Source organism: Buteo buteo, chromosome 5, assembly GCF_964188355.1.
Source record: "Buteo buteo chromosome 5, bButBut1.hap1.1, whole genome shotgun sequence".
Classification (NCBI taxonomy): domain Eukaryota; kingdom Metazoa; phylum Chordata; class Aves; order Accipitriformes; family Accipitridae; genus Buteo; species Buteo buteo.
Genome location: NC_134175.1, coordinates 44,192,259 through 44,261,174, shown reverse-complemented (window position 1 = coordinate 44,261,174; position 68,916 = coordinate 44,192,259). Strand labels below are relative to the sequence as shown.

General features: G+C 43.1%; 1 protein-coding gene across 7 annotated transcripts; it reads left to right on the top strand.

Annotated features, from left to right (window-relative positions):
- The first annotated feature begins 23,302 nt into the window (after positions 1-23,302).
- INSIG2 (insulin induced gene 2) lies at positions 23,303-41,143 on the top strand. Of its 7 annotated transcripts, none has more exons than XM_075028868.1 (8): positions 23,303-23,378; positions 24,101-24,190; positions 25,487-25,659; positions 27,693-28,033; positions 30,922-31,046; positions 33,333-33,499; positions 33,931-34,030; positions 34,529-41,143. In XM_075028868.1, the coding sequence occupies exons 4-8, from the start codon at positions 27,790-27,792 to the stop codon at positions 34,568-34,570; spliced, it is 678 nt and encodes a 225-aa protein (XP_074884969.1). In that variant the 5' UTR covers positions 23,303-23,378; positions 24,101-24,190; positions 25,487-25,659; positions 27,693-27,789; the 3' UTR covers positions 34,571-41,143. The 7 variants fall into 7 exon arrangements, with proteins under 7 accessions (XP_074884969.1, XP_074884971.1, XP_074884974.1 ...); XM_075028871.1 differs by having other exon boundaries at positions 23,363-23,378; positions 24,104-24,190; XM_075028869.1 differs by lacking the exon at positions 23,303-23,378 and adding an exon at positions 23,388-23,406.
- The last annotated feature ends 27,773 nt before the right edge of the window (positions 41,144-68,916 follow it).

Sequence of the window (68,916 nt, the reverse complement as noted above, 5' to 3'; positions counted from 1 at the left end):
AGTGAAATCTAGATGAAATTCATTGTGACAGATTCTCAGTTAGTGCCCTGATGTGTCTGTATTACAGAAGATAGACATTCTATTAGCATGGAAGCTCCCATAATGGACTGTGAATCATTTCAGGTAATAGAGATGCCAACTGGAATGACTGAAAAGCACTATTGAATTCCATTAGAGCTCTTTGTTTTTAAATCAGTCATTTCTTTGTGAATATCCAACTATATACTTCTTGACCCTAGCTGAGAGTAATAATTGTGAACTAATATTACAAAACATTAATCTGAGTTACTGTTCAATTAATGTTTCTGTTTGAGGGTTATTTTTATGCTGCAAATGTGAAGGAGACTGTGGCTTGTATTACAAATATGTATTTGGACTTGAGCTAGTGCCGAATGCAATTTTCAGTTATATTTCTGTCTCCACTGTATTCAGTCTCATCTCATTAGCTGTAAAAAGACTCGCGTATTGGCTTTTCTTTTCCCGAAGTCATCCTACCAGAATAAAATAACTATAATCAAGAAATCTATAAAGATAAACATTTTTATAAGGGATGCCACAAATAGTCTTCTTTCATTTAGGTGCTTGGTTAATTATCAGCAAAATAACTAACACCATATCCTGTTACCCAAACAGCCCCACCTTATCTATCAATCATGTATGATTTATCAGGCTTGATAATTGCTTGGATAATTAACACAGAATTTAGGTTTACTCAGTGTGCTGAAACCTCAGAAATGCCTGCATAATTGCCATTTGTGTAGTAGATGAAGTTATGAATAATTCTTTTTCACATAAATATGAAGGCTGGATTGCAGGCAGCACATATTTCCTCACCCATTGCCATTAATGCAGATGTCATGTCATACAAGTGCTGTGGCATTGTCACATGTTAACTATATGTATATAGCTAAAGTAATTAAAATACATATCTATAAAAATTAGGGAAAAATCTTTCCCTTTGTTTGTAAGTACTGCATGCTGTTTTCATGAGGAAGTACAGACAGAAGATTGAACGAAAATTAGTCTACTCAGTACAGTGGCAACCGGATTTGAATCTCTGTAATATTCACACATAAATCCTTTGGGAAGACTTTAAAAAGAGTAGGCTCTATATCTTCTGTCTACGATCATCTATTTTCACATCAGAATGAGCAACATTATCCTTATATGCTAGAGTATCTGTGTCTACAGCTTGAAAATGAGACTCTCCTTAATGTTGTAATGACAGGTGTAAGATTAACTTTGTTAGGTGTCTAGCCACTCATGCAAACTAAATTAAATTAATGGAACAAATTTCTCTCATAATTAAGATAAAAATTCATGTCAGCTGTAACCTTGCTGTACACTAATTATATACAAATGATTTATCATCTGCTTCGCCCAGAATATTAATCCTCAACTCATTGATAACTGCAGCCAGTGTTAAGAGATGAGAGTTGATTAACTATGACAGATTGGGCAACCACAGTACCAAGTGCCTGAACAACCAGTGAAACCAATAATATTCAAATAGCACTTCTTATTTAAAAATCCATTCCCATGGAAACAGATGCATGTTTAATGAGGGATACGGAGATTATTTCAATAACGACTGATATTGGAACAGTGGGCAGAACTAATCAATAATAATTAAGCCCTTAGCCTGGTTAAGATATGGTACTGTAAAGCAAGTTATATACACATTAGTGAGATACTAGTTCGGGCCACGTTACATATAATGTCTTCATGCATTGCTGTTACTTATTTATTTTTCCTACTGCAGAAGGAATTGCATAGTTTACAGATGTTAAAAAACCCAATAACTTTGTCTTGGCTCCCACCAACTCTAATAAAAAGAGGAAGAAACTGATCCCACCACCAGTCCTTTGAAAGCCCAAATGGAAACTCCTGTGATAATTATGCTTTGGGAAATTTCTTTATGAAAATGTTGTTCTACAAAAAAACCCCAACGAACACAAACAAAAACCAACAACTTTTGAAGCATCATCTGTTAAACAGGACACTCTTTGATCTCTTGGAATACAATGTTATATTTTTACTTTAAATGAAAATTATTAAAATTAACTTGTAAAACCTTCAAGAAAAAGCTATTAGTCTGTCGGGTTTTTTTTAATAGCTGATATGTATTTTGGGGAAGATTGTTAGTTAATAAAGTATCCTTTAATGAATAAAAAAATATGCAAAATTCCAGACGTGTTGAAGATTTACAGATTTGGTCTTGGGTTTTTTTAGTATTAATTCTGTCTCCCCAGGACAGCTTTTTTAAACTAATTGCTCATTGAGACTCCAAGAATCCCTGTCAGAATGAAGAAAAAAACCCAGTCTTGTACCTAGGCATTAACAAGGCACAACCAGCAAGCTGGATGAACTAAGTAATATTGCTGTAAATGAATTATTCTCCTGAAAAGTTGGTGTGTCTGAAGACGAGTTACGTGTGAAAAGGAAACCTAATTGCTAATATAAAACTGAAGGCAATTATGAAGTTAACACAGAGTGTGACCCTGTTATTCGCACTGGTAAGCTGGGACGAGCCATGTGAAATACTGCTTGGTTTTGGGCGTAGGGGGGTACAGCCTGGTCTTCGGTGAATATACCGATGGCCAAGAGAGCTGGGGAGAGGTTCCCAGAGCTACCCTCCTCACCAGGCACTGCAGACACAAGTCCGGCTTTCCTGTTGACCAAAGCGGTGCGATTCCGACATAAAGGAAGAAAATCCAAGAAATTGGCCCCTATCCTATGGCTGCTCGGTAATTGGATTTTAAGTGAGCCAACCCTTCCCAGTCTGCTAATACTTAGCATGAGGACACCTATTCCTTTGGAACTGGAATGGCTTATTTCACATAGGCTACACCGGGATTACGTTTTCAATGGGAATTTGAGCCCTTTCTTGAGCTCACATGTTCCTTTAACATCCACTCAGCACCTGGCTGAACACAGGTGCTCCTGCATAGGTAGCTCCGAAGCTTGGCGCGGATGAAAATCTGAGCTCCGACTACTGACTATAGAGCCAGCTGAATGCCAGCCCACTGCAGAGACAGTCTGGGCACAACAGATGGTGTGCTGCACGTTTGTCAGTGCTTTGTAGTGACATTGCAGGCTGGTATCGAGCAGACAAACCAGACTAGCCTCCAGAAATACTCAGCACTGCACACAGCCTGAGCTTCAGCTGCCAAGAGAAAAAGAACCACCGAAATACCAGAGCCCAGCTATCCCGGCGCTGGCAGTCTCAACATGTGGATGACAGATCAGGGGCTGCTTTCTACCTGCCAGTAGAGACTCAGACTCAGCCTAGGAAATAAATATTCTATTTCATGATAATGGTCCTTTTCAGCCTCCAGTCCCATGAGGGACTTTTTTTTTTTTATCATTTGTCTTCTGTTCTTCAAAAGAAATTAAAGTCCCACTTAAATGAAAAAGAAAATATGAACTTCATGGGAAATAAAAATTCAAACATTTCTTTCTCTACATTTCTAGCTATTTCAGGGCTAATTGCCTTTGAATTTGTAAATGCAGATAATGAGAAGAATCATATGTATATGGAATTGAAGAGAGTATATGCAGAGCAAGTCAAGTACTTGATATCCAATTTAACTTGGAGTTGGATATCAACTTTAAATAAGCAAAAAGGCCATAAGTTTTTTTCATCACCTTACCCTTAGGGGATACATATCTGCTATGAACCTAATCAACTACAGTACATCACTGATCCTCTATGCCAGTGCTAATGAATGAATATTTACATGGCAGAACAGAGATGGATCATCAGCACTGCGGGTCTGATGTGGCAACCAGATATTTCTATCAAGATTCAGTGGCTGCAAAAGTTTATGTGTAAACTGCCTTTCAGGTCTTTGGGATCACAATACAGAAGCAATCGTCAGTAGAAATACATTACAATGAGAGCATAAAATAAGTTCCTCATGTAAAATGACTTTTCTGAGCAATTTTATACGTAGTGTGACATGCAAGGCTTCACCTACCAATGCTAACAACGTCTAGCAAGTAGGTGAGCTAGACTATGTCTGCACCAAACTGGCGCACCAGCAGACTGCACCAAAGCAAGCATGTGACAGCCAGAGCAGACTGGGCTGTGCTGCGGTTTTCGGAAGTCCCCTTTCCAGCAAAGCAAGTAGCAGTTCCTGTCCATACAATGGTCCCATTCAACACTGGGGCTCTAGCACAAGTAGGATTATGTAGCTGCTCTAGTGGTTGGAGTATGTTGCAGGTCAACAGTAGCTACTATTGCTACTATTGCTCTTTTCTTTCTTCAAATAAAGAAATCCAGGCATGAAAATAACTACCTGTTTTTCTAGAGCATATAGGTGTTAATGGACCAATTTCAGAGGAAATGTCAATGTGGAAGGCAGTGGCACTCTTTGCTCAGGAAAAGAACTAAAAAGAAAGTATCACTAGTCAGAGAGAAGGCATGCAGTCATTTAGCACATCTTTTCTAGCCGAAACTCAGCATGGACATTTGGCAGTGATATTGTCTAAATCCAGCCTTCTGGGAATGGCTATAACGGGTCTATATTGATTAGCGCTACTTTGGCTAACTGCTTGAGGTAGGAATTGGGAACGCACTGGTAGCCCTCATTGCTAGCAGTTAGAGCTTTAGCTGATAGACCTGAATTTACTCTTATTGACACACGAAAGAAAATACACCACCTTCAATAGAGTTCCTCCAGTTTAACAGGCACAAAGAGAAGCAGATGCCAAAAATGGATAGTGTTCCTGTCCTAAATCTCTTTTGCCCAATGAATTAGTCTTACCTTGAGCGTCTCCTGCCCCCTCTACTCAGAGTAAGAAGTGGGATTGTGCAGTGCCGTCTGACTTCCCCAGCAGTAACACTTCGTTCCATTGATCAGGCTCTGCAAACAATGCAATTATTTTAGAAGAGAGTGCAGTGAGCCCTAGTTTTGCTACTTCCACTTATTACTGAGGAGCATCAAACTACCCAGCCATTTTCCTGCAGCCATCTTTAAAAAAGGCAATGATCTCAATGTGCTGCTAACCTAATGAGGGCTGTGTGTGACTGAGTCGTAGATACATTTTCTCACTAGCCTAATGAGGAAAGTGACAGACAGTGAAACAGTTCACGCTTGAGTAATTTTCTAGTCATCAGCAACTGCAGTGTTCATGGTAGCAGAAGCCAGAGAAGGGACAGAGAGATACACAATAAATACACACTGGCTCCATTGGCCAGAATAAGTTATCACTAGGATCGAGGTCTTGGGGCGAACTCCCTTAGGAAATTCAAACCAAAAGAGTCAATTTAAGGCATCTCTAGCAGTGCATTCAATTAAAATTAAATTTAAAAAGTAGGATCAGCTGTTGGGCTGTTAGGCCACCTGCCCAAAGGAAGAAAAAAATTAGAGGTGTAACGAACCTTTACTCCCGATGTCTGCAAGCTGCTCGCAAATGACTGAATTGTACCAGCTTCTCACAACCATCCATTCGGCACAAAGTCCAGTTCTCCTTCTTCGCCTCCCGCCCTAAAAAGAAGAAAACTAGCAGCAGATAGCTCATTATCCATATAGACAGCAAGTGTTTGCATGAAAAATGCTGTCCCTCTTACATTTTTAACACACTGGCAACTTCTTCCAGTGAAATCATTATTTCTCAAGGGAACGTTACTATGAGCCAAGCCTTGGTACGTCCACTGGCACAGGCTCCAGGACTGATGCCACGAGGAACTAGCAGAAGCTGTGCAGAGCTATGCGGTTCCCCAGAGCGTATGTTACTGCTCCCCAGCACCTCCCACTGCCCTGACGGTCAGGAACAGGAGTGGGGAAGAGACACAGCCCAGGTGCAAGGGAAGGAGGCCTTCCCAAAGATGGGAAAACCAGCCGGTGAAAGGAGAAGAGTTTCACCTGACAATGGCAGGGTCCAGGTCTTGAACGGAAGAGATGCCCCATCAAACCTTCTTATCCCTTCTTGACCCCTCACCTCGGGTATCGCAGTTTTTACCAGGGACAAAATATTGTGTCCACTTCCCTTCTTCTCTCAGACCAAAAGACATAAGGCATTCGATGCTGCTGGGACAAATAAAGAGGCAGCTGCACACAGTCCCCCTGCCTAACCCCAAAGGTGTCCCCCTGTGAACTGCCCTGACTCTAAGCAGAAGGGACGTTAGGAAATGAATCGTCTTGGGGTCCCCCACCCGGATCCTTCTGCTGTGGCCCTTCCAGCCGTGTGCGGGAAGCAACACGTGGGCAGAGGGACAAGCCCCGTCAGCTTTCTAGCTGTGCTGGAATCACTTCATGGAGAGCTGTGGACGTGCTTTAAAGGTGCAGCAATTAGGTATGGCAGAGCTCACGCTGCCCTTCCAGACCCGGTGCTGCTCCCCAGGCAGCAACGCTCTCCTTTGCTGTTTCAGCACAGCTCTGCATAGCTCCTTCTTTGAGCAGCTCTGTGGGAGCTGGATGATGCCCCAAATGCCTAAACTCACCTCCTTCTGCACCAGTCACTGCTTCGCTGTATCTTTGCTCAGTGGGGCTGGTGGAGCAAGTACACAGGCTAGAGAATGGGTCAAAATACCTCCCGATGACCACAGCAGCAACAGATGAGCCCTTGTGCAACCAAATCCTACCCTGCAAGAGCATCCACTGAAGGCAGAGCAGCTCTAGCCTAGTGTTAATTAACTAATTCTCACAATCACTCTGCAAGTCATTTCTGCCCCGGCTTTGCAGGCTGGTGGGGGAGTGAAGGACTTGCAGGAGTCACCAGAGGCACAGATGCAGTTAGCCAGGAACCGAACTCAAACTTCTGGGCTCTGGTCCTCAGCTCTGGCTGCTCAACCAAAACCTATTTACCCAAGCTCATTATGAGCTTGGATGAAGTGTTTTCTCTGACGTGGTTTTCTCTGCTTCCCCACATGACCTAAGGCAAGGCATTTAAACTCATTACACCACACGCGTCACGTCGGAGGAACCCGAAATTGCTTCTAAAATGTTCTTGTGTCAGTGCAGCATAGCGCAGGGCAGCGCAGTTCAGGGCTGCGCTCGTTCGTTCCTGGCTGGCTCCGGACCCACATCCCCTGGTCTGGGGCTTTGTGCTCCACTGAGCTTCCATCTACTTCTGGCCAGACTCAGGCATCCCTTGACCACATCCCACACACACAAAGCAGCCACGGACAACCTGTGCATACCCTATTTTCGTTTTTTTTAAAAACACAAAAGCATGCAGCCAGCGTAAATCTGAACAACCTGGGGTACATCTTGCTTCGAGTCGCCTAATAGAGGGGACTGCAAACCGTACCTGTGCTGTGGCACAACTGGTGCAGCATTTGGGCTTAATTTACAGCTGGGGGTAAGCCAATAAACACTGGGATTTTCTAAAAGGCGTAAGGGAATTAGGTGGTTATCTCTCCCTGACTTTCACTGGGGGTCCGCATTCAATTCCTTCAGGCTATTTTAAAGATCCCTGTCTAGAAAAAGAAACTGGCTTTTATGGGCACAGCACAAACATTAAACTACTTTGAATAACTCTCCATGTGGAACTGCTCATATGCAATAAAAACAGCAGTGTTTTCCAGTATAAATAATCATTCATTTCTTGAAATCATAAATCATTCACTTCTTGAATTATCTGGGTGTCAGGGGATAAACTGTTAAATGTATATTTAGTATCTAACTCAAAGTCATGCCTGATTTTCGGAAGTACCACACGCTTTTCAGCTGGGAGAACTTGTACATCAGATCCCTTGGATAAAAGTGGACTTACATGCTTACATGTAAAAGCTCCACCCAACGCTTAAGGGTAATCTGCGAAGGAAACCAAAAATGACTTAAAAACTGTTCTGAGCATTTTCAAAAATTACACAGCAGAAGGCATTCCAGGTGGAAATGCGTTTTAACTAATTTTTCATAGATGTCCTCCTTCTTGTAAAATTCTGTCTTGTTATCACAGATATCCCGGAATGTGATAGCTGTGGCCATGCCAGCCGTGCACTGGATCACCCAAGGGAGGCGGGGAGCGAAGAACCGGTCGTGTGGGGGCGAGCAGCCAGTTGTGTCTGGCAAATGGGGCATCGGGACGGGAGAGAGCCCGTGGTGCAGCGCTGCAAAGGAGAGACGGACTGCCCTCGTGGTGGGAGACGGGAGATGACAGCACACTGGGCCATCCTCACCATCAACATACTGGATTTGACAAGTCTGTATACCAGTAATCTAACTGCAGCCCAGGTGATTTTAACGCCCTGAACCATTCTGAGCGGCTGCATAAAAGTTTGCCCTGGTTTAGATACGGTGCAGCATTTTTAGATGGGCCTTAGTGAAACTGTTCCACTCCCTGCGTGTAGATGGACACACAAGTTCTGCCAAAAAAATGTTCAGCCAACCAGGAAGTGTCAAGAGGATTTTATACAGGAAAAAAGATTTGAAGAAACTCAGTGGTTAAGTCAATGTTCATTTTACTTTGTAATTCACCTTAACTGATCCTGTATGTGAGCCAACCCCCCCCCCCCGAGACCAGAAATGTGTGCAAAAGATATAAACCTGTGAAATGGTGGGACAACTAGTTTCTCTTCCTTTAGTAAAATGAAACAGCAGCTACTTGTGAAAAGAATCCACGTGCCAAATCTGTAAATACGCTCTACCTCTTTTTATGCTGCTGCTATAATTAATGTAAGAACCTTTAAAATTCCTATCTGATACTTACACTTGTTATAGCAACATATTTAATTCCAGAGCTACATCTTTTAGCAGATTCTTTTACTTCATTCAAATTACTAATCGTTTAGATTCTCTCTGAAAGTCTTTCCTCCCTCGCTCCCCATGCATGCTTAACCTAATTAACTATAAATGAGAAAAAATGCTATTCACATAAAAAGAAAATGTTAACCTATAAATTATCCAGTGCTCCCTCCTGAGGCTGGCAACGCCTCTTGCAGAAAAGCTCAAATGTTGGTGCAGTATTCTTGGCTTCCTATCCAGTTTCTGCCACCCAAAATCATTTTATACAACACATTACTCTGCCATTTTGTACATCTGGCAACATTTGCTGATACTAAGTCCTCTCCCGTGTTTTCAAAATTACACGAAGGAGGATTTCTGGGATGATTAATTGGAGAGACAAAATCATTCCTTTACATTTCAAGGAACATTTGCAGAAGACTAATGGTCATTTATGGAAATATGGCCTCTTTATACCCATTAATGTCTTCCGGTGCTCCCTGTGGGTCACACAATTAACTACCCATTTGTGTTTCTTTGCTGCCGTCATCCCAAGTCCTCTCAGTTGTCGTCATCAGTTGAAAATCTTGTGCTTTGCCATGGCCAGATCTAAAGCCCACTCAGGTCTGTGGGACTAAGCCATCTAAGGGACGGGGTCCTTGCTCTATATGTTTCTCCTCAAAACCCACTTTTTTCCAGAGGTTCTCAACTGCACTTCGCCAAATTCCACCCTGACAACCTTTTCCAAAGGTATTTGTAAATCCAAATAAAAAGTAGAGAGATACAACACTTTATTTTCTCATTCTATTCCCATGCATTTGTGACTTTATTTGTCTCACTCTCCACTGGTGATGGAAAGGGCTTTGCTGTGCCTGGCACAATTTTGTTCTGATCCATAGCTAGAGCTCCAGAGTACTCTAGTATCTTACTGTTATTATCATTATTGTTACCATTATTCGTAATTATAATCTTGATTTCCAATGAAACCTGACATGATGGATCCCTGTCCGGTAACATGACAAACGTGCGCCCAGGTGCCAGGTCACACCACGGGCACCACCAGGGATGCTGGGGCCCAAATGAAGACTGGTACTAGGCACTTCTGGGGGAAATGATCTTTCCGTCACATCTTCCACAGTTCCCTGCTGCCTGCCCCTATCTCCCTGCCATTGCAGGACTTTGTGCCAGTGCCCTGAGGGCACTAATAGACCTTAATGGTCAAGGGATTAGTATAACGCAGCATGTTGCCCCATTTTTTTCCCTTTTGCCAATGAAAAGAGTCTGCCCTGGCAAGAGCCTCTTACCAGGACATTCGTGTACACCCTTTCTTGGAATTGGCATGTAACCAGCTCTTGGTTTAATTTACCACCTATCCCATCGCACTACTCAATGTTTACCCCGTGTGCTGTCTGTGAGCTCCAAAACAGCTGTGTGTTAAACTGGGAAGGGCAAGGTGCTTACAAAGGAGCTAGGAAGTATGGGTTATCACACGTGAATGGAAATATTTTCTTTCCTTTCCTCACCCTGTCATTTTCCTTTCTCATTTTGATTTAACAAAAGATAAAAACAGTACATGTATGTTGAATAAAAGGCATTAGCGTTATCAAACTATCCACATATAAGTTGTATTACGTTTGACAGTACCATCCATGTAATGAGCCTGGGGTCAGGAAATGAATTCTCAGTTGTTCCGCATCTGTAGGACATGAAGATTCTCTGTGGTGACCTGAAAACGAGAAAGATGGTTTTAAGTACTGAAGCAGACACCAACGCTGTCATCTCTGCTCCCTGCCACATCCCTCGGTGGCATCTCCTGTATCCACAGTTCAGACACCACAAGGAAGCTGATGTTGTTTCAGATGATGCCCGAGTCATCACAAGACACCAGTCCCAAGCACGTGTGCTGTTGTCACCTTCTAGTGGAGGTGGCTGATGCCCATAACAACGTCTTTTTCCGGAGAGGTAGAAGACTTACGGCAGTCAGCCAACACCACGGTTGGGCATGTGTTGACATCTGCGGTGTGTTACCGTTTCCTTTGCTATCCATGTAACTTGTTCCAGGTATTTTATGAAGTGCAAAATATCAATACTAGGTTTTTTTGCCCTTGATATCAAAAGACATACCCAAGCACAGAAGAAAATGAAGAGAAAAAGGAGAAATAAGAACAACATTGATAAAAACAGGGAGGAATGCTACATCAAATCACAGTTAAGTAAAGAAGAGACCAACTGCTTATCTGTCCATTCTCAGTTCCCTGAATTTTTCCCCATTTTGATGGTGCTTGATCACAAGCTGAGAAGAGATGGGCCCTCCAGCTGTGAGGAGACAGCCTCATACCGAAACAGGAAAGAGAAGTATAACCTGCTTGCCATTCCTGAACACAGTAAAAAGAAATGGAGAGAGAAAAACTCAGGAAAAAGCTGATGGCATTTTGCTTTAGCTTTCTACATAGCAAAATCAAGACATGGATTTAATGAGTGTGTGTGCATTATATGGCTCAGGAGACACTGTTGCCATTAAACAAGCTAGTTGAAATTTTTATAAGTACACAAGTCTGCTAAAACACCCTTATATATATAAACTTGAGGAGAAGATAATGTCATCCAATCTTTTCTTATTTTAACATTGCTTCAGGATGATTTATAGCACTTTAGCAGAAAATGCAAAAGCCGTTCCACGTACATTCACTCAGATTTTTCCTTTAATTTTCCCGCAGGAAGCCCTGTGCTCTTTTCTGCGGTCACTGAAAAGACTGAATCAGGACTATAGCACCTTGCAGACAGACCCCCATCAAACCCACCTGCCCCGTTCTCTCCCCACAACCTCCCTCAGTTAATACCTGCATTTTGTGTTCCCCCGTTTCCCCCGGTGCCATATCCATTTCGTCTCCCGCATTTCCCTGCAGAGACTGAGCCCATTCCCGCAAGCCCTCGCCGAGGGAGCACCGGCCAGTCCTGCAATTTTCCACGATCCCCCCCGCTTCCAATGCCCGCACAAATCCTAACCGCTTACTTTCCTGTGCGCTGCCGAGAGCCCCTTTCATCAATGGGTTTGCAGGAATACAACTGCTAAGAATTTTAGTTAATTGGTACTAATTATAGTTAGCTGTAATTAGGGGCACATTCACAGGGGGGAGGCAGGGCTGAAGGAGGAGAAATATAATTCAATACGCTCTCAACTCTGTACACACACTTAGCTGAGCAGGGTTAATAAGAGCATCAGTCTGGTTCCCAAGCACACAAGAGGTAAATAGAAGCCATTTTTCATGTTTTATTCTGCAGAGTACAGTTTTACCATGGCCCATTTTACAAGTGAGGTAAATGAGTCATAGAAAAAGCAAGTAGCTTGACCAAGGCTTTGCAGTAAGACATCGGCAACATAGAGCACTGGAGAAACTACTCTCCAGCCCTCTTGATCCTCATGAGATCAAAATCTTGCATTATTCTTATTATTGCTGTGTAATAGCTACCCTCATCTCCAGCACCAGAATTTTTAGGCTAAGCTGCACAACTGAATTTGAATTAATCAATCCCTAATCCCCGATTAGGGGAACACAGTAAGAAGAAAATATCTGAGAGAAAACAAACTTCTGTCAGAAACAAAAATATGATTTGGGAGGCTAACATCCTGCATCAATTTACAATTGATAAGATTCAGTAAGCAGCAGTGGAAAAATATTAGAAAGTCCATTAGGACACACTTCGGTGAATATTGTGTTCCAACCTTTGAAATCCAAGCTGTGCTTTAAGATTGTAACTATCTTTTTGCTCCAGAACAAAAAAAAAATTGAAAGGCACGACTATTAAGCAAGGATAAAGGTTGAGTCATAAGCAAATGTCATGTTATAGATTTACCTACCAACAAGAAGCCAGCGGGGTTCAGGTCAGAGGTTAATGAAAGACATCCAAAGGTCATTCAGTGATTATGTGAGAGCATGAGTTTAATAGGGCACGGGGACGACAGACACTGACAGAAGATTTATACCAGAGGTGATGACACTGCTACGAATACTGCTGATAAAAAGAACCCCAATATCGGACTGAACAGAATGATGAATGGCGCACATGTCTACTCACACTTCTCATTATAAGCTCCTTCACTCATGGTGGCACTTAGCGGCATTTATTTACTGTGGTTTGATGGTAGTGAGCAGAAGCACAGTATATCTAATACTTTAAATGTAGACTTGCCATATAAAAATGAAACAAGAGATAAGATTAGACCATTGAATAATTGCCCAGCTTTCCTGCAGAGATTATATTCACTAGTGCTAACATTATTTTTTCCCTAATGTTCTAGTGTACGAACAGCTCAAGTGAATTAATTTACTAAGGCAGAAGGTCAAAGGAAAGTAACTGATAAGCGTTGTGCCTGCTATAGAATATAATTTTACAATATTCTCGCCTTCTCATTTGTCAGATAAAAAATAAGAGATAATATAATAAAGGTATATAAACATATTTTTCGTCACACCATATTTAGTTTTAGTTGTCTCGAGTGCTATTTTTGCTTGTGGCTATTGGTAGGAAAAGGATCACAGAAGTCAGCCAAAAATGTCAAATTAAAAAAAAAACAAAACCAAAAAAAAACCACCTTAGGACCAAAACCAAGGAAAACTGAGACCTGATGAATAACATGCACTGCACCAAGAAACTCCTTTTCAGACTGTTATATATTTATCAAACCACTGGAGTGTGAATTTATGAATGTCTTATCATCTTTCAGGCAGCAGGCACAATAAAAATTAGAACTACAGAAAATTGTGGGTATTACAAAAGGTTATTTCTATCAATTCATACATATCTGTAGATGGGAATGTCACAGAATAAAGTTCTGTATGTCTTTCCACTTGTACCTTCACCCAGAGATGGAGCAGTACTGCGTGACGTCATATTTAACATTTAGTTGGACATGGAGCAACATAAATAAATCCCTACTCAACCAAGAGGTGTTGTAAATAGTGTACGTAATTTTAAGAGTTGGAGACATGTAACATTCTTAGCATACACTGTCATCACTCTCCAAGATAGTTCTTTAGTTGTGTGTGCTGCCATTATTATTACTCCCCAATACAATACATCTATATTTTATCCTGTATCCACCTTGTAATACCCGAATGTCTCCCATGTAATAGAAGAGGGAGGCAGCCACAGAAATGCAGTTATTATTATTATTTCTGTCATTATTGTTTGTTATGGTCCATAGTGCAAGCACCAGTTTCACAGAGGTCATTTGGGTAAGCAAAGGTTTATTACAACAGAGATTCACAGCCTGCTCCTAGAAAAGTTGTAGTGGCTTCTAGATGTCACAATTACGCTATGTCTTGCGCTAACCCGTAATGAAAAGATGCTCCCTCTCCCAAAGAGCCTGCTGTCCCATAGATCGTACCTCCACGAGGTAAAGGCTGGGGTCTGCACAGCCGCACACGAGGCAGGACATCACTCGGAGTGTGAGGGATGTGTTCGCTGGAGCACTGTGTGTAGTAACGTGTTAGCTCTACCATCTTAAAAAAAGCACACGTGAAAACCCTCCTAGCCGATTGCTTGTGGCCAAGGTGTCAAAACCCAATTTCTTGAAAGAAGGCCAGTGCATCCAAGTTGCAGCCTCTAGCCACTCTCTAATTAAGGAACAAAATGCAAGCATTCAGAAAGGGGAGGGAGTATTTCCAATACCCTTTGGAATACTCCTTCCCCACAGAAGAAATATGCAATAAACAGGAAAAAAAACCCTACCTGCGGTTTCCTGGGTTACCTTGAAAATCACATATTGATATCTAATATCTGAAGGGCATCTGAAGGTCCAGTTGATCCCTCAGGATAAGGGACTTCTGATATACTCCAGAAAACCAGATATATGTTAGGCAGAAGCTGCTGAAGTTTCATATCTAGTTAATAGAAGAATTACAGTCATTTACACTTCTGCTTGACTAGGAGGACTAAAAAACCAAAGTAAATGTAAATAATACCTCATCCCCGTGCGGCACATGAGACCTATGCATTGTGTCAACCAAATGGGAACATAAGTGGTGCTGGCTTCGTACCGGGCTTCTGCAACATGGTAAACTCCAACCTGATCGGAAGAAATGTCTTTTGTTACCACACCAGATATTCCACCAATTCATACTCCTAATATGAGTCACAGACTAGCCATTTTTAGCACCGATTCTTAGTCATCTCTTCCACCTATGCCCAGAGCAGATGGACATATATATACTTTTGTTTAAAGGACTTCACCCAGTTTTCCAATGTTTTTCAAGGACTGGAGAATAATTTACCAAAAATACATTTAACCAACATTTCCCAACAGCAGGGTACTTACTAACCTTTGAGATCTTGGTCCCCACTTTCCCCTTTGGAAAAAATAATGTAGTCAGTTTTATCTGACAAGGCTTTACACTGGGCTAATCACTAAAAATTAATAGAAATATATCAACTAGGCCATGCCTCTATTAAAATACAGTGGAGGGGGGGTACACTCAGATATAGGAAAACCGATGAAAAGGCAGGAGGCAGAATGGTTTTTCTTTAAGGCTCTATAGTCATCAGTGACACGCTGTCATTCAGCATGTTTTATTGTCCACTTGAGTCAAATGAATAGAACGGTCTAATGGAAGCCACAGTGTTTCTGGATAGACAGCGTATTTGTTACTGAGGCAGACAATAAAATGTTAGTAAAGCATCTGAAGCGTCTCTACACCAAATGAGAATGAGATTTCTTATTTATGAATAGGAAAAATAAAACTTGAACAACACTCCTTATTTATTATGCAGCAAAAGAGAAAGCCAGGGCAACTGAATTTCTGCTTATAGAGCAAATAGAAAATGTATCACTTTTCTAGCATGGCCACAAGAGACCAAGTTTCATCTGAAGATATAAGATGTAAGATCATTGCTGGTTAGGAAGGTAAGATCACTTTTTCTGAAGCAGCAGAAATTCACTGATGACAAAACATTACTCATTTTGGCCCATGTTCTAGTTACAAGCGTGTCAAACTACTTCTAAAGTCTCTAATAATATATAGCTAAAATATCATAACTAGAATAAAACATGATCTTTATTCTGCTGCACCACAAATGCTGGAAAATATTGAGCTGAGTCAAGAAACTGTGCAAGCAGATTACTCTCAAAAAGACTAGTGCATGAAATTCCCTTATTTTTTGTAATATATTTGGCAATGGACACATGGCTTTGAATTTATTTGGAATGGAGGATCTTCATACGACTCTCAGGAAGTACATTTGAGAAAATGACAGTGAACAGCTGAGAAGCTGGTGCCCTTTTGCAAACTAATTTTGTTATTTGGAGTCCGGCACCTACCCTGGAGATCCAAACTCAAAACAAACTAATTATCAGATAATCTAATCTGCTGGATTTGGATCAAATCTCTATATGAACTGATTGCTAATTATATGTATATGCATGTATGTATGTGCGTATCTGTATGGACAGTATTTTTACTTTAACACTCTCTGTGAATTTAATTAATTTAGTTCTTGAAAAAGCTTCCTTCCGAGAAAAGCCAGAGAAGAAAGTATTGTGACAACAGCCATAAATCCACAGCAGAAGGTCTACTGGGTAAGTAGCACCAGGCACAAGTTGTAATATTTTTCTGTATTTAAAGTATTTGCGTTCACTTTGGGTACGTGTGTTTATCTTTATGCCTGCTCAGAGTACTTCAATTCCTGGGTAATGGAAATACCATCAGAAGCCTGAATCTCATCATCTTTTTTCATAAATGAATCACTGGAGCAAAAAGAAGAAGAAGAAAAAAGAAGGTACAAAAAAACACTAGGAACAATCCAAATACAAACACAATACTGAGATTTTATTTGTCCCTCTGCAATGTGAAGGCCAAATTCTTCACTGGGGTAAATTTACAATTTACCAGCAGAAATTCAGGTCTAAAATGTGTAGCCTAGGAGTAAAGGGATAAGCCAAAATCCAGGACCCAGTTTAGGCTGGTCGTAGTTCAGTGATCCACATCAGCAGTGCAGCTGGGTACATATTTTTCAGTACATGTAAAGTCCTACGTACTTTGGTTCACCTTGTCTGTAATAACTCTATTAAAAGACATAAGAATTAAAAAAATCTTCCTCATTAAACCTTCTTAAACCTTCCTCATTAAACCTTAAAAAATAGTAGAAGAGAAGATAACTAATTCTGTTAACAGATCCATTTGCCATCACATTAAAATTTAAGTTCATACGGTTCATACCCCGTGTTCTGGTTGTAACATCAAACCTTACACAACACGGCTAAACCCTGCTTTCATGAGAAAAGGACCAGTTGAAGCAGTAGCCCAGAAATCCAGGACAGCCGAACAACTCTTTGCTGACACTAACTGGTGGGTCACTATGGAAGAAAGAGGCGATTCTTTGTATTTTCACAAAGATTATAACCAATGCGGTAAAATAATAAGGAAGGAAGAAAAGGAGTTTGATCTCTTAGGCCCCAAAACTCTACAATACAAATTCCATTTATGTTACTTTATATGGTGTTCGTCCCTCTTCTTTCCTTCTCCAGCATATGCCTCTCCAGTGTCGCCTCTGTGATTCTGCGACTCCAAAGAAGTAATAGTGTTAACTCAGACAATTATTAATCCTTCCTGTCTTTTTATAGCTTCAGGGAGAGTTATGTGGAGCTGGTTGCTAGCTACCGCTCTGTTTATCCCCGTGTTCCTTGCACAATCAGGTTGCCAAACACCAGACGTCGCTTTTTGCTTGCCAAGCTTGCTGGGGCTGCACGTCATGCCTAGGAGGGTTCCCAGCAGAGCAGGGCTTCTCGCTGCCGGAGCCTGCGCTGCGACCTGCCTCTTGCTCTAGGACCTACCAGCGCTTGCTGGAGGTCACGGCGTGGAGCTGCCACCGCAGGAATTTTCTGGCCGCTCTGGTGTAAAAGAACCAGGAGGGGCCAAAAGAGTGTCAGGAGTATAGGGTGCGACTGGAGAGCGCTATGCCGCTGCCCTCTCTCCTTTATCAGGCTCTGGCAGCCCATCAATAACAGTATCAGATGGGATGGCTTATCGTTTGAAATCGTAGAGGTTCGGAGGCTTAATTGCCTAACCGAGGGTGTGAGATGCTATTCCAGGTGCCCTAGAGTGTCCTTCCCCAGGACACTGGGGGAGCAGCTACAGCCTCGGGAAGGTAAGGGTCTTGCACGTGGCTGTCACATCCCCAGCTCAATGCAGGTGTCCTGGGTGCCTTAAAGTGTTTCCAAGATCCTATGCTTAGGTACCTGAATCACTTACTGTCAAAAGCAACTAAGGCTGATGGAATACATTTCATTAAAACTGCTTTTAATGGAAAACTGTATTTCTAAGTGAGCTCTTGGTTCCCTTTTTTTTTTTTTTTGCATTTTGCACCACGTGCTTTCTGAGGGAAAGGTCAAATTTGAGAGGAAGTTGAATGCTGCAAACAAGAACTTCTGGTATTTGAATTGTCACTGTAAATTTGCAAATTTCTGTTGGCTAAGAGAAACAGACATTTTTCAAACTGCTCTGTAATGTGTCCTTCCCAGCAATGTCAATGCCAGCAGCGATTGCTGTCCAACACCGCCATCCCTGAGACTCGTTGCAACATAAACATTCCTCAACGCTGACCCAGATAACCTGTGCTGTTGAACAAATTACACACGATAACATCATTATCTCCTTATTCTGAGGCCTAAAAGTTAGATGTCTATGAAGTTTGGCATCTTTTCCATCTGCAACAGGTGAAGGAAAGAAACAGCCTTCTCCAGAAGGCAATTTTTTAAACTTAAAATAGATACATCAAATGAGCAGAAGGACCACTCCGTATGTGCTATTTCTCTCTACCACCTGCAGAGGAATCTGCTGCTCTCTCTAGACTGTAAACTCTGCAGGAGTAGACTGGTTCGTGCTCTGTATTTGTACAGTGAATAGCAAAATAGGGGTGGGTTATTGCCCTATCTCAAAATAAGTTAAAATGAGTTGTTGACATTTTTTGTAGGCATAAGTATAAGCTCTGTATCTCTACAAATACAATGCCAATTGAAATAAGTTCAGTCAACAGTATTGCCAAATCAATTGGCATTGCAATTGCTTGCTAATGACTATATGGCAAACCTTGTAATACTGGGTAAGAGCTTTTCGAATGCAGTTGCTAGAATCTTTTCCTTCCTTGTGGATCTGAGATGCCACAAATGGAATGAAAGGGAGAGAGGGAAAGGGAGAGAGAAACGGAGAAAGAGAGAAAGAGAGGAAGAAAGGTAGAAAAAGGAAGGAAGGAAGGGAGGGAGCGAGGGAGGGAGGGAATCTGAATTTCATGGCTGCAGAGAAACTGTGAACCTCCAAACCTTAAATATTAAAACCCCACTTCCTTCTATCTTCAATGACACATACATTTAAATATTTTCAATCAAGTTCAGAAAATATTTTAACTTCCTGTACAAGGCTACTTTCCTTCTCAGACACTGCAATTCTTCTGTTTGCATTTCTTACGCCATTCTTCTCATCCACTCAGCCACCTATTTTTAGCTTGATTTGACATGAATTTCCTTCCTGCCCTTTTCACATATACTTATTCATCTGCACTGACCTTTTTTTGACTCTTAGCAAGTGACACACTTATGTCACATGCACACACACCTAGGATTGGAATGCATTCATATACATTCTCCGTGTATCTTCAGGCTCCATACTGTCCCTGCTTCCCACCAGAATTTATCGCTGAAAAAAATACGCCCCAATGAAGCTCGGTGTCCCAGCTATTTAGTCTGTCCATCGGATCTACATGTTGTATGGCGCTACAAAAATACGGTAGGAAGTCTTTAATTTCTAAATCGCATGTTTGCATGTATTCTAACATGATGATGATTACCTTGTATTTTCAATATCTTATTTAAATGTCATAGTCATTCAGTGCTACAGCTGTTTGTGGCTCTTTGGCATGTGATGCAATGAGGTTATCTTGGCAAACTTCTGACTGGGCTGGGCTCCATATCTCAGAAACCATGACCGTGGTTGGCAGTGTTTACTCCCTAGGTAACTATTTTAGCAAGTACTGAATGAGTATGGAAACTAGATCAGGGCTGAGCCACACTGGCAGAGTGATATAGAGAAACTCATGCTGCATTTGTTCATGCAGCACCTTTCAGTAAATAAATAAAGGACTTTAGCTTCTGGAGCGGACAACCCAGCATCTTTTGCAAGTGGCTAAATAAATAAACAAAAATGCCTTTGATATCAGCCCTAGAATTGTGTATCCCGTTGCTAACCTGAGATAAGCACAAGCCCTTTTCATATGTAAGAATGCATACGATCCGATGGTTTCACATCGCTACTGCCTCTTTCTCCTTCCCTCTCTAAAATGCCAACGCTATTGGAAAATCAATTTTATAGAACTTATCCACTATGTTCTTGCCAAGACCCCAGACTCGTTCACAGTACACTGCCTCTTTGTGCCTAACAAGCTCCCCATATGTTGCAGGACTTGTCAGCCATGCTGATCTTTGCCTGTGACCCAGCTGTGTGCTAACTAGGATGGCTACTATGCCTTCTTTTGCAGAGAGTAAAAGAGACAAGACAGCAGTCTCAGCTGGTGAAATTAAAGGCATTTGCAGAAAATGTGCCCAGTTCTGTAATTCTTCATTTCTGAAGGTCTTCCAGAAGCTTCTGTATGCATGGAGAACTTCCAAGAAGGCTTTGAAAGGGATTTGTGTTCCTGAAGAATATTTTGATAAAGAAAACTCTGTAATTTACAGTATTTTTTCACAACCCTAGCTGAAGACCCCAAATAACAGCAGTACTTGATGTAGTTGTCTGGAATGTGGAATGAGGAAGGGACAGGCATTACTTGTTGCGAAACTGCTGTTGGTCATCGGCCATCCTTCAGCACAGTTCACAAACAGGCTTCTTCAGAACTCCTGCTAAAGGGATGCCATAGACATTCAGGATCTCCAGACTGTGCTTGAAGAGCTCTACTGACATTCATTCATACACCTAGCAGAAAGCAAATTTGGCCCAATCCCTGAGAACAAGACTCCTGCCCAGATGGTCATCTTGTACTGAATGCACTTTCTGGTTGCCCCACTACTCCACACAGTAAAGGCATGCTTAGGGAAAGAACAGTAACTTTGGCCTGATGTTGTCTTTACCTGCATAAACTCTGGAAGCCTACCAGGAATCAGCTCTAGACTTCTACAGAAGACTTTTTCTTGTCATACGCATAGGCTTTTCCCAAGTTACACGTGCATATAGTTCCAGAAACACCTGGTCATTTTACCATGGATCACCACAGAAAGACTCAGGTTAGGTTTTTCTACCTACTCTCTTACTGTCTCTCTTTCTCACCTGTCCATCCATCCACCCATCCATCCATCATCTTCTCACCCTTCTTTATTGTCCTGCTATGGACACACCTTCAGCTAAGCTGACTGGCCTTGGCTCATTCAACCAGTGTATCAGGCAGCTATGAAGGCCTTTACAAAATACACCTTTTAAAAAGCCACTGTTATGGACATGAGAGCAATTCTACTTTTTCTATAGGTATGTGGCTGCTCTAGGCTCCTCTGCTTTGTATGAACTTTGCTGAGTTTTTAATTGCCAGATTTATCATATCCAGAGCAATATTTATGTCCCAAAACTAAATCCAGAATATTCTGTATCATCTTGTTCTGCAGCCAGTGCAATGAAACAACTCTGTGTTGCTTTCCAAAAAAGAGGCTTCTCCCATGATGTTTCATAGCAATTCCAAAGTCAGAGCAAGTGACATTTCTCTGCAGGTCATATGTCCGTCTCCTTTGTCTGCCAAACTATTTGCTGATGTATTTATTTTGACAATTTCCCATTCAGATATGTTCTCCTATGCTTTTCCCTCATGTCCCTCCCATTTTTGTGCAACAGGACATTGTACCCTCAAGGATAACCAGATGGGTGTAAGGACCAAGTCTTCAGCTGGTGTAAATTGGCAATGCCAATGAAGTCCTTGGAGTTGCACTGATTTACACCAACACTGGTTATTTATTTTCTCACATATTAGCCTTAATACCCCTCTACTAATATAGCTTTGTAGGAGTTAAGCTGTTGTAATTGTATAGTACTGAACACGGCAGCAGACCTGACTGTAACTAATCTGAATTTATTTACAGACAAATCATTAGTTGACTATATATACACACGTCTAGAGAAGGAAAGATCCAGCAGTCATTCGCAGTCTCCATCTACTTATGCCACACTTTCCTCTCTAATGCATGCAGTTTATGTTCACAAAGTTTCTGCTTTCAGAAGAAACGGTCTGGTCTTTAAGGCACAAAGAGATAGGGCACTTTGCTCTGCCTCAGGCATGTGGCTGGCCAAAGGCGTTGATCTGACATTAGGGAAAGCTATTTTATTTGATTAAAAAAGCCATTTTGTCTTTTCCAATCCAAAATTTGGAGTTCAAGCAGAGCAACGTAACTATCTAAACCACAGACAGGGCAAGCAGCTCAGTAGGAATTACTGAGAATAAAAAGACTTTGTTTCTGTGTGATGAAAACCAAAGTTGAATGATTTGAAAATTCATTTATTGCTCATCTAAACCACAATGGGTTTCTGCTGCTGTAAATCTCTCCCTTTTCCATTCTTAATATGTCTATTATAGACCCATATACTCTCCTCTGAGTTTATACGTTTGGTGACACTGTTGTTCACAACATACCAGCACGAAGAAACCACAGTTATCACTAAAGATGCCACTCTAGTAAACACAGTAACAAATTCCATCCTATCCAATCCTTATTCTGGGAATCATAACAGGATCTGCACAGAATCACTGCAGACCTCGCAGTACGGAAAGCTCTATCAAAGTCTTTGCAGTGAAATACTAAGCTTGGGGGAATGCAATGGGCGAGTATTTTTAATGAACTGTATTCATTATCGGTGCAATGTGAAATAGTTCATTAATAGAAGAATAATAACGAATGTAAAGTTATAATGAATACGTATATGATACATAAATGAATAGAACAGCATTAGTGTCCTCTATCCCTCTCCACATCAGTGGCATTTTTTTATTGCGATGCCTTTGCTACTCGTTAAGACAGGTTATAGCAAATTGTTTTCTGCTTCGCATTGTTCGTTCTCCCCGAGAGGCCCCAGACTGGTGACGAAAATGTGGTTTCTGGAGTAACGAGCTGTGCCATTTTTGCCCCAATTGATGAAGTTAGGCGCATGTGAAAGTCCTTGCAGGACGCGGTGCTCAGGGGAGCCGGGCTCAGGCAGTTTGAGCTGGGAAACCAGCGTTTCACCTTTTCTCCGACTGGACTGTGTAGCGGGGCCATCACACAACCCTACATCGCAACCCGGCTGGAAGCACCAGCATGGCACAAAAACCCGAAGGGCGTCTACGCCTCCGTTTGGGTGACGACCCCCGTTCCGAGGGAAGGGCGGCCTGGCGCCCATCAAAGAGGCCTCCACTGAAGTTTCCCTGAGTTACTCCATCCAGCCTCTCGACCGGCACGTCTGACGGCTCACTCCGCACCGCCGCGGCGGGGGTCGCAGGCCGGCTCCCGAGGGCAGGGCTGGCCCCGGGGGACGCGGCCTGGCCCGGCCGCCCGGGCCCCCGTTCCCCGCCCGGCCCCGGCCCCGGCGCAGCCCCAGCCCGGCCCGCCCCGCGGCCGCCCCTGTCAGCGGCTCGGCCCGGCGGGGCGCTGCGGAGGCTGCGCGGGGCGGGGACTGGCGCGGGGAGGGAGAAGATGGCGGAGGCCGAGTGAGTCCCGGGGCTGCGGCGGCGACGGGTGGGTCGGCGCAGGGGGTGCGGGGGCGGGATGGGGCTGCGCCAGGCGCGGGGGCCGGGCCGGGCCGGGTAGCGGCGGCCCCCGGCCCCGTCCTCGTCCTCCCGGCGGGCGGCCGAGCCCCCGGCGAGCGCCGCCGCCGCCGGCGGAGCCCTGCCTCGGGGCGGGGGCGGCACCGGGCCCCGCCGCGGCCCGGACTGCTGGGGGCGCGGCGCTAAGCGGCGGGCGGCCCGGCTGGCTCTGCCGGGGGGGGGAGGCCGCGGCGGCCGGTGCCCGCCGTGGCCGGGCGCAGCGGGCGAGCGAGGGGGAGGACGGCGGGAGCTCGTCCCCTCGGGTAGCGGTTAAACCGTCTGCCCGGCGAGGCTTCCCCCGGGCAGGCGGGGCCCTGCGCGGCCGGGCCCGCGGCCCCTCCGCGGGCGTTGCTTAACGGGCCCGGCCTGGGCCGGAGGTGCTGAAACGCCGGCCTGAAGCGAGCGCCTTGGTGCCCGGGTGGATGGGGCAGACCGGCCGGGAGAGCCGCCTCGCCCGGTGCCCGGGGAAGGGGGGTGGTTTGCTTTTGGCGTGGCCTCGCAGAAGACAGATGGTTTCTTGTCGTTTCACCGTTTTTTGCCATCTCCCGCGCGGTGTTGCTTAAATAAATCTTCTTTCTTGGCCCCCGCTACACGGCGTTGTTCCTAATGTGTCTGTATCGCGTCAGAAGTTGTGAATCGCACACAGCAGAAGGCTCTTCGCGAGCATGAAGAGCACTGGGGAGCACTTGCGGGACGGATCTTCTAATTAGAAGACAGTTAAGTGACTAAGTGTTTTAAAGACGTCTAGGGTGATAATTTGCTTGTTAACTTTTTGTGCAACGCCAGACATCGCGTGGTTGCCTTGCGAATCGTATATAATGCTCTTGCGTGGTATGTAAAAAAAAGCTTGGGTTGAAGCTGTGTGCTACCGAGGAGGGGAAGCGCAGCTGAGACTTTCTGGGAGTGCCAAGCCTGTCGATTTCAGTGTGGTGTTACAGTTTTGAATACGCGTTCCCAGGAGATGAAGGCTCAGAAGTAGTGTTGCTTCAGTATGTGAACTCTTCCCATCTGAGTGGAAGCCCTTAGTAAAATACAAGGCTTAAAAGGAGAGACATCCCCTCCTCTGTCTGCAGGCACGCTAGCATCCCAGTCCAGAAGAAGGAGGCGATGTCTTCCTGAGAGATCTTAATTTCCATTTTCATGAAAGGCGATGATAGTAAATACCTTTGCCATGCCTGAGCATCACAAGCCCAGGCTGTCCAAGGCTCTGAAGAATCTTTACATGAGTGTTGGTCACCTTGCTCTTTCCCCTATTGCTGTGTGGCATGCCGGAAGGTCTCAGAGCCAATGAGTGGAGAAAATTTGGAAACTGGGATAAAACAAATAGGAACAATATGTGTGGGGTGAGAAAAGGATGGAAATTACTGCATCATGCTGATTTGGGACCTTGTGTTGCTTGTTATCAGCATTCACCAACATGTACCCACTCAAGTGCCCTTGCTGTGGTCAGGCTGCTTACCTCGTAGTAGAAATCTGTTGCTGGTGCCTTGAATGACTTGCAGCTGTAGTGGTTGTATAAAAGCAGTAAGTGATTTCCTTGCATAGCAAAATCCTGTTATGTTTCAATAACACTTCACAATTAAATATATTTGCCGAATTATGTATTAAATAAATGGAAGTTGGGTAAATGCAGGTTTTATATTCTGAAACTGGTTTATGCCAGAATAAAATTGGCCTTTTATTTGATCACCAGCATTTCTAGGGGGGGAAAAAAAAAGAAGTAAGATCCGATCAGTGTTTACGTCAGTATTGCTACGTGGGACAGTTGATGATTCTTAATTAAGTTGGAGATTCTTGTAATTCTTCAAATACCATAAACAGTCTTGTTAGAGGGACCTATCAAGAGAGGATAAAATGGGGAAATAATGGCTGTGGGAAAATTGTTACTAGATTTCATCAAAGACAGGGACTTGAGCTGATCTCACTCAGTATTTTAGTTGATGACCTTGGTGCACAAAGTAGGATGCAGTAATGGTGTTTACTGATGACTCAAAGCTGGAATCCATTTGCAGGGCCAAAGAGGACTGAGATACCCTACAGGAAGAATGGAGTGATGTTGAGTGTCACACAAAATAATACCTATGGGCTGAAATTCAGCGCGCAAGATTTGGGGCTGGTATCAAGGAACAAGGAGTTCAGTAACAGGAAAGAAGAGAGGCTTGAATGTAGTAATGGATCACAGGAGGTGAGCAATTGCTTTATGACAGTGAAAAAAGAATTTGTGATCCTTGGCGTGCAGCAGAAGAGTTCATTTAGAGAGAGACGCAGAAGCATGAACTTTCTTGTACAAGGCTGTGAGAGACGAATCTGGGATTATGTATATCAGCTCTGGTCATGCATTAAAAAAAAAAAAAGGGATATGCAAACTTCGGAAAGTGCCAGGAGCTGTTGGGATGGTGAAGTAAGTGGAGAGTCAAGAGTTTAGCTTGTTTTCCTAGGCAAGCTAAAGCTAAGAAGGGATGTAGCAGTTTAAAAGCCCCCATTAGGTACGGTATTCCTGCAGAGTTTGTAACTGGGACCTACAGTCTCCAATGCCGTGTATTGACAAGACTTCTGTAAATTCTGGAATTTCCTGTAATCTTCTGGTGGGCAAAGGCCCCAGGGACAGGGGAGACTCCCAGCTGAAATAGTCATGTATTTGTGACTCTGTGCTTTCTTTCCTGGAGGCTAAATGTATTATCCAAGCTCCACTGCCATGCCGTTTGGAGGAGGGGAAAAAAAAAAAAGTCTGGAGCACCTCCTTTTTGCTTGAGGGAAGTGTGTTGCAGTGCCAGTGCCAGCCTTGATGCAGACATCTGTTCCGTGTGACTCAGGAAGCTGACTTAAGAAGGCAGACACTGTGGTTGCCCTCTTTCCCCCTAAGACGTGTTCATGATAACAAATAACACGGAGAATTGGCCGTGTAGAAGAGATCCTGTATTCTTAGGAGGACTCTGCTGCCTCCCCAAACTGCAAGTGGGAAGTTACATGTGATCAGAACTTTTTTTTTTTCCTTTTGTTTTGCCTCCTGGAACTTTTTCTGAGTGATGGAGGATGCCACAGCGTGGCATCACATCTTTTCTGTGCATTTACCTGTAGTATCTTCACTAGCCTGGATGTATTTAACTTCCCTTTTGGCTTTCAGACAGCAAAAGTGAATGCTGCATCCTCTGCACTGCTGCTGCATTTTCAGAGAGCTTCCTTGGGATATGCTGAAGCTGGGGAGGAAGGGGGATGGATGCGCTGGTTTGGCTCCCCTTGTGCCCGCGTGGCCATAAGTAAGAGTTAACAAAAGCCGCCACCAGTTGGCAGTTTCAAATTTAAAAACAATGTCAGGGCTTTTTTTCTTAAGTTCCAGGTGGCTAAGCTGTCAATCAAAATTGTTGTTATACATGAATGTGGTACTGAATCCATGTATAACAAGACTCTTGATGGACAGGTTTTTTTAAAAAGCGTGATCGGGATGGGAACTCTGCCATTCCTGTAGTGCCGGCAGAGTTACTCATGTAGGACGCTACCTAGGGCACAGGCAGAGGAAGCTCCCTTTCCCTTCACTCTCAGGTTCTTTTGTGCCTGATTACAGTTACACTTTGTAGTAATGTATGGCAGTTTTCACCAAAAGTGTGTTACTTTGGTAAATATTTCTCTCTGTTGAGATTACTTCTCTGGTTTGCTGAGTTGTTTGCTCTTATCTGGGGATACAAAAATGGATGCGCTGTGGGATTGCTGAAGTTCTGACTCCATCCTGAAAAATATTTCTCAGATTTCACTTTCCAGTTGAGAAATGTTTTCTGGCGTCTCTTCAAGAAGAGAGATCTGTGAACCTCTGTGACTGACTTGAAACTAAGGGCTGTGTTTACTTGCTTCTGAATTACATAATCTCCAGTTGTTGCTTAAAGGAGGGGAGAAAAACAATTTATTGTTACTGCAAAGCAAGCCTTTTTTCTATCTGATATTGGTTTCATTTCTTCAGCTTTTCTCTGTGGTTTCACGTTGCTAGCTGTCCCATCCCACATGTTTCCTCCTCCTGTCTCCTAGTAGGCCAAGCTATTTGTAAAACCTGTTTTCTTCGTAAGGCATTTTTGCAGCTGTGGCTGGTTCTGCTCTCAAATGACTAATTGCTGCCTCAGAAAAATATAATAGCCATTATTTTTTAACCCAATCTCCAATGTATTTAAGAGAAATATATTTAATGTTTCTTATATCTGCATTTTTCACCCTTTTTTAATTATTTTTCAGGGTTTGTGTATCTCCTAATTGAGGAAAATCAAAATACTGATTGCAAGTGAATCCTCCTCAGTCAGCCTGTTGGATGTCTCTGAGAATATAAGAAGTCATGGCAGAAAATGACACAATGCCAACATTACCAAAAAAGTGTGGCCCATACATTTCATCTGTAACCAGTCATGGCATGAATTTGGTAATTCGTGGTATAGTGCTGTTTTTTATTGGCGTATTTCTTGCATTAGTATTAAACTTGCTTCAGATCCAGAGAAACGTTACTCTCTTCCCCCCTGATGTGATCACAAGCATCTTCTCCTCAGCTTGGTGGGTACCACCTTGCTGTGGCACAGCATCAGGTAAGTTCAGTCGTGTATGTATGCCTGGAGTGGAGATGAAAGGGTGGATATAGGTAGTTATATACTTACAAAAAAATTATACAAAAGGTGTGGAAGATAAAAATTTCTCTTCCAACATCACTGCCCTTTTTGAGCTATTACTATCCTGATCGCCCTGTGTGTATACGAATATGCATGTATGTGTCCAGAAATTGTTGTTTGGCTAACTTGTTTTACTGTAATATTGTTAGCAGAGCATAACCTTTGCTTTTTCTGCTGTGTTGGAGTACAAGTTTAACAGACTTTAGAAGGTGGTGCCACTTGTAACCTTGAGGCTGGATTACAGGAGTGCACAGGCAGCCCTTGAAGATACCCTGGAAATGTCATTTGAACACAGCAAAACACCCTGAGTAACGCTCCCTTTTGTGGTCCAGCTTTCCGTTTGTTCCTCATTCCAGTTCGAAGTATAGCTTTAACTCTGTAAAGCCAGGAGACCTGACTGTCTCAGGGAGTTGAGGCCAGGCACGCAGTTTGCGGTTGTAGAGGCACGTTGCATAACAGAGCACTTCGGTTAGATTCATCTATCAAGTCGGATGATGTGAACATGCTCCATTTCTCCCATGACCACATAGGGAGTTGAAGCTTTTGCGTGTTTAGCTAGCTTAAGTGAGATGTCTACTGTAGGTGGTAAGAAATATCCCTTTTTCTTCTTCTTTCATCTTCAAGTATCAAGGCATCTTCCGTGTTCCAAGCCTGATGGAATTTGGCTTTCTACTTGGCTCTGAAGATCACTGATCCTATGGGTTAGTTTTAGGCTTTATGAAGGGAATATTCTTAGCAGCCAGTACTGGAGGATTCTGCTTTAGCAAACCTTTACAGTAAAGGTGCTATCTTCCTAGAGGTCAGTTTTAATAAGATTGAGAAGCTCATGTTTCTGGGTATTAATATGAGTCAATAAACTAGCTTTTGAGTTGGCATCACTGTTTTGCTAATGATAATATTTAAGTCTATTTTTTTCCTAGTCTAATTGCTTTCTTTTTGACACCTTGTTGAAATACTACACCCCAGGTGTCATAGAGGAGCTTGATTTGAAAGGAAACCCTCCAAATATCTCTCTGAATATGTCAGTTTTCTTCCGCTTTGGAAATGCATTTGGCATGTTATGGTGGCAGTTACATACCTGCTTTATCTGCTAGTTGTCTTAGTCCTATTTCTGTTGTCTTGCTGAGATTGTTGATTAGTTTTTCGTTTGTATCCTGCATTTGCTGCATTTTTCTTTTATAGTTTAAACTGATTGTCTCGACAAACATGTCTGGTAAAGGTTTGATCTTTTATATATGGAGTAGTGGGGGTTGAAACGACAGAATTGCATAAAGCAACGCATGAAGCTTGCAATGTTCATTGTAAGGTTTGCACTGTCAGCTGTTTGCATCAGGCTGCACCTTATGCTCTCTTGGGTTGTCTGAGAACACCGTCTGCAGCTGCATGTGGGGAAGCCGATCTTGCTATCATCTCAGAAAAAAATTGTGGGACTTTCTGGTTCTGATGGGGCGGTGGTTTTGATGGAAAGACTGGATATGGCTTGTAAAGTGTAGTCAGTCACTTGCTAGGCATTTGCACTGCTTGATTTGAAGCCACCTGATTTAAAGATACTACTGTCTTAATTGGCTTTTCCCAGCAGGAGTGACCCCTGTTGAGGTGTTCGTGTTCTTTCTTTTACACTATCAGTCTTCCCCATTTTCTTTCCTTATCTTCTCTGCTTGCATACATACAGGGAACCTCTGTGCTAAATGCTGATAATTCACCCATTTTCTTACCATTCGTACTTGCACAGCCTTCCTGGAATTGACATGAACATTTCTATGCAGTGTGGTTCATTATTATGAACAGAATAAAGGTATTTTGCGTGTTTATAATCAGTGGTGATCAAGGCTGCTTTCAGAGAAGTCCTTTCATCCATCGCTGTTATTAGTCATCAGTTTGGCCCAGTGCCTTTGGCAAGAAAGTTGCTCAGGGAGTTTTTTTCCCTCTCCAGCTTTACTGGTGATGTATTTTCCTGAATCCTGGACATCAGTTTCCTCTCTGGCAGAATAAGGAGCATTTACCGTAACATACCTCCAACAGCATGCCAGACTGAGGGCACTGGAGCCTGTACCCATGATGCAGGCTTTGCCCCATTCTTGCAGCACCAGTTTAACATTAAGCAGCAGTGGCATTTCTCAGTGGTGTTGGTGACAGTCTTTTTAGCTGTAATTGCAGTAGAGAACACATTTATGAAGAAGTGTTCAAAGACCATAGCAGTTCCCTGGGGTTGAAAGTCCTGTTTGCTTTCTCTGTTCAACAGCTACCGAAGACTCTTGGCTTCCCCTCTTCTGTGTAAGCCTTTATAGTAGCATTGAAGAAGAGAAAAATGTTATCCAAGCAAAAACTGCTTGTAACAACAACAAAAGAAGACATAAAATACTGATGTTACAAACCACACTCAACCCTTACTGTGGTGTGTTTGTTTTGCATTTATTGAAACACGTATGTTTGATATGTGGGATTTTCAAAAGTGCCAGCCTGCAAGCTGTTACTGCTCTTTTTGAACTACAATGTGAGACTGCAGATTTTGGTAGGGTGCAGAGCTCTTTCATTTTCCACCCCTAGTTCAGATTGTCTCTGTTTTGCTACTTCTGCCAGGTCACTGCTGCAGTGGTTGAAGATGCTGCTGAAATTTTACAGGGCTTTTTCAAATAATGAAATTGTTTGAAACTCCTCTTCTTTTACAATGCATGTTTTGTGCTATTTATCCTTAAAAGATCTGTTTTAGTAGTAACTATATTTGTCAAAGTCTATATAGTCTGTATTTTAGTTAAATATTGCCAGTGCTCTAACTTCTGGGCCTTTTTTCTTTCCTGTCTCCACAGCTGTGATTGGGTTATTGTACCCATGCATGGACAGACATCTGGGAGAGCCACATAAATTTAAGAGAGAATGGTCCAGTGTAATGCGATGTGTAGCAGTCTTTGTGGGAATAAATCATGCCAGCGCTGTATCCTATATTCTAATGAAATTGGCAATAACAAATGGGTTTCCACTAAAACAAAGCTCACATAGTCAGTCATAGTGAGTTGTCGTTAAAGATATAACATGCAGCATTCTTGCAAGGGAAGTGCAGAATATGTATTAGTGTTAAACTGTCGCAGCAGTATTGAGGTGGTAAGTCTCCCTTCTTTTCATTCTGAAAAATCTTTTCATTAGAGATGTCTCAATATAGGGCTTTGTCTTACTTATAGTCTTTATTTTCTTTGAATAATCAAAGTAAGTGCAGGGAAATATTTATGTGGTAGGTGTTACGGAAAAGTGCTTTAAGACATTCCAAGGGTTGATGTCCTTTTAACACCGTAATAAGAGGTTGAAGCCCAGTTTTGAGGTCATCACTGAAGCACATGCACTTTGCAAAGAATGCAGAAAACTCGGCACCAGGTAATACCCAGGACTACACAAAGCAAGTAAACGTTGTTATCCCATTCTGCAAATGATGCCTTGATGCTGAGAGAGTAGTTACCATTCCTGTGGTCATTCCGTAAGAAAAATTAGAAGTCAGCATGTTGCAGTACACTGATCTCCTCCTCATCGTGTAGCTATTCAGATACATCCTTGCACAAGTGTGCTCAAAATTGGCATCCCTTCCCTCTGAAGCAGCTGGGGACACGCTGGGTGACAGGGTGCTTTTCATGTGGACTGGCACACCTCACTGGCAGTGCTGTGAGTCTTAGTGGTTTTGTGTAGTCATGCCTAGTGCCTCCTCTGTCAGGTAAAACCGGGATCTGTCTGTGAAAATTGGGTTCTTGTAAACTAACTAGAAAGAAAGTTGATCGTCTCTGGAACTCTCACCTCCTTCAGTGTCAGCTCCAACACGGTTTGCAGAAACCGTGCTAAGATGGCGTGCTACTGAATCTTCTCATTTCCAGGAAAAGAGGGCAAGTTAAGTGAAAGTTGTGAGAGCTGGCCGAATTCTTACGGAGGTGGCTTGGCCCTTGGATGGGTTTTGTACTTGTTTGGTCTTGTTCCCACCAGCTGTCCTGTCCAGTATGGGCAGATGAGCTGGAGCTGCCAAGGTGCAGAGTCATTCCCACTGTCCCTCGCAAACCTTGCTGTCCTTGCCAGAGAAGCATTAATCTGGTCCTGTGGTTCTCACTGACCTGGACTGTACGTGTTGTGTAAGCACATGCAACTTCGCTGCTTTTAAAAAGTACGAGAGAATTGACAGCTTCTCTCTGCATGGGTCAGATTATTTACAGCAAACCTTCTTGCAGTTTTCTAACAGCTGTTACATGTATTCCAGGACATCATTAATGTACCGTCTGTATTTCCTCCTTGACAGCTCTCCAGACTGCTTTCTTTTCAGCTTGTTACCCGTTCTGCGTATAGCCATATTTGGTGTGGTTTTTGCTCTTGTTTGACATTTTTTCTGATGCTATCGATTTTTATCCTGTAATTATTTATTTCACTTAGCTGAACTTCTTTTTCATTTCCTCCAGGTCTCTCTCCAGGTCTTTGAGAGAAAATAGGGCAGTGTTTTTATGTTGTCATCCCATAAATTTGCTTTCAGGCTTATGAAACTTGACAGCCTCCTTTTTAATAATCTGTTTTGGACAGGAGTAGTGAGTATGAGTTAGTATTTCCAAAACATTTTGAAGAACGTGAAACACTACAAGGATATCTGGAGTAACTTTACACTTTTATCACCAAGTTGACAAAACTGATTTTCAATGTTGGTTTACATTAATACTTTCACAGTAATATTATTTACATTTTGTTTTATAGAAAACATTAACATTTTTAATGTTTAGCTGAATGTAAACTAGCATTTAAATTACAAAATTGCAATTGAGTAAGAGTGAGAAATACCTTTTTTTCAGTAAATCCCTGTCATTTGGAGGAGTCTGATGCTAAATTTAAGATTTCATGCTTAGCATAATAAAGGATTAGGTAAGGATGAGATGTCCTTACTCTGAAGAGTAACATGTGCATTGTATGTCTATATAAAACACCTGCAGTGCCTGGCAGGTGTATAGTCTCTTCGCTCTTATACAGTGCTAAGACCTTAAAAACGTGAAGAAGTGTCATAAGTTTTTAGTCTCCTGATACATTGGCAACACTCAGAAGGCTTATTTCTTTATACCAGGTAGCTGTGTGATAGCTGATACAGCTAGTGGTGTATTTTTTTATGGTATTTTTTTCTGTTGTGCCAAAATATGATAAACAGAAACAAAGAAAACTGCTTTACACTTGTATATGATACTTCCAAGCTTATCCTTAACAATCAACACAGAAAGTGGATTTTGCCAACAATATCCAGTTGTCTCTCACATTAGCAGCCCTGTCAATTGGTCTGTGGTGGACATTTGATAGATCACGAAGTGGCTTTGGTCTTGGAGTAGGAATTGCTTTCCTGGCCACATTGGTGTCACAACTTCTGGTCTACAATGGAGTTTATCAGTAAGTATTTACTCCTTTAAGGTTAAATGATAGTCTCCTGAAGCTGTAACATAAAATCAGAATAATTGAAAGGGTAGAATTTGACATGATTTCCAAAGCTGCCAGCACTTAATTTTGAGCATAATATAAATTGGACTGTTCATGAAAGCTTTTATGTATTTTTTGAGTGAGACTTTTAGTTGGAAGTTGTTCATTTCAGTAAAATTGCCACCTTACCAGCAGTGTAACATGCTTTTTTTTAGTTGAACAAATCTGATTATAGTCAATAAGAAGCCTCTTTTTGTTATTTGCTAGAAGTAATTAAATTTCTATAATATGTGTCTTTTTGAATTGAAATGTCCTAATACTTAAATTTGTGGATTTGTCTCATGTGATTGGATGACTCTATATATTGTACAACGTTGAGCTCAAAAACATATGTTCTTTTCCAGATACACGTCTCCGGATTTCCTTTATGTTCGTTCCTGGTTGCCATGTATATTTTTTGCTGGTGGAATAACTATGGGCAATATTGGCAGGCAACTGGCAATGGTAAGTTTGGAGGGGGGGGGTCGACTGCCTTCTAGTTGAAAGTTTTAATCTACATGTCATTCCTTCCTTCGTATATACCAACCAGCTGTTTGACTTGTGGATGTGCAGTAAGGCAGAAATCAGTAATTGTTGCTTTTTGATCTAGTTAGTGAGCCATTAGTACTGTTAGTCAGAGCACAGCCCATGACTTTGCTCTGTACACTCTTAGTTGCATACTTCTAGTCCTTTCAGGACCAAGAGGTAAATAAGAGCTCCCGTGTTTGGGGAGAAGTCAGGCTATCCCATCCCCTAAGTCTGAACTGCTCTTTCTGCTGCTGAAGGAGACAGAGACTGCAGCCAACAGTGTGTGCACAGAACTTAGGGAGACCAAGGTTACCTGGGTGAAGTGTAAGCTAGCATATTTTATCACCCATTTTGTAGAAAAATCCCCCTCATAGCAGTCTTTTTCATTAGTTATGTAAATCAGTATTACTTATTTTGTCAACTTCTGTTTTTCAGTATGAATGCAAAGTCATTGCAGAGAAGTCTCACGAGGACTGAGGAGAAACAATATACACCTTTTAAACAGGAAAATATCTGACAAATGACTGTTGGAAGAGCATAAGGAACACTTGACTATGAAATTGCCAAAACGCAATTTTTTTCCCTTGAGTGGTATACTTTACTGCAATCTGTGATTGCTGCTTCTATAGAAACCTTGATGTCTGATTTTGATTACTGTGAAGTTAAAATAGTATGCAATACATCTGACAATATTGGTTCAATTATAGGATTCTTTTTTCCAAATCTAAACTGAGTTTACCATAAATTCTTGTCTGTCCATAATGTTGCAGTGCCAAACTGAACCTTTGCACTATGTTTCTGTAGCTGAAACTTCTTGCTTCACTTTACCTTGAAAGTTTTGAGGAATTTGTTCGTAATAGCTCAGTGAAAGACAGGGGATTCAAATTTAGGAATGAAGATCTTCTCTTTTCATGATGATAGTCCGTAATATCTTTATGAAATCCATGGATTACAGGTGAGCTTTGATGCAGTAAGTAACTGATTTCTGCCTGTTAACACGCTGTATCATTCTTCTTACCTCACAGGTGAGGAAACTTAATACAGATTATGTGGGTTATTGCCGTGGTATTTCATTTGTCTGTGGTATGTGCCCAGTATCACAGAACACAGAAATGGAAACTGAGTCTGGAAATGACTTGCTGGTTTTTTCCCCGGTACAACCAGTATGCATGTTTATATATGAATTTAAGTGGACCATCATGAGATGTGGACAGATTCTGAAACTACCTGTTCTGTTGAGTAATGGGATACAGTTCAGGTCATTCTTTTACAATCCCTTAAGCTGAGTTGTTTTGATCCCTTATGAAAAAAAAATCTTAGGGAGTTTTTATTGCGAAACTTAATTCTGCTGAACTAAATCAGCCACTACCATATAGTGTCATAAACCCCTCCATTACCATTGCTACTCTTGATAGTTCTTGTCTACTACCTGCTCTGTTCACAGGGATCAGCAGAAGGAGTCAAGGCTGTATTTTAGGTACTGATGTAGCCCTTATTGCTGTGACTGTGGTCCAGGTAACCATAAATGCATTTGTTCTTGTAGCAATTTTCTGAGGTAGAGAAATACTGTTACCCCTATTTTACAGGTGCCTGTGCACAGAAAGTCTTGATAGGACAGAGAGCTGAAATAGGCTGTGTGCTAATCAGTTCCCTTCTTAAGAAGAAGGATTTTAGTGTATGACCCATATTTGGGGGCATACATGGAATTTCCTCTTGGCTTTGCATCTCGCTTTTAAGACCATGAGATAAAAGAACTTGTGCAAGAAGGCAGAAAGCAGACTTCAAGAGGACACTGCTAACCTGTGCCAGCAGTGATTTTGGCATGGGATGTCTCTTTGTTTTCCCCCTTCTGTCTCTGTCAATGATGTTTTAATGTATCCGTTCTCCTTTTTTTGTCTTGAAGTACTATGTTTTAAATCTTTCATGAAAGGTTTATAAGACATGTTACAGTCACCTAGGGAGGCTGGAGTTGGTCCAAAGAACAAATAGATGTTTAGACAAGTTTTTATTAATAAATGTGTGTATGCATTGTATATGAAGCTTGAAATAGGCAACTCTTTTTCAGTCTTACGTGTTTATCTCATAAGTCTGAAAAGTATGCAATGGAGTGCTTCCAAAAGCGTTGTAATGAAAGAGGCGGTCACAAAAGGAAAATTTCTTGAATGGGGAAGTGTGAAAACAATAAATAAGCAAATGATGTATAGAGCTTGGTTCTGCAGCTCCACAAAGTTTCATCAGCTTGTCACGGTTCCATGACAATTCAACACCTGAAGCACACTTTCATTGGGTAACGTTTCAGGAAAGCACTTACAGATGCGCTTTGCTTTAAGCAGAGGTAGAACATGTTTTAGATCCCTGACTAGAGATTTTCTTTTAATCAAACCATACGGCAATAAGAAGCATTTTATTAATAAAACCAAGAAACTGTCAGGGCATGAACTAAAGGTGAGTTTCTTTAGGCAGGCTCTGGCATTTCACTGAAAAAGCTGTTGGGTCCCTTTCCATACAGTATTTTGCTTCATCTGCCTTCTTTACTTAAACAAATGGCTTCAGCTTGGTGGGCAGCATGATGAGTCCCTCTTGATTTATCAGGGCATGAATGGCATAAAAATTCAGATGTTTCTTATCCTAACTGTAGGAAATAACATGGTACCTCAGTAGCCAGTGTGCTGACTTGGTAAACAATTTAGTTTTGTCATGACCAGTAAGTGTATACAACTGGAGATGAGTAGCTTTTATTATTCACTCAGTGGCAGAACTGCTTTTATCTGCCAGTCTAAATATTTACACAGAAGAAGCCTTGTGTATGTTAAAATGTGCAGTATGTGAGAAGTGGTTATTGTGCATGTGTGGCACCACTTTACAACACTTTGCACTCAAGATTCATCTAAACCTGATTAGACTGTGCTGTCCACTAACTTCTTTTAAATTTCATTTTGGAAATTTTGAGCATGTTGTGCAAAGGCAGCAATCATCCAAAATAAATTTGGGTGGAGTCCTTTATGTGTTTTACTATTTTTATTCTTATTTGACTAAAGTCAATACCGGATTCAGATCTTGGATGTCACTTTTTTCATACTGCTTGTAATTTTATGGCTGAAGTGTTCAAACCCTGAAAAAGGTTCATGATGAGAATGCTGACACAGCCTTAACTGTAGTGGTGTGAACATGCTGCTACTGTATAGCCTGTAATTATAATATTAGACTGTCTTAAAAATGTTGTTCAATAGAGAATGAATAAGGTATATTTTAGATACAACTTTATAAGCACTATAACCTCTTCACTAATTAAGCATTGTAAGGTCTATGCTGTTTAAACTGGCAAGTTGCTGTTAAAAGCAAAATGTGCATTAAATACAATTACAACCTTGTTTGATAGGTTTCTTCTTTCTTTAAGAAATGATACTGATTTTTAAAACACACTGAGTTGCCTTCTATCAGCAATCTCATAATAATTTTGACCATTGAGCTGGCATATTGGCTGCACAAAACATCTGTCTAGAAATACTAAAAAAGAAGCAGGAGAGATCAAATCGTCAGTGATTCTATCATAATTAGCATGCTGAGCAGCCTTTGAAAATTTGCCCTTTTGAATCTGCAATGGGAATATTTGAGCTGGGGGAAAATAAGCCAGATAACTTCAGTTGCAGTACAGAAAGCAGAGATTTAGATATAAATAGCCACTATGAATATGAAAAAAACAAAAAAAAAAAAAAGAAAAAAACCAAACCATGAATGGCAGGGAATCCCTTAATATATTTGTATTTATTAATGTTCCAGTCTGGATATGAACTGAATGTTACTCTGGTATCCTCAGACTGTCCATTCATAGTGCCTATTGCTCTGTCTCAAAAAAGAAGTAACAAATAGAGGTTTAGAAATGTGTAATGAAAAGGCCTCTGGGCAGAGGTGAAGAAGAGCTGGGAGGAGAGGTTCATCAGTATTTGAGAAGCAGTGCCCGCAGCAGTCTCGCAGCAGGACAGTACCACAAGTGAAAGTGGGAAAGAGTGCAGGGGGTGAAAGGAGAAGACCCGGATTTGTGTTGGATGGGGCAAGCTGTGACCCAAACCCCTAAACTCTGTAGTTAACTGCTCCCTTCCATCTGTAGCCTCTCCATGAGAGCATCGCCCTGGGGAGTGGAAACTCTGGGTCCTTCCTTCCCGAGTACAGACCGAGGGTGTCTCGGGGAAAGTTGCCCATTGCAGAGAGAATATTCAAACTGCTGGGCTGCCGGGCTCTGGTGAAACGTGTCTTGTGCCTCCCTTTGTAACGTGGCTGCTGTAAGCAGCTAGAAGGAGAGTAAACAAAGAAACTTTTCCTCTGTAGCTTCTCTACTTCCCTTCTGCCATCTGGCTGGGAGCTGCTGTGGGGACCTATGGGCATACACCAGCCTTCTCTTTTTATCTCTCCCAGCATGTAAGGAAGGGACATAATTTTACCAGCTGCGTCACCGTGGACATTTTGCATATGCTTTTTACATTTTGGAGCAGTGTTACCAGTAATTCCTAATGGTAGCAGATGAATATAACCTGTGGAAGCAATGTTAAATATCAAATACAATGCTTATAAAAGTACATGCACAGCTGGGCAGAGGGAATGCACGTCTCGCTGTGGGAATAGCTATCTAACGCTGTTAGTTTTGATGCCAGTACTAAATGCAAAGCATGAGTAATTTTGCAGCTTAATGTTCAGTACTAAACAGTAAATGAAAGGTCAGTCCAACATGTTAACTGTCATGGAATAGTAAACACTGCTTTAATTGCTTCATGCAGCCAGCTTGGATTTTTGGTGTGTCTGTTGTCATGTTTTGAGCAGCATGGTCCAGAGCCTTGTCCTGATTACCTCCCTCCAGTCAAATGACAAAGCCTCAAATCAAAGGATAAACTTTATGCCTGGGATTTTTAGGCAGCATACTGGGAGTTTGTGCTTTGAATGCTTAAAAACCATGCTGGGGAAGAGGTAGGGGTCATTTCTGGTTCTGATCGGAGCCAAAATCCACGTTGAAATGTAGTTTTGCATTTTCTTGAGGTTTTCCTTTTTTACTTTTCATTCCTGAAGTGCTAAAGTTTAGCAGCTCCTGTTACACTTTCACACTTACTTTGGTTTTTAGCCTGCTCAGCACTGTAGCAGATAGGAAACAACATATACAAGTAAGAAAGACTATAAAGGGAAAGGGCTGCTACTAAGTTTCCCCAGGCCAAGGGGGTTCAGAGCCCAGTGGTGTCCAGTGTGCCATGTGCATTGGTATCAGACACGCAACCTGCAACATCCCCAGATCAAAAGTTCATAGGATTCGCTTTCTGTACTGGCAGCGGTCCTGCCTTGACTTTTGCACTGAAAAACCTCTGTGCAGGGAGTGACCTGTTGTGCACGTATCCCCGCATAACTACAGCACACATTGCAGAGTATTTGCAATGGCAAAGTCCACAGGTATAGCCATAAAGTCTGCTTTTTACGAATTTGTTGGTAGAAATCCTGAAATTGTGCCTTTTAAGCAAATAGGGCAAAATATTTGTTGAAAGAAAATCTGTATTTATAAATATCTTGCTGACTGAATTCACAACGTAATTCTGCTATTCCAGTTCTCTGATTACTTCAGTGTATGCCTTGTGTTATGCGAGATAAACCAACATTTCAGATATTTAATACTTTTTTGGTAATCAAACCTCAAAGCAAGATTTGTTTGGTGCAATTATTAAGGAAAAATGTGTGAACTAAAAAGAAAGGTGGGAGGAATAGGGTTGCAACTTTATTTATCACATAGAAATTATGCCAGGAGAAGCTCCAGAATTTTGCATGATGTTTCAAGAAAGAAAAGGATGTTAAGTGATGTTCTGATTTCATCCTGGGTTTCAAAACAAGAGGGGAAGGGGAGCCTTACAGATGCAGTGCATTTGTATTGACTTGTTCTGATCTTCAGCCGTTCTCCAAAGGCATCACTTTATTGGCCATGATCACCAGAGCGTGTTTTGGCTCGTCTGTTTTCCTCTAACCCAGCTGTGCCAGTTGTTTCCTCAGCGACTAGGGATGCCTGGGGTAAGCCTGGCCATGCCACCAGAGAATTTGTAGGAAAATGGCTTTAGCAGCTTCTTGCTGAGATTGACACAGTCCTTTTGAACTTTGTGTGAAACTGGCGGTCTGCCCCTGGGCACTTTGGTTGGTAGCGGTGAGGTAAAGGTGAGGGATGTGACTAAACGGTGCTTGGGCAGGGGGTGATACTCCGTGTAAGGAGCTTAAGTGCATATGTCAATTATGGTTCTAATGAAAAGCAAAGTTGCCCTGCTCTACAGACCATCATTTCTTGTCTCAAGTGGTGAGACCTGCCATCAGTCTGGCAAAGAGGGAAGAATATGCTTTTTTCCTCCTCCTTACTCTTCCTTTGCACAAATACGTAGGAGCCTGAGCTAAGGACAGTTAATCCCGTTCTTGGAACTGGGACTATATATAGGCTGGGTTAGCACTGAAAGACTCCACTGTTTTCTTTTTAAAAAACAAATGCTTGTTCTGTGCTGCATGTCAAGTGCAATCATTGCTGAATGAACTGACACGCAAAGCCAAGTTCTCAGCTGAACTGGCATAGCTCCATCGATTTCAGTGGATATGCAGCATTTCATGCTGGTTGGGAATTTGGCCCACTGTGTTTGAAAGGGATGAAACTGTTTAGACCTCACTTCTTTTCTAATGTGAGACAGGTCAAAAAAATTCCAGCGCTGTGCAACAAATAAGAGCAGCACGCTGCAGAATCTGCCTTTCCCTCTCCTCTCTTTCACCGCTGATGAAAACTGTCATAGTTCTCTGTGATTTACAACGTGTGCTTTTTATATGGTATATCAGCTCTTCAGGAGGACTGACATACAAGAATCAGATCTGGCAGATCAGATTAGTAAAGATGCAAATGCAAAATGTTGGCCACTGATGAGCTTGTTGTCATAAATGCTTGCCACGATCTTGTTTTTTTTTTTTTGTCCAGTATTTCGCTTGTAGGAAATTCAGCTGAGGATTTGTGTTGGACCTGTGCCTGTTCTGATTAAACTGGAGAGAGAGAAATAATACTGCTTTGTGTGGTTTCAAACTCCTCTTACCAACCAGTTTCCTCAAATCAGTATAACAAGCAAAAGTGCAGCTGGAGTAGCGGCTTGAAGAAGATAAATTGAAAGATCCTGAAGACTGATGTTTCAAGGACATGAATCGATGTAGTGATGTGTCCACTATGGTGATAAGTGGTGTAAGAAACAATAGACAAGTAGTATTATGTAAGTAATAAATTTAGAAATGCAGTGTTAAGAAATAATGGGGCTGGTAGAAAGTGAGACACGTACACATTGCTGGAAACATTTTTTTCGGGTTTGTTCTGCAGACATTGGTCGTTGCACTGGTCCAGGGGATGAACTCTGGGACAGTGAAGAGCAGTGAGACGAGGGGTCACTTGATGAGCTGGCTAGATACAAAAGGGAGTTCAGTTTAGATGTCAGGTCAAAAGGCCCAGCGCAAAGACAAATACCAGTGCTTTTCTGAGTGCCAGGTCCCTGGATTTGGAGTGCTGCTTGGGATTCAAAACCCACTGGATTTCACCATTCTGGATCAGCTCACTGGTAAACGAGGATGGTTGTGTTGCTCCCGCAACCTGTGGCTTGACCAGTGTGGTCCCTTATTCTGCTCCCAGGAAATAAAACAAGCTTAGCTGAAGCAGGAGCAGCTCCCCAGTCCCCTATTTTCCATCGAGGCACCAATGCAGAGGTCAGTGCAAAGGGAAGGCCTCTTTTTGTCAGCGGTATCAGCTCCTCCTGCCTTCCACTGGTCATAAAAGCGAGGCACCAGAGATGCTGTGCAACAAGAAAGGGACCCAGCTGCTGCCAGAAACCCCTGAACTTTCTCATCAGGGAAGTTCCAAAGCTATGGGGCACAGTATGTGCTTTCTGACATCATCTGAATCAGCTTTTCATGGAATACTTACGCTTTGATGAACTGTCAAACTTTGATAGTTTGTGCTTTCCAAGGTCACGGTAACTAATGAAACGCAGAGAGATGGTGAGGTTGGTCACGTAGCTGTTACACAGCAGGTTACTAAGGGATGCGATGTAGAAAAGGGACTATGCGACACATCTGATGTCTCTCTTGCATGGCTGCTGTGAGGTGCATGCCGAGATTTCACTGAGAAGGGACATAAACAGCCAACTGACACTTGTATAGACAAATCTTTATGGGATTTGATACCCTACCTAATGCTGACTGATGTTAAAGGGACTTAACGGGCAGGAAAAGCTGCTAGAAAATTGTTCTTCTCGAGCTCAGATAAATGGTGCAGAGTATGTGGTGTGTGCAATGAAGATGAACATATGTTCATCACTTTGGCATCTCTTAAATTATTAAGGCCTATTCATTCTGCTATCTAAAATCTTGAAACCAGTATCTTATCGCCTGTTGCACTGTTTCCCTGAGACGGTTCACAATATTGTTTATCGTAAGCACTGTCGCACCTTACCGTTGATTAAAACTGTAACTTCCAACTTAATCTTCTCGTGGGAAGAAAGTATTTTAGATATTAGTTTTTCTGCATTTCTTTAATATCAGGCTTCTCTTCATCACAGTACTATTTTTAATTAAATCTGCCAACGCTTTGTTATGAATTCTAATGTAAAAAGGGCTGATTAATGCCCAGGGACAATACCTACTTTTAAAAAAAGCCTGCATTTTCTTCTGACAGCCAGTTAACATCTAAAACATATACCTCTAAACATCTACATATGTCCTTAGCTTTCGGGATGTCTTCATCGAGTCGACGTGCCTGAGGCCTGACACGAGTTGTGAGATGATGCCGCCTCTGTTCCTGGGAGCAGAGCGTGGGTTTGTTTGAAGCGTGGAGAGCAATGCCGAGGGTCTGGCCCCTGGTTGGACCTCGAAGGCAGCTGCGAGGAGAAGATGGGGACCCACCTGCTCTCCCTCATCCCCACCAGTTCAAAGGGACCCGCCAAAGCCGTACTTGGAGCCAAGTGATAATTGTACCGTTTTGCGTTACAGTTAACCTAGTGTTGGGGGAAAAAAAAAAAAAAAAAAAAAAGTGGTTTCTTTTCAACGCCATCTTGTCAAAATGCCAGACGCCGCTTGTTTTTGACATTTTCAGCTACTGTTAAAGAATAGTCTTGCTTCTGTCACAGCTAATGTTGACTTGAAGGCAGTTGTGCATTTCTCAACTCAAATGCTAAGCAGACAGGCCTGGGTTTGACAAATATTTTCCGGGCTTGCCCAAGGCAAGTAAAAATGAGCTTCTAGTTAATCGTTTGTTTTAAAATTCAAATTGGTGAAATAGGCAATTAAAAAAATGACAATTTTCATCAAAATTTGCAAATGAAATGTCTCTTTGCAGTCAGAGCGGGTTCAAGAAACTGCAATAGATAATTGCTATTTGAAATCAGTGAAGTATCCAGTATTTTAGGGCCGTGAGGATTGTGGCTGTTCTGCCTTAGTAAACCTTGATTGATTTGGTAAATAAGCATTTCAACTTCTCTCTTTAAAATAAATAAGCAATTTTATTGCTTTATTGCTTACCCCTGTATGGGAGGTAAACAAGCTCTCGAGCAGTAACCCCATAATATCACGAGCCCAAGTGCCATCTGTCACCGAGAATTTTGTCCCTTTATGCACAATAGCTTCTTATGGCATTAGGTCCGTTGTAGGTTAATTGATTAGCAGAGATCCTCCTTTCAGTTGTTGCTGCTTTTCTTCGCTAAAGGACCATATCTCTCATCTCCATTTCCTTTTCTCTCTCCCATATTAGCATACTAATCACACTGAAGTCCCACTGCTAAAAAACTCTATCTGTTTTATACTGGGGGAGGGGAGGAGGAATAAACTGGCATTTCCTGAGAGCTTTACAGATGCTGTTTGATGACGGTTAGAAGGGAGGAAAAGAAAAGAAGTGGTGGCAGAGGTGAATAATGCACTGTGCTGGCTCTAGTGTGCTAGTGAAAGCTAACACTATAGCCGCATAAATATTAAACATATTTGAGAAGCACTATTGAAACAAATATCAAAGACAAAGTTGCTCACACATCTGTTTCTCCTCAAATTTTGCCACAGCGCTCTCCATTTGTTTTCTCTCCAGCTGTTAACACCTGTCTTTCTGTCAGTGGTAATAATGCAATTTTAGGTGGGCTATGGAGCTGTCAGTAACATGAAAGAATTCTCTATTTTTGATGTAAGAAACTCCTTTTTCAAAACTAAAAGGGGCTCTCTGAACAAAGATACATCCTTGTGCTAATCCTTCAGAGCAGTATATGGGTTTTTTGTTGTTGTTTTAGGGTGGGTTTTTAAATCAAACTACAGAGAGTTGGGCTTGTATTGCACAGCTGAACTTGAACTAGATGAGACATCCTACAGTGGGCAGCTACTGCTCGCCTTTGTAGTTCTCATTTTATTGCTGACACATATTCAGAAGGTTGTGTGTGCATAGTACTTCTCTCTCCATATGATGCTTGTTATCTAACCTCATCAAAAGTGTATGCTGTGCATTGATTGCTACCAGAGGGGACACATCCAGCAGTGATGTCTTCTTTATTTACCTCTTAAATGAGCATAATATTCACGGGGCTGCCTGAAGAAAGCGTTTCATGCCTTTGCTGTAGTCATCTCAATAGAAGGATGATAGGAAATGCTCAGCTATCTTGGCATTGGAGAGGATGGGACAAATCCTCAACTATGGGAGAGTCCATTTACTGTGCCTGTTTACCTAATGCAGAAGAAAAAGCTATTTATTCCTTCTGGCCTACAAAAACACATCCTGAGACTCAGGGCAAAGCATTGATGAACCACACCAGAAACATCCCAGATAATGAAGAAACAATGATGTAAAAGCGTGCATTAGCAGCAAATTAACACTCTTCACCCAATAGGAGCTTAGGTTTCTGGCTCAGGTGCTATAGGCATAGGCTCAAGGCTGTTGAGCCCGTATTTAGTCCTCCATGCCTTCTTCTCCTGCGAGGTAGCCTGTGGGTGAAGAAGCTCCCACCCGCTGCAGGAATGTACCTTTCCATCTGTAATCCCTGCCTGTGAGTCCCAAGGAGAAAAATGTGGCTGAACTTTGCAGGTCTTTCAGATTGTCTTTGATGCCTGGGTGAAGCAGTGCACCAGCTCGGACATGTTTTGTCAAGAAATTACTGGGTATGACTGGTGTTGCAAATAGACGTCCTTTCACCTCAGTCTTATCTCCAAGTTTTGTCAGCTATTTCAAACCAACAGTACATTATTCTTCTTCTGAAGGTCCTACGTAATGATTTGGGACCATGTTGCTCTTTCATTAATGAACGAAATTGGTTGATTTTCAAAAATACTAACTTGCAGCAAAGTTTGCGAGCGGGGAACCAAAACAGACCTTACAATAAATAGCCCACAAATTCAGAAATTACCATCTTTGCCATCCGTAGGAGGGTACGGAAGTACGAACCACATCATGGCCAGCCTTGTCCCGTCAGCAGTCGCTCGCAGAGCTTAGCAGGCGTCAATCAAACAGCCAGCGAGGGGGATGCAGGCTCCCCCAGGAGGGCAGCGGCATTCCCGGGAATGGTCCCGGTCCATGAGCTGTAATGGTTAACGCGGAGAGCGGCTGCAGCGTTAACGCCGGCCCTTGGCACAGCAGCTTCCCTTCCCCACCGCGATTCCTTGTGCAATGCCTGTTTATTCAGGCTTCACGCAGGGATGAAACATTTGACCCATTGTGCAGGACCGGGCGGGAGGGGAGGGATTTCCCAAAGCGCTCCGTGCTGGCTGCGCTCTTCTGCCATTAAAGCAGTGGGGGGGGTCGGGGGTTCATTGTTTTCAACGGGAGAGGATTTAGGCCAAGGCTGAACGCTTCAAAAAAAATCCCACCCCAAAGATCTGCAATAAGAGAAAATTGAACCCAACTGTAACTCTGAAAAAAGGGAGATAATGGTGTCGCATGGGACGCTCCCTCGTGCTTTCTGTTTGCCATAAAGGCAGCACGTGCTTCCGGGAAACCTTGGTACATGTTTGGTTCGTGCTGGAACGTATTCCGCTGCCCGGGGAAAAATCCCGAGGTGCCAAAATCCACTGTCGCCCCTGAGTCAGCTCTCCAATGTTTTATGTGCTGTTAATGCTGATGGGTATCCACGCCATAATAGAGCTCCCGGTAACTCTCAGAAACTCAAATATTGTGCAAATTACAGCCAGGATGTTCAGGGAGCAGAATGTCCCTCTCTTAGCAGATGGCTGCAGCCCACAATGTCCTATAATCACAACATAAAATATTACTACTTTTGCATGCTGTGTTTGGGAAAACATGCCAAACTGTAGTTAGGTTTCATAGGATCAGAAAAGTTTCTTCAGTAGGAAATAATTTGGAGGGTTTGGCTTTGGGGATTCTTTTTCTCTTTTTTTTTTTTTTTTCTTTTTTTCTTTTATTACCACCAAATAGATCTGTCTTCAATCTGCAAGTACAATAGGTCTCTGAATACGGCACTGTCACTCACAGAGGTAGCCTGGAAAAGACCATACTTTGCTACAGCAGTGCCTGAGAGTTTAAGAAGTCTTACAAACCTATTTGGGCTGACTGATTTGGCATTGCTTTAGAGGCCTTTGCCCTGGGAAAGTCGTAGGGTTTGGCTACTATCAGGACAGGAGCCTCTAAGAAGACCGTTGGCCTGATGTGACTTCGGCTGAGCATTGTTCTGCTGCCTCTGGGCCATTCTCTCAGATGATAAATGATGCTGTACACGGAGTGTGCAGAAAAGAGCATCATTCCTCCTGTAGACAAATTACTTTCTAGTTTCTGCAGGCTGCATGGTTGTGATTTTTCCCCCCGATGTAATCTGTATTGGGTGTAACGTTACCTAATATGCGATTAAAGACCAGTGATGACTAAGAAGGTAAGCGATCAAATATTCTACCTGAGACACATGTACACATCATTTATCTCACTTTTCTCACAGAAGAAATTAAACCAGTTTCCTTAGCTGTTAGTCTAAGGCAAATGAAATCCTGAATTCAATTAAGTGTTGATCCTTCTGCCTTGCATTCTCCAGGAGATGTTATTCAAATTTTGGGATAACATCAGGCCTTTGAATGGCTCTCATCAAATCCCAGTCCATATGGTTTCTCTTGTGGAGCAAAGAAATCAAATCAGTTGAGTTATTCCAGAGATTGTAATGTCATGGCAAGGAACTTCTCATACTTGATACAGAAGTTTACTGGCCAAAATATTCTCCTGTCCTAGATGTGGATGAGAAAATTCCTGGTTTATGCCATGGCAGCACCTATAAATTTATCCAAATCATGGCTTCCATCCTCATGAATATGTAGGTCCCAAGCAGTCTGCCAATATTAATGATAAGCCATAACAACTGGATGAAGCAAGAAAACCATCAGGAGAGATGCCTTAGATGAGAGAGAACAAAACCTTTAGTATAAAAATGTCTTTAGTATAAGCTGGCCACACAATTCTCATGTGTCCATGGGCAGGGATGAGGATACTCCAGTCTAACCCCTGTTCACTGCCCTCTCCTGGTACTACTCAACTGTTCCTCGAGTTATTTGGGAAAGTGTAAATCTGCATAAAATCAACTTAATTCAACATTAACACCTCAGTCTGAAGAGTTTCTCCTTGGGGGGACGTTCACAAGATCAGCCAGATACCCTGAAGTTTCCTCCTCCCCATACTTTGCCAAAGTCTTTGTAAATTTAGCCTCAAATCCAGCAATTTTCCAAAACGATGACTGCAGCACAGCTGCCGTCCCAGGTTCTCCATAGTCCTGGGCCATGCAGCAGCTTCTTCACACAGATGTAGGAGAAATCTGTGCCAAGCAGCGGGACATTTAAAAGGAGCATTCACATCTGATGTTGTTCAGGTTCTTTTATGTGCAACAAATTACACGTTTCCAGCCAAATTCAGAGCATTCAGTTTGCTCATCACAAAAGCCACCAGCACAGCTGGCAACTGTCACCCTGCCTCGTACGATGGGGAGGGCTATAAATAACCCCGCAGCCAAATTTTGGGTGAACGGTGTGTGCGTAAGGCTCTGCAATCCAACTGCAAAACACCACTGTGCCAAGGAGAGAGCTCAACGTGGAAGACAAACAGGACAGGACCTTTAATGTCCATGCAGTAACAAACGTATTAAAAGTGGAGTCAGGCCATGGATGCTGAAGAGGAATTGAAAAGTTTCCAAAATTTGGGGATGTTTCTATTAGTTTGAGCTTTCAAAACTTTCCAAAACATTAATGTCCAAATTGTTTTAGACTTCTCTAGCGTGTATGAGAGGAGGGTGTGCGCTGAAATATTTTTTCCAGGCTTTGCAACACGTCCCCTCACAAAACTGCCCTATGTCTTTTCCCTTCACAATGTTGACATTGGGATGGTGGCATGCCTGCGGTGTTTGGTGAGCAGACAGCCCTCAGGCTACAGAGGTGCTCAACCACCATGTTTTTGCTCTGCTAAAATTCCATTCCGCTTGGGCTGAAATATGAAGTGTTAAAAAAACTGCTGTTTCCCTCCTTCCAGTTGCATTCCTGAGGGAAATTTTGGAAGGCGGCCAAAGCCAATTGAACGCAAAAATCCCATGGCAAAAATCCCGTGGCAGAGCAGTGCAGCGGAGGCAGTGGGAACAGACTGTGCCGGGAACGCTTGGGGCTGCCGGGGCAAGCACGGTGCTGGCCGGCCGTGGGGACAGGAGCAGCAGCACCGCTTGCTCTGCCCTCGCCGCCCGCTCCTACGGTTCATTTTTTTTCTCTTTGTCACCCAAAGTCAAATCATGGGATCACAGCTCTCAGGCTGTCGGGGAGAAGGAGTCAACAGCCGTGGCCCAGCGCCAGGGAAAGGCAGCAAGAGGGAGCAGAAACCAGGAAAAATTTGTCCTCCCCACCTCGAGCGTGGGTGTCTGGAGCACAGATCTGCTCTCCCTCTGCACAGCATCCCCTCACTTCCACTGGAAAAGGTCACAGAGACATTCGTGGAAAAGGTGTTAGTCGAACAAGCATCCTTATTGGGAGGTGGCAGAGACTGCAGGGTGTCAGGGTCTGACAGGCAATGTCCATCCCTCCTGCAGAGGATGCTAATTCTCATTCTCTGTTTTAAGGGTCCGTCAGTACGAAAGGTACTTAGGGGCAGACGCGTGGCTGGGGTCCGTGTCCAGCTTCTGCTCTGGAAGGCTGCTGCAGAGCAGCCTCACGCTGTATAAATAGTTCTCATACCGGAGCAGAGCTTGGGCAAGTTTTAATCACTTTTAAGGGGATTTGGTTGCTGTAACACATGTGCCACGTGCTCCTTTGGACTCACTCAGCTGCCAGCCCTGGCCTCCGCGACAGAAGGTGGGGTCCCATGTAGGTCATCCCTCCTATCTGCCAACCCCATAGCAACGTCTCGGGTCCCCCAGAGCATCCCAGCTGGCACTAGAGACTTCTGTTTCAGCTGCTGAGCTTCCTCCTCTGGGCTTTAATTCCTTCCTCCACATACGCATTGGCAAACCGTGCCTTGTTCGGAGAGCTTCTGGGAGGGGTAATTCAGCAGCAGTGAGGAAAAGCTTTATCATCTCCGCCGGTGCAAATTACCACCCTTAGGAGAAGACAACACGCCCAGATACTAAGATAAGTGGCTGTCTTGCTAATCAGAAAATGGCAGTATTGAGTCCAGATGTAATTATGTTCCGTTGGTACTATCTGGAATAACTCGTAATGTGACTACCTGGAAGGACATTGCTAGGGCTGTGCCAGAAAAAGGCTTAGCACAGATTTGGTTGAAATTTAATCTAAATATTTTAGGCTCAAGAGTCATGTTGCTGTGTTTTCTTTCTCATCCATGCTTCAACAGAACCATTTCTCCCTGGGACCTGGCCATCAGTTCTGTCTTGTGAAGCCACGCTGAGACCCAGGTTCTGCTTGAGGCATGCCTGAAATGCCATGGAAAACCTGCTCCAGCCACTGCGCTTGGTAACGTGGAGGCACAACGCTCCTTTCAGCAGCAGCACCGAGGAAAACTTCTTAGAAAGGTTTCTCCTTTTTTCCACGTGGGAGTGTTTTCACTGTACCACCTCCAAGAAAGCTCTGCTCTGGCTCCGTTTAGCTCTACCTTTCCTCAAAAATGCGAGACGTCACCCACTCAGGGTGTCTTGTTCAGAAAATGGGCAGCTGTCTTTGTTTTTCCTGGCAGAAATGTCTGCCTGGATCTGATGAACAGGGACAAGGTCTTCAGAGCCGAGCACTTTAATGCTGCAGAACCAGTGCGTGCGTTCTTGGAGGCAGCAAGTCATGAGCCGTCCATGGGCAAAATCAGCCAAACTCCGAAGGCTCATTGTGCAAAAGGAAAGGGCATGTGTTTTTTGAGGGAACCAAAGGACGTCTGGTCGGCACCCTCCAACAGGGTCTTGGTGTCGGGGTGAGATGTCCTCAGGGTCTTGAAATGGGCTGGGAGCAAATAATGAACTTCTGAGGATTTTTAAACTTTCCAAAAAAATGATGCAGGCAATGCACTGCATGGTTTTGTGACAAGTCTCTACAGCCTGAGCTCTTTTCAGAAGTTCAAACTGCTTCCTCAGACTACATGTTAAAAACCAAGGATTATGGAATTTAAAGCAGTTTTATCTCATTGATGCAGTGTGTTATTTTATGTATCTGAATTACTCCACAATATCAGTAAGCCTAGGTTTTACTATAGCTTGTCATAGTAACAAATACAATTTTAAACAAGTTTATTTCTTTAAAAAAGGGTATTTAATTTAAATGAAAATTATCTTTACAATCCAATTGGAACTACCCATTGCTTTCCATCCTCATCTAATCTGCTGTCGAGGGCTGTGGAATCCAACTCATTTCTAAAGCAAGGAAGTCCTGGGGATTAGTTTTTTTCATCACTAATAAATTTCATCTTATTTCTAGTCCAAATGTGTTTAGCTTCAGCTTGCAGCTACCAGATACTTCTGTACCTCAGCCTGTTAACTTAAAGAGCCCTCTGCTGCCAGAAATTTCCTCCCCCTATATTATGTGTAGACAATAACTAAATTATTGCAGAATTTTCATTTTACTAAATTGCATGGACTGAACTTCGCACTACAAAACAGCTTTTTCCAAACACTGAATCATTTCCATGGCTCTTTTTTGGAATCAGTTTCAGACTGCCCATGTGGATTTGCTGTGTTTGGTGGGCAAGGAGCCCCAGCCCCTCTCTGGGAAGGCACAGGAGGAGGAGGAGGGTGGTGGTGGGACAGCAGCCCTGGCACTGCTGGGTTTCACCGCCGCTGTCGCCCAGAGGCATTTTGGTGCCGTGGCCCTGGTGGCGAGCACCGGTTTGGGAGAGGCAAGGGAAAATATCAACCCATCTCAAGCCTCAAGCGGTCAAACTCCACGAGTCTCAGCTCTGGGTTTGAGGTCTACTAGAACAACATCTACCACCCTCCTCAGCCCCGTTTTATGGAGCCTCTGTGCGATTGCCCGTGTTGTGAGGCTGGAGCACCCCCGGACATTTGGCTGTATTAAAGGAACCTTCTCTGGAAACACATTATTTCTGAGCAAAATGGGCTGGTCGAGCAGCATAATGTGTTGAATCCAATGGGAATAAAGGAGGGATCTCAACTGGCTGGTACGGGCCACGGTGCTGCTGGTGGGGCGTCCCCCAGCCCACCTGCCAACTGGGCTCATTGTGTCCTGGGGAGATAAAAACGGAGAGGCTGATAATATTTGAGACTTGCAATTTCTTCAAGTGTTATTTGTATTTATAGATTTACCATTCGTGCCTTTTGCCTAAAGAAACGGCTGAAAAACTTCCAGCTGTGGCAATTTCCTTGCAGCCTAAAATTTCCCCGTTGCTCCCTCTTTGTGTAACCACAGCTGCTACATAGGCTGTCCAAAGCACTGTCCAGCAGGACTGCATGTAATGAAACCTTTTAATTTGAAAATGACCAATGGAGGAAAAAAGGCGTTCTGAAGCACCAGGCATTTTCTCAGATTAAAACCTCCGTTCTCCTTTTTAACAGAAGTATGGAAATCGGTGGCACGTGAATTCGTGGCATGTGTTTCCTATCATATCGTCACTGGGAGAAGTATAAAATAAATGAAGGGGAAGTCATTTATTGTGGGGCCTTACAAAAACTGGTCTGGAGCTCTTATCATACCTCTTTCAGTAATTACACATGAAAACCTTATGCACATAGCATATAATCTGTCAAGCAATCAGATGCTTGGCTTTAACCCCTACCTGGCTTTGGGCACTGCCGGCAGGCTGGAGGTTAACCGGGGGGGGGGGTTGAGGTGTAACCTACGCAGGAATTTGAGGGACTTATCTGCATCTAGAGGGGTCTTGACTTCAGTGGTCTGAAACCAGCTCCTGTAAGTACAGTAAAGGCAAATTCCCCAGGAAACTGGTCTGTGAGCCATATGTACTATGTGGGTAACGTGAGGTGTGCAGATCATTTAGAATGAACTTTAATAGAGTTGAGAGTAGTTTCAGCCTGTGTGTGACATCTAACAATTAGGGTACCCTCTATGCTTGTATGAATCATTAACTTCCAAACCTGCTAGTTCAGCCTCTGACACAGAGCCATGCATCACCGCTAACTGGTGTTCACCTCAACACAGGCACCTGAGCTCTTCGGGTAGAAGTTATAATTCATTGCACTTGGGCAGCCTATGCTTAAATCCAACTGGAATGACACTAACAAACTCCAAAGATTAGAAAACGCTGGGACCGAGCTAAAAGCTCAATAGCTTTTAGAAAGGTTTCTTCTTATAGGATTTTTTTAACACTTGTGAAACTCTTGCATTCATGTTAGGGTTAGTCTAGGCATATCTGAACTGTAAAACTTTAATAATTTCACGTCAAAAATGATTTTGCTAAAGTTAGCTCTCCCCATACTTTGACTTATCAGTTTCAGTTGTGGTGGTGTGCATTTCAGTTGAAGTTTTATTACATTATGTTGGCAGCACATTATGTTTTTTACACATGGATTTGATTGAGAAATGAAACTGGAATAAGAATGAGGTAGCAGCAGCATCTGCTGGGAGACGCAGCTAGTGCTGGTGTCAATCAATCTGATTGATTAAATATGATGGCACACATTTTATTAAAACAAAATGCTCTCCCTGAAGAAGACTATTATGCCAATATAATACACAGCTTTCCTAAAGAACATTACAAAAGAGGTGGTCTGTTTGTGAAATACAATACTTGTAAATAACTGGAAAGAACTGAAGAGTTCAAATTACATTTGGCTGCTCGTGGAAACAGCTATTTTATTGTTTTGGCACGCAGTAGCTGGTGTTGTTATATTGGCAAGATCAGCAGCACTGATGGAAGTTTAATTATTTTGTGGGACCACAAAAAGATTTTACACGCTCGCTGATGTTACTAAGCAGGTCCGAGATGTGAAAGGGCTTGGTGGCTTGTGATCAGGGTGGACGACAGACTGGCTCAAGGCTTGAGACGGAGGCAGCGCCTGCCCACCTCACGCCTCTGGCACGCTGGAATTAATTTCCAGGCAGCCTCCCGGCTCTCTCTTTGCAAGGACGGGTGTTCATGGGACCGGCCTGAGCCTGGGAAGCGAGTTCCTCTGGGAACAGACGGTCATCAAAGGCGCAATTACCTGCCCTTCCAGGTGCACCTTCCACTTGCCTTCTGTCTCGCAGAAACATATAGGATGGGCAGCGACTCCACCTCGAAATACAGCTGGTGGCAAAAGGAACCATTTCATGGTGCATTCTCTGCTCTCCCCAGGGGAAGGTCAAAGGAAACAATGAGTCATATTACTTGAGAAGTGCTTAGAGACTATAGTGGTGGAGAATTTAGGACACAATAAATATTTGTGGTGTTTCCTATCCACCTAAAATTATGGCTTCTGTTGGGTGTCTTAAGGAGCCAGTAGTAGTTTTGCACTGGCTTCACCAGGGCTGAGGTTTTACCCACTTCCATTCTACCCAATAAGATGAATTATGAAAATTCCTAACCAATGTCAATATTTTACTCACTTTCCTCCAAATGTAGACATTCATAATTTAACACAGGTTTCTGCTTGCTTCCTTCATCCTCACTACATGTATCCAAACAATATTTGCTTCAGTAAATAATCTAAATGTGAATAAACATCTGCACCACAGAAGGGTGCTGCACCCTACTCTGTATGGGTGTGATGACTGGGGATCAACCAGGTTTATGCTCCAGTTGGACATGGCATTGCAGGAACAGATTAAAAGGGTATTTCTGCCATCGAGGCTTCTGCCGCCCACCATTGCTCAGGCACACAAATAACAGTAGAAAAATGCCTAATATGCAAACTGTGTAATAGAGCAGTAGCCTACAAAACTCGCTGGTTGGCGCCATTCCTGTCTTCAGGAGGAGGGTGCTCTTTATCGAGCTTTCTGGCTTCTTCAGATCCTGCGAGGGGAGGGGAAGGGAGCAGTAGAGGCCTTTGATGGGATTGGCAGTGAAAAAGGAAAATAGCTAGGAGAGAAAGATTGGATGGGGAGAAAACAAATTTGTGTGGGCAGCACCCAGCTTCCAGAGGGGAAAAGATGAAAGGAAAAATAGTACATGGCAGAAATTACTACCTTGATTTCAGAAAAGGGCAAAATGCAACAGTGACGGTCACAGTATAACAACATATGTATCATAGCATAGAGGAGAAGCATAGAAAACATTAGGCTGCGGTCCACTCCCTTTTCACGTTTATGGCTGGAGTTTCTCATGGTAACCCCCCTGGGTTGCTTCCTCTAGTTTCAGTGCAATTTCTTGTCTTTGTGGTACCTCCTACGGATCACCTCTTCTAGTTTCAGTGCAATTCCTTGTCCTGTTTTATTTCGTTAGGAGGACACAGCCCGTTTGCTGCGCCGCGATGTCGCAGCGCCTTCAAAGCCATGTAGCTGCTCCCCGAGCACCATGCTGCCCTTTGGCCGTCTAATTCGGTGAAATACTTACGCGGGTGCTTAGAATTAAAAACGAGCTCAGCAGAGAATCTCAGCGTGTTTAACGTGACGGCATCAAAGTGGCATGAGTACAGATGGCTTAGACAATATCTGTGTTGAATTTTTAGTGGCAGATATGGAACTATTTTTAAGATCCTACTGTTATTTCTCCTGAGAGATCTTTTCTTAGCAATCTAAGTAGAAAATAATAATGAGGAAAAAAACCCCTTGCTAGGCAACCTCTTCAACATGCAGATGGTTTCTGCAGTGATACTTCTGCTGAGGCTAATCTTTCAGGATTGAGATATTTTCAGAAACATCCATTTGTGGTTTATGTTTTTCTTTACTCACAGAGACACAGCTATGTATACAAATATTTTCTCCATTCTCACCCGCTTATTTGGTGGTTTGAGGCTTGCTAACAACTTTTTGCATGAACAGACATCTCTGTTGTACTTTGCAGTCCTCAGAAATGTAGCTAATGATGGTATTTGTACTGATGCATACTTCATCTGCCTCCAACCTTCATTCCTTCCTGGGGCCCATTGGCTTTCTCAGAGGTTCCCCACCACCTGCATTATCTCAACTTGCCAAGTTATCCCAGTGCAGAATTGCTCTGAAGAGCATCAGAGCTCTGATCGTACTGTTTTACAGTTGGGGATAGTGTATTTTCTCATATCCTCTCAAAAAGAGTCACTGAGGTCATTCTGAGCCCGTCAGTCTTTGGCAGGTGACTCTCCCATTTTTTCTTCTAAGTTTGTCTCCTTTCATCCCCATTAATCTTCTGTACTTCCCACCTTTGCAAGAACTTCTCCATTTAGTTTCTTTGCTGCTTGGATGCCCCTGGGCTGGGAGACTTTCTAGTTTGTTGTGCTTATATTGTCACCCTTTCCTGATGGAGAAACCCAAAGGCAACGTGATCTCTGGATTTATGGTTCATGTGCAAAGACAGGAAAGTGGTGTGGGCTTGGGGGAAAAGCCTCAGGTTTGTTATACAAGCAGAGTAAAGGATAGTCACTTCAGACTTCAGTAAGCATCTGAATTAAAGCAAATGCAGTCACACCACCCCTTTTGATATTCCCTGACAGTGCAAAACCTAAGATTGACATCAGAATTTGATTTCATGCTAAAATGCCAGGCTGCGCAGCAGTTCAGGAGCGCTGTGTATCCTGTGCAGGTTTACTTGCAGCAAGCCCTGGGAGCTGCCTGGGCAGGAGAAATCACTTCAGCCATAATGGTTTAATAGCTGATAAACATGCATCAATATTTAAGAAGCATAAAGTGAAATATAATACCACCTAAAACATTCAAGAACAGACTAAACATTGCTGAAGGAGTGAAAATAGCCAACTGCATGAGACATTTTCAAGCCTTTTCTTTAAATCTTCATGAATCTACCAGTTTTCCTACCAGAGATTCATAGTTACAAATGTTAACTCAAAATTCTCATTAATAACAACTGAAGTGCACAATAGTACTTTGATGTGTATTTTGACACATCTGCAAATGCTGGCGTGGAAAGGACTTTAACTGGCTGCTAGTTATGATTAGCCCTAAGAGGAATCATTTGTATAGCATCTCCATGGGATTTTAAAATCTTGATAGCTAATGAAAGTTAATAACATATATTGAAACATAACTAAAATCCAGTGCTTAGGCTTTCACACAGGACAAGGTGCTGACCTATGTTTACTAAAGTAGGTAACATCTGCTCTGGGGATCCTGACCTGAGACATGGCATGAAACTGGGACCCACTGACTTCTGCACGGTCAGGATTTTGCATATTATGAACTGAATAAAACCCACTGTTAGGTGTAAACATTTATAAGACTATTAAGCAGTTGCGTACTTGATCATCACCACATCGGAAGTGCTTTTGCTGGGCACAGTGGACATCAATTTCTCTTTTTGCTACTCAGAAGCTATTTCTTGATAAGCAAAATGCCCTTGAACAGTGCACTAGGAGGGAAGACCAGCTGGAGCTCTGCTTTGTGGTTAGTTATATTTTGGAATCCTAAGCAGCTGTTTGCCTATGTCTATATTCATTAGGCAGGGATTTAAAGTAAAAAGTACATCATTCATTATTGTTACTGCAGCACAGACGTCTACAGCTAACCCTATCAAATAATGCAAACCAAGTGAACAAACAACCAACATAATTTACTGTCAACTTCTGTAAAAACCTGAAAAAAATTCCCCACAGTCCAAAATATTGTGGGTGGTTTTAACAACATTGTCCACAGTGCATGAAATGCAATATTTTGGGGGTAGTAATTGCCGTTATTTAAACCTCAGAAAGCCACAGATTTATATTTGTTCTGTTTCCCTTTAAGCTGGATAATAAATCTGTACAGCTTCTTCTTGGGTTTTTTTGTGTCTTTTTTTTTTTTTTTTTTTTTTTAAGAAAGACTTCTGAGAAGATAATATCTGCCTATACTGGTCTCTTTTTTGGCTTTTTAAAAATCACAGGAAAGATTTTATCTGCTGAGTTGCTCTGTATGGAGCAAATTGTGTCTTTAGACATACGGTACTATAAGTACTGAAGATAGCATCACCGATACATATGCATAAACCAGCAGTCAATTTTGACTCAGAAGATAATACACCAACTGCATATTAAGTTTAATGTAGATTAATGTGAGTTGCTTTCCTTTGCATGTATGTACACAGGTACAAATAATTAAGATTAATTCCACTGGATATAATGGCCTTCACTGTGCACGGTGCCATAAAATTCTTCTTTAATAGCTGTTAATTGGATGTATTTGCTTTGATGGTGAAGTCCTGATTAGTCCTGTTACCCTACAACACCTTCCCCCTCCCTTTGCTCACTTTTGTGCTTAGGAAAAGATTTATAATAAGGGAATCACAGCTATGCAGTTTATTAGCAAAAAAATCAATACATGTATCTGTTTACATGTATTAGAGGTTCAGCTAAACAGGGGGTGCTCTGCGTATTATTTGAAGAGTAGAGGTGATGCAAGTTTTCATTTTTTCTTCTTTTTCCCATGCAATGTTTTTACAGGTAATAACTCAGATTTCTTGCCAGATTTCTTTTTTTATCTGTTTTCTTTCTTTGGCTTCTGCATTGAACCTGCAGAGTTGCTCGGTGGTAATAGGAGAACCACAGTACCTTCAGCAAGCTCCAGCGCCAGGACGTCAGACGTATGGCTGAAGTCAGGAACAGCTTTCATATGATGATTCAGTGTGTTTTTTCTGGAAAATAGTCAGTAATTATTTTGCCATCTCTGTTCTCTGAAATAAAGTGAGCCTGAACATAAGGGACAGAGGCTTCCGTGTGTGCAAATCAGCACGTCTTCACTGAAATCTAGGTGGATATTTGATTTGTGCTGAAGTCCTGGCCCTTTTTTTTTAAGTAGCTCATTTCTACCAATAATATTTTACATTTGTTATCTCCCAGGAGCACAGCTCTTTTTATGGAATTAATGAATGATGGATATATAAAGGAAGAAATGACAGGTACAACTCCAGCCTAAGCCAATGTCTCAGAGCGGGGTTCCTGGGCACAGCTCCCCTGCCCTCACCCATCCACTGCCACGTGTGGAACCGCAGGCAGTTTTCCCGGGACATCAGTCCAGCTGCGTGTGGAGTTGGGGCATTTTTTCCTGCTTGGAGCAGTTTTAAATACCTGAGCCCAGCCACCCAGGAGCTGTGACAAAGCCAGGCCTGACCCTGGGAATTCTTCACTATGGATTTCTGCTCCAGCGACTCGACCTTACTAACACAAATCATCTGTACCATTTTATCATTAATATACTGGCCCGGTGCCTTTCCTTGTGTGCGTATGAACTCCTCAGCTTACTGCCTTTCGTGCTCCTGGTGATCTTCACGGAGCCCAACAAAGAGGACAGGGCTCTTCCCTTCTCCTCCTGTCTCTTCCCATCAGCCTAGAGCCACTGGACGCTGCTGGGACACAGCCACATACCGAAGGGGGAACCCCAGTTTAAAGTGGTCTGCACTCTAGCAAATAGGTTCTCCCTCAAGGAATACTTGAATTAAATGTCTGTGGGGTCTGGTCTACTGCCAGGAAGACCTTGGTGGGACCTCGTCCAGCTGAGGATGGGCTTCTGCCTTCCTCCTCCTCCCTCCGACACTGTGTTTAGTGAGTCAGTGTGCTCCAGCAGCCAAATAGGATTCTTAATAATGTATGGGTTATAAATGATCAACCTGATTAGAAGTTACTGCATAAAGCGCTCCACGGAGGACAGGCTAGCACTGCTAGTTGCATGAATCACTGCTATTTATGTCCTTTAATTAGGAAAATTGCTGTACAATGCGGGTTTTAGAGGATGTCTTCTGACAGATCTTCAGTGCTCCCTCTGACTTATCTCTGCATCCAAGTCTGCTGCTTATATTATTTGGATCTCTTACTGCAGCCAGGGGAAGTCCAGACAGGGCCAATTCCTAAAGTGTTTAAATCTGAGAAGCCCCATCACGACGCCCAATTACACCATTGTCTGAGGATCTGATTGAATGATTTGGGGACTGAAAGAGCAGGTCTTTTACGAGATTAATAATCTACGGAACATTAATATGTAATTCTCCCCCCTCCTCCAAAAAAGGAAGAAGTCTGTATAATAATGGCAATTATAAGAAAAGTTAAAAAAAAAAAGCAGCCATTTCTTTGTAACCATTTAAACATGCTTAGCAATTATACATTTATTGTCAGTATAAAATGAACAATTCAGCAAAAGCTGGGACAATATCAGCAGAAGCAATTAAGAAAGGTGTTTATTTTACTGAGGTCTCTCCATTTTAATTTCAGAAGTAAAGCTCTGTTACTGAGTTTGCAGTTGTTTTATTCATGCTTTTAATTACAGCCCATTTCCAAACTTGACTATATCTGCCCCAGGGGAGGCTGTATTTCAACCCACTTCTGCCTTAAGACCCCTCTAGCAAGGGGAGGGTTAAAACCAATATTTGTAGATAAAGAGGTAAACATATTTACATTCAGTTTTTCACACTTTATGCATATGTCATGCAGTGAATAGTTTTAGAGGTATGTTTGTACTATCTCTCCAGAATTTTTACAGTCTGCAGGACACAAAATCTCTATAAAGTGACTTATTGAAATAGAAGCAGATTGGTAAAACCGTTTCTCTCTTATGAACTGTGAAGAATGATCCTCTAAATGAAATCAGGAAGGAACTGGACAGAATCTTGTTTAATGGTGTGACAAAATGAATCACAACTATTCCAAGCATCCATCACTGCTAAAAGGGGACCACAAATGATCTGTGAACTACTATATATTGATTACTCATGTACTACAAGTGTCGGATTTAATGTTCACACACCATGGAAAGGCGGCAGGGACAGATGGTGCCTTAACTCTTCTTTGATAGATTTTAATGGTGAAATATTGATTTCTATCTGGCCAAGGCCTGTTGTTAGGGGCCAAAGTCATTTGTTGGGTATAGCCGGACACCCAGTCTGCTAGGGGTAATCAATCATTTTTGGCAAGGCAGGTGAAATTCTGAAGAGAAGCACCTTGGATTCCCAAACTGTATCGAGATGAGGCTGAGACCAACATTTGCGCATGCACGCCCCCTCCTCCCCCCACGCACACATACAAAAAGACTCCATGAAATTGTGCTTGTAAAGAATTATTAATGATAAGACATGTTTACTGAGGAGAGTCACAGCGAATCACAGCTGACATGAAATAGTCTGGGAGCCTCGGAGAGAAAATGAGCTTCTCGCTAAAAGGGACTATATTTTATTTAAACATCCGTCTAGGGCTGAAAACTCAGGTAATCTGTTGTGTTACAAGCCACTGGCTGTTCTTGCCATCCAGAGAGATAACAGTGAGGAGCTAATAGGAACACATCAATCACAATCAGGCTGCAATTCCACCGGTGTCTCCTCTTCCCAGCTCCTTTTTAAGCTCCTTAATAACGATGATAACATAGTTCTGGGCTTGTGAGAGGGTTTCTTCCCTTTGAGGGTCATATTCATAAAGCGAATGGCTTGCAAAGTCAGCATCTCGCTCCCGTGGAAGGGGTCGGGGGGGGGGGTGGGTGAGCGGAGGGAAAGGGTTTGCAGGTGGGAGGGGTGGGGGGGCAGGAGGGGCTGGATTCCCCCCAGCAATAAATCCGTGGACGCCCCTCTTTCCCCTGACACCCTTCCCAGGAGAGGATTCCCGTTCGGAAGCAGGCGGGAAAGGGTAGCCTCTGCCCAGATGTGCCCCAGATGTGGGAAGCCAGTCGAGGCTGATTTTTCGTTTAGATTATCTTGCTTACCTAATGATTTTTGCTTCACTGCTCAGCTCGATTGTGTTCACTAGGACGGCAGGCTATTAAAATGTCAAGGCGCATTGAATTGTTGTTATCAAGGAAAGAGACCTTTCCAATCAACCCGTGTTCCCTGGGTTGCATAAAGGCGAAGAAGGGATTGGAGGGGGAAGAAGACCTTCTTCATACCAGGGAGGGGGAGGAGAGGTGCAGCAGGGGTGTGGGGGTGTGTTTATGTGACTGTGTGTGTTTATGTGACCGTGTGTGTTTATGTGACCGTGTGTGCGTGCACGCAGACGTGCGCGTGTGCCAGCTGTAGTGCGGTGCAGTAATTAAAATGCCATCTTTTATAACAGGTATTAGACATTTCTCTCATTCGCATTTACAGGGGGAGATGAAACTTCTCCCCGTTGTGCTTTTCGCTGCAATCCTTGTAAAGAAAATACTGGGAGGAGGAAACTTGTGTGGTTGAATCACTGGCCCCGCATACTAAGGAGCTGCTGGGCTGGGCTGAAGGAGAAAAACAAAGGCAAATGCCTTCCTCATGTCTGCACCTGCCTTAAGGCTTGATAAGAAAATAAGTTCACTGACCTACTGGGAAAAACACTGGAGATTGTCCGGTATCACAATATTGAACAACTGGTGACAGGATGATACAAACCCAGCACATTTGGAGACACAAAAATCCCCTACCTCTCGTCACCACCACCACCTTGTTCATATAATTGCAGAGCAGTTTATTACACAGAGGCACATCAGATATTGCCACGGATTGATTTTTTTCTTTCTTCTCTCGTAAACTATACAGTACATCATATTGGTTGGGAAAAATATATTCTTTGGATTTACTTCTCTTTGTTTAAATCATTTCACAAATATTTTCCTTTTCCCCTGTCATTTCTCTTTCATTTTCATTTAAAAAAGATGGCTTTGTTCTTGCTTGTATACGGTTTTGTAGAATAATGACATCTATCCTGTCCCCCATGCATCAAGCATCATTGATTGGCCCAAACATCATTGTCACTACTGGGTGTTCATCTTCACACTTGCGGCTGGCAGGTCCCTCATCTACTCTCTCTCTCTGTCTGTCTTGCACATGCCCCTTTCCACAGCCGCACGCTCGCCCACAACAGGCATGCCCGCTTACTCGTTTTGCCTAATACGCATTTCTCCTGGCGTGGTTTTACTCTGCGTCTCCTCCTCACACCCCCTCACTTTCTCTGTGTGCGAGTCCACGGGCACAAACCGCAGCCAACTGCTCAATTCTGCAGCAATCTTCAGCTTGGTCTGCGTTAAAAAGCCAGGAGAAAACAAACCCTTCCATCTTTTTCCACGTTGTCTACACTGATTCATGAAAGTTTCTCTCACAAGATTTGATTCCCTGACATATTCAGGCACGGGGAGGAGAGAGCGCTGTAGGGACTGCAGGAGTCCTTGCTAGTCCCACACGTGGCAGTGGAGACAGGGTACACAACCCTCCTTTCCCACCATGTTGCTGCTCCAGCTGGCCTTAATTTTTACTCTGCCTTACATTTCCACTCTCACATCTGTCTTGGGGCTTGTCTCCATGGAAAAATTATGGCACACAGGGCTGGGATGTGAATTAATAGCACGTCCCTGCAGGGAACGTTGCAGGTACAGTGAGGACTTGCATGCACAAGGACGTTACTGTGGAGCCAGCCAAGGTGTAAATCTCCCATGTTGTGGCACCAGCTCCCCCATGCACCCTGCCAGTTCACGTGGGGTCTGCGTGGCCCCCCCAGGCCCAGCTGGGCTCCACACACCCAGTGCCCGTATGCACTTACAGCAAGAAAAGCCCAGAAGTATTTGCTGCTTTGCATCATCTGGTACCTGTGCTCCTGAGAAACCTTGACATATTTATTCTTGCAAGTTGCTTGAGAGGTGATAAAGTGGTATTATTCCTTTACAGAAGGGAAACTGAGGCATGAAGGCTTATGAAATGCCTAAATACTTCAGATGCTGGGATCCAAAGTGACTTGTCCTAGGACATACGAAAGTGGGTGGCAGACAGTAGGAACTGGCACCAAGTCCCTGAATACTGTACTCTGGTTATTAGTACTGTCGCTATTAGACCAGCTTTCATTTCTCCTATTAATGTTTTTTCTCATCCACTCCTCTCAATATCTAGCAGATTCCATGTTTTTCTTGCAAATCATAGCTTCCTCAAGGAATTGCGTTTGGCTCTACGTCCAATGGCTGTGAACCAGACATCCAGCCCAGCCAAAGAAGTGAGGCTCCTCCGCTCGCCTACCAAGTCAAACGGAGTGACCTTCATTGTGACCCAGGTGTGGGACCCACTCCTGGCACCACACGGGTCTTCAGCCTGACTCCGCTCCCCGCCATGGTGAGCTGCCCGATGGGATTGGGAAAGAAACTACCACCTTCAAGGCCAAAGCAAGCATGCAGCAGAGGATGCCTGAGACCTTTTTGCACTGATATCCCACCTGCATGCTGGTTCCTGCCTACATCTGTATCTAAGACCAGGGCCCATGGACCTGGTCCATTTCCAGGTTACTTGGCCTCAGTTGTGCTGCTCTCCTTACCTTCCTTTGCCATTCCGAGTCCATGTATTTGCTCTGACTAGAATACTCCCTTCTGTGATAATTTCCTGAATATATTGTTTGGACATGTATTTTTTTCTCCAACAGGTTATAAGCTGCCTACCAGTGCTAGCACTTTTCTCCTGCAGGCTAAGCATCAGCACACATTTTTCATTACCTAATAAACTTGACCAGCACCACTGCAGAGTCCGAAAAAATGTTGAATCTAATCCTCTTCCTACTTGCTCCACAAACTGTGCGAAAGAGCAGCATCCTTTCTGAAATCAATGGGCTCAGCCTAAGAAATTTTCCAGGTGGGTATTTTTGAACTACCGCTGGTTGAGAAATGACGGGCAAGTTTTGAGGAATTGTTTTCAGCATTACCATCATAATAGATGAATTGATTTTACAGTTGGTAAAGGACCATTAGAGTACCTCCTTCCAAGTCCTGGCCAGCACTGGCCATCTGAACACCGTCATTTTCAGCCCAGGCTGACATCATTTCCCATACCTGTTTTGGGCATGACTTCAAACCTGAAGTCAATGGCAATCCTTCTACCGACTCTGAAGGCTGGGAACAGTCCTGTAGTGGTTTGGAAGAAAAATGAGCAAAAACTCTTCGCTGCATTCTTCTGTGCACAGGTAACCAGAGTGACTTTCTGCAAGAGGAACCAGCGTGGCCTGCAAAGCACAGGAAGGCGTTAAACGCTGGGGCAGTGCAGGGGGAGCTGGGAAGCCACCCATGGACCTTTGCCTTTGCCAAGACACCTTCTTGCTCTTTGCTATGTTTCTGAAATGTTTTGGAAATCCGAATTCATTTCCTCGATTCCTCAACACACCCTCAAGGAGATCTTGTCATTGACTTACTCCATGGGGGCTTGTTCTCCTGGATTTGGGCATATCAGCACTTCTGCTGAAAGGGACAGAAGACCACACATATTCCAAGCAGAGCAGATTATATAAACTCTTTCCTTATCAATCTAGGGGCTGAGGAAAAAGAAAACCTGTAGTGCTGTAATCCACAGGGTCCTGGACAGTTAACAGGATGATAAATTAAAACCAGAAAGCTAACCTAGCTTTTCTTTCAAGGATGGCCAAAGTCAAAAGGCTCAACAGAGCTAAAACTCAACAGGCAGAATACTTCACCAGAGAGAGATCACCAGCAGAATAAGTCACAGATCAACAGGGAGAACGATTCATAGCACGAGATAATGCTGGACTGCTTTGTGCCAATGGGTATGATGCTCACACGCCCGGCTGGTCCAAGGGCACACAGAGCATGCCTGGTTTGTGAATACTTGTCCGCTTCTATCTGTGGTCAGGTGGAGTTTTGTGCTTAGCACAGTGGGGTCTTGATTTACAGGTGTTCTGTCAAGGCACTAACGTGCTGCAAAAATAAGGAAAAGCGCTACATAAAGGAGTGCAAAAAATGCCCTTTCCAGGAAAAGTGCAACACGTGTCCCTCCATGCCCTATGTTTAACAATTGCTCTTGCTGAATTATCCACATGCTGAGCCTGTTTTGGTTAGTTGTGTCAATACTGTGCCTTAGCTGAACTCACATCCAGTAGGAAACTCCTTATGCTTCAGCAGTATCTCAGAACATGAATAGTTGTGCCTATTTTGTTATGGTTCAGCCTATACCCTGATCCTAATGCCACAGTGTGCCCTCCCAGGGCTGGCTGGGGTAAAAAGCTTGTTTTCCCCTCTGACACACAAAGCCTTCTCTGTCTATGGCAGGATGAAATGGATGGCAACAGAGATGGGACGAATTCACAGTATCTTTTGGAAGAAGGGCTGCTACTGGAGCCCCTCAATCTGTCCAATGCAGCAGCCATTTGCTGCTCCCCCATCGCTCATCCCATGAACTTCAGAGGCTTTGCAAAATGATCAACCTTCAAGAGGATCTAAGCTTCAGTGCCAAAATCTAATTTCAGACATCTAAGACTTGCTTCTGCATCTGGCTCTTTGTGCAAGAAAAAAACCCTTAGTACTGGCTATAACATTTAAACGTAAATTGAGTGGGACCAGGAGAATTGGTTCCTGAACTGCACCAAAACCCCTGCATTAAGAAGTTAAGGCTGGTATATATATCAATCACACCAGCATAAAACAAATCAAAGGGATGTAATTGTCCCCCAAGCAAGCCTTATAATTCACAGAAAACTCAGTTGAAGTGAGCTCAGTTAAAATAAGTCTGAAGAGAAAGACACTGGAAAGTTTCCGATGATCTCTTGCATGTCATGCAGTAACCTTATAATTATGATTAAAGCTTTATTTTCTTTGGCTTCAGAACTTATGTTCTTCCCAGGCTGCATCTCTTACCTCTCCAGCAGACTTCCATGGGGCAGTGAAGCAGTGACTGATGCCTGGGTTTGGAGAGGGTCAGCCCTTTCCAACCTGCTTGCCCATGGTGCAGGCTCCCTGTTTGGATTCAGCCCTTTCCCTGGGGACATCCAGAACCCTACAGCAAATCCCTGGGCTGACACCATCAAAGATGTGAGGGAGAGGGCAGAAACACAGGAGGCGCATTGAAACAGCCGGTTCAGCCAAACCATTTTTGGGGCAGATGTGACCCAAAGCGAGTCCTGTTGTGTTTGAGGCTAGGCAGCAGCTGCCTAAGCCTGAGGGCAGTGATGGGTTACAGCCACAAAGCAGCTCCCACGTACGCCAGACCTGTCCTTGCTTGGCAGGTCCTGGCTCCTAAACCTTCAGCACACGGAGGAAACCCAACATCAGCCAGGGCTGACCACATATGACAGGGTGAGGGTAAAGGTGAGCAGTATCTGCTCGGAAACAGCTGGCTGCCAGCCCCCTGCTCCGGCCAGCCTTGGGTCTGTGGTTTTTCAAGGGTCCCCGCTAGCATTCCCAACCCATACCCTCCATCACCCCCAGCGTGTCAAGGCAAAAATGCCCTGGGGAGTTCCTCAGACATAGTCCAAGAGGTTACAACTCTGGGATCCTCAAAGCAAGCGCTGGCAGCAAAGCTGAGCCACAACGAAGCCATGTCCCTGTTTTTTGCATACGACAGATTTATTTGCTAGCAAAGTAGCTGTGTAGGGAACAGGAGCAGAGGGCATGGATGTTGTTTGCAGTGGAGCACCTTGAAGAAACTAAACTAGCGCACAAAGCAGAATAATTGGTGTAGCAGGAGGCTGTGCCCATGCTAATAGTTTTTACTGAGATGAAGCTTATTAACATGTGCACTGGTGCATCTGTATTGCCTCTGGGACTCAAACTCAGCATGGTTCTCTGCCGCGCTGCATGGAGGTTTTACCTTCCTCTGACCTTGCTCAGGCTCCTTTGTCCTGTTCTTCTGTGCTCTGAGTTAACCTCTTGTCTGCTTAGGCTTATATCCTACATTTTCAATCCAGGCCTACTTTTTCAAGTTTCTCCTATGCTAAAGATTTTAGCTGTGCTGAAAGTATTTTGTGTCCCATTGTTACGATGCTTTTGGTTTGTGGAAAGTTTGTTGTGCAGTGCACACTTCAAATAATCAGCCCATCTCTAAGCTGAAATTTTAAGCTATTACGAGCCATCAAAAAACCTTACTCTGCGCTTGCCCTATGTTGTACTTTGGGGTAAGAGGTATGCGTTTAGTCCACGTGAGTTCACAGACTGAATCCCTGGTTGAGAGAGAGAAAATAAAAATGAAATCTTGTTTGTAGTATCCAGACTGTGCCCTTATTTCATCTGTTGGAGGAACGGAAATGTAACTTTTGGGGACTAATACGAAATAGGTCAGGAGAGAAAATGTGGTCTCTGCATCTGATCTCTGCTGTGACTTGCAAGGCAAATCAAACCTCTGCCTTCTGATTTACTGCTGATAGCACAGTTTAGGTGGAGTATGTGTTTGCCAGGCTGTTACCTCTTATGGATGGTGAAGACCGTAACAAAGTCCAAGTAAGGTATGTGACAGGCATCACTTATCACATGCAGAGTTCAACCCTAAACTGTTAAATCTCCCAAAGGCATTGACCTTTTTAGCACATATTACACCGAGTGTTTCCAGAGGGGAGGAAAATGAGAGCTGATATGCCAAGATGCTGGGCTACCACCAGTCCGACAGTGACAAATCCAGGCTGTTTATCATCACACAGGCACTGTGTGCAAAACAGCACTCCACCTCGCTGCACGAACCACTTCACTTAGTTCAGGTTGTAACCCATCCAGTGCTCCCTCCCTCCTTGCAGACAATTCAACCAGGGCAAGAACAAGGCCCAGCAAACATAAACAGTTAAGTTTTGGTAGTGTTTTGCTAACAGTGCCAACCACCCCTATCTGCAAGTTTCGTCTCAAAATGCCCTCTGCTTAGCTGTAGTTAGAGATTGTCCCAGCCCAAGGCCTCTTTTCAACAATGTTCTGCACTAAAATTGAACACCTGCTAGTTAAGTAGGTGTATTTGGGCCTCAGACAGCTTTAAGACATCATTTGAAGACTCGTAGTTTGTAGTTTCCACCCACTGTTGCACTGTTGAGCTCATCTCAGCATAACCTTGTAAGCTTTCCACGGACAGAGTCGCCGCACTGAGAATTAGCGGATTTTGCTAGTTCATTTCTTTTGTGAAATCCAGTTGTTTTGCACTGAATGCGGCACGTCTCCGGCATATGTGATTCAGATCAGGCAATCATCCTCCACAGTGTAAATCAATGAGATGAAATGTAGCCATTGACAGCACTTACAATTTTGCCCATTACTATGAAATCCTCTTTCTTTAAACGGAAGGTGCTTTTATGAATCCATTGAAGCATAGCTGACAAAGCCTTCAATACTGACTATTGCCTAAATACTGCAAAACATAACAGTTATAAAAGATACATGTGGTGCATATTTATAAGGATTAGAATAAGCACTTTGTTGAATTGCTGCAGCACGTTTGTCCCTTTTTCAGGATACTTATAAACCTTGGATATTTTCTTCTTCCCAGGAGTCAAATAAACACTTGTCTGCAGGCTTACCAAATCTCTCTGCCTTTCCATGTGCTGACAGTGCAAAATACGTACTTGTACAGCTGTGTTAAAAAAAAAATCCATGCAGTGTAATTATTCTTTATGCTAATATAATAGACTAGTAAATGTTCCTACACTTCTTGTAGGACTAATTACATTTCAGTAATG

What these genes read in the sequence shown, in the direction of transcription:
- INSIG2 (XM_075028868.1), top strand. Translation starts at nt 27,790, where the DNA reads ATGGCAGAAAATGACACAATGCCAACATTACCAAAAAAGTGTGGCCCA. An exon ending in GAATAAATCATGCCAGCGCT is followed by an intron (nt 31,047 to 33,332) that starts GTATCCTATATT and finishes CAATCAACACAG; the next exon opens with AAAGTGGATTTTGCCAACAA. An exon ending in TTGGCAGGCAACTGGCAATG is followed by an intron (nt 34,031 to 34,528) that starts GTAAGTTTGGAG and finishes TCTGTTTTTCAG; the next exon opens with TATGAATGCAAAGTCATTGC.